We start from the raw sequence: 60,000 nt of genomic DNA, 5'->3' as shown, positions 1-60,000 counted from the left end.
AGAAGCTGCTCCACATGAGGAATCATCGCCCTTTTAGGAGAAGCCGGAGCCTTACCAAACGGGTATGGCTGTGTCAGGTAATCCGATTTAACTCCCTAAGTGGTTTTAACTTTTCAAAGTGGTTATGGCTGACGTGGCACTATGTCAGGTAATCAGACTTTCATAATAGTTTAGGGAGGTTAACTAGATTTTATAAAAAAAAAATTATAGAAATATTTTTCAGAAAATTATTCAAAAAATTTTCTAAAATAAATATGCATTTGAAAAATACTAAAATCAGATTTAATATTAGAAAAATTATAGAAAATTTGTTTTAACTTCGAAAAATATAAAATCCTACCAAATTTCTAATCTCTTGTCTTCGTTGCTTCAACATCGTGATCTATGATTTTCTAAGACATTATTCTACGTTGTTCTTGATACAGTGCAAATTTATATCATACTCGTAATATCCTTTCAAATATTTTTTAAGGAATACTCCTTTCAAAGATTCAAGAACTGTTGCGAATAATTTGGGATATCAGATTCCAACAATGCAAATGTGAGATTTTTGAACCAAGTTTTTATTAGAACCGAGTCAATTCTATTTTTCGGCCCCGTTCGCTCCGCTGAAAAAATAAGCCGAAACATTGTTCCGGCTGATTTGTTGTGAGAGAAAAACACTGTTCTGGCTGAAAAAACAAGCTAAAAAGTACGGATTACAAGATAAACGAACAGAGCCCTCGGAGTGAATAGAAGAAACTCTCTACCCTCTTGGAAGATGTTTCTTCCAGGGAAAAAATAGCAGCAGCTCCATATGACGACAGTGTACTGCAACCTTCCCTGTCTACTCGAGAGATTACAGATCCTATTTCAGTGGCATGGTATCTCCGGGTATACTTGTCCGGAGATGGACACTTGTGCGTTTCGGCAGCGGGCGAATGTTTGCTGGCCACCGGATCTCGTGATCATGACGGAGTTGACATGGATGTCTGTGCAGCTGCCGCCGCCGCTACAGTCAAACGCCACGGCGGTTGGTAGGCTTGACGTCCCCTTCAGGTTGGTGTACGTTACGTTGCTGATCGCCACGGCCAGCTGCAAACCCAGAGATACATAAGCGTTGGTTGCATTGCTCGCAGTGCTTCTCATATAAACTGCCTGTGAATTGTGATAGCTCTGAAGGGTGAGCAGTGTGTGCGACTTCAATGCACTACTTTGTCAGTAAATGGAATCCAGCTGATAACAAAGATGAAATACACGGTACGTACCTCGAGAGTGCGGTCTCGGTAGAATTGGTCGATGATTACGGGGTGGTCCACGTTGTCGAATTCTATGTCGGTGAATGAGATGGATCTTGCGTACCCTTGCGCACCCTATGGCAATTAGACAAGAAAAACACCAAATTAAACACAGCCTTGACATTTTACTCATAATAGTGGTAGGTTTTTTATCTGTCAATGTTCAGTAATCACAACTTTCACTTTACCTCCCACGTCTTGATCCTAGCTCCATTCGCTGTATTTGTAAAGTAAACGTTCTTCACGTCGATGTACTCCACGGCGGCGATTTCGCCATTCTTGGCGAGACTCCCAATGCTGGCCAACACGAAAACAATACATAGGTGCTGGGTTAGTACACATGCATCATCTTGTGCTAGACCGTCCACGCAGCACCGGAATGCCCTTTTCAGTCGCATCGATCGATGGGTTACCTTACTCCGTGGCCAGGCCCGCACTGGATGCCGTCGACGGTGACGAAGCGGCTGCCGGAGCTTATGGAGACGCAGTCGTCGCCCGTGCCGATGGTGGAATTGGTGATCCGCACGCCCTGGCTCCGCTCGACGTGGACGCCGTCCGTGTTGGGGCTGTTCCCCGGCGCGGCGACGTTGAGCCCCCACACGTTGACGCCGCTGCACTCGATGATGGCGATGTGCATCTGCGGGCTGTTGCGGCTGCTGAACTGGCTCAGCTCCAGGTTGTTACAGCTCACCAGCTTCAGCGCCTGCCACAGAGACGAACAGATCCTTGAATGCGAGCTTCATCGAGAGAGAAACGCATGAAAATAATCCGCGCGCACAATGTCGCGTACCGTCGGTGCAGATTCAACGCAAGCCTGCGGAAGTGACAAAAGATTAGGTGCTTGGAAACTGAAACAACATAGAAGAAGCATGTAACACGTAATGATACTCACGGCATGGGCATCGCTGTGGCATCTCCTGACCCACCAACTCTGACCACTGCCGTCGAGCACGCCGTTGCCGGTCACCCTCAGCCCGTCCACGCGATTGAACATCAGCCAGTAGAGGTTTGTCCCGCTGCTCCATGCGCTCGCTGCCGTCAGCGGCGCCATGATCGTGCCCTGGATCTGTGCAGGGTAAAACCGGCAAGTATTGGTGTTAGTCATAGTCATTACACGTGGTGACGGAGCTGGAAGATTTTGTTTTTATAGGAATCAAGGAGGGGCAAAGCGCTCTACATCTACTAGGTTTTCTCCTATGCCATTTTTTAAGTTTGACCATCCATATCTACAGTCTAGCTAGCAGTCCAACAGACGACGAAGAGCGTTTCGAAAACATTAAAAAAAAGAACAGAGAACACAATCTGTCTGTTTGTCACGGTGGAGCAGAAACGGACTGACAACTGACATGCACGACATGAGCACTGGACGGGCGCGTACCTGCACGGTGACTCTTCCGGAGGCGCAGGGGCCCTGGAAGCTGACGGGGCCGACGAGGAACGACCTCTGCGCCGGCACGACCATCACCACGGACGGCCCCCTGGCGCCGCACGCCGCGTCCCACGCCGCCTCGAACGCCTTGATCGAGAGAAACCCACGAAAAACGTACGTGAGCACGATCGTCCTCTGCCGGCGTGCGCCGCCGGCCGCCGGACGGACCAAGAAGATGAATCGCACGCGCACGTACCTTGGTGTCGTCCGTGCTGCCGTCGCCTCTCGCGCCATGGGACACAACGTCAAACATGAGCTCCCCGCCAGCGTCGCCGGCCGCGCAGCAGCACGCCAGGGCGAGGCCGGCGACGGCGAGCAGGATGCACGAGCAGACTATGCCGGCGGCGCGCTGCAAGATTCATCAGCGTCTCCCGCATGAGCATATACGATATGGCATCGATCGTGCTATCTAGTTTCGCAGGCCTTACCATCGTGTACGTCGGTGTAGACTTGTAGGTGGATCGCATATATTGCCAAGGGTTTAGGGGATGGAGTGGAGTATACAACTACTGAACTACTTCAGCTACGTTTAGGGGATTGCATAGAACGGGCCTTCAAGGAATGATATATAGACCCGTCCTCGTGACCATGTGGGGAGATGAGAGGAGAAATACGTTGACCTAATAGCTAATGTGCATTCATGTGGTAAATGTAGAGAGATCCTTAAAGTTAATAGATGCGTTTACTTACTGATAGAATGATGCGCTTACTGATATATTTAGGTGGGACTGGAGATTTGAATAAAGCCTGCTGCGTCACTCTTTAATTTCAGTAGCGCATCTCTCATTCTCTCCAGCTCGTGCAACAACTCCAGCGGTTACCACTCACTGACAAATATTTTCGTGGGTTGAAATGGGAAAAAAAGAAAAAAATATTTTTTGAAAATCCATAATTATATAAATCACTTTAGCTAAAATATAATAATAAATTATTAAATTGCTTTTTAATATAAAATGGGCTATAGTTCCTTATCAAGATTCATCGTGGATCCATCACAAAAAAGTTTTATAGGCTAGAATCAACTTAAATCGAAGCATTATCATAGTATCATTATTTTTCACGAACGTGCACTGTAGCATGTATTTCATTAAGAGGAAAAAGAGAACATCCAAACAAACAACCCAACATAAAATAGAGCAGCAAACGAAAAACCAGAGGAAGCCGACAGCGACCACACAAGAGACTAATTACATGAATAAAATGAGCGACGACAGGGTCGAATACCCGGCCCGCAACCACAAGGCGGCCTCCTGTAGGATCTCCAAACACAGCTCACGAGCGTCCTTGGCTTCATTCCTGAAAGTCCGTGCGTTACGTTCCTTCCAAAGCACCCAACAGATTAGCATGACGAGCGGATCAAAGCCCTTCCTACTGCCTCGAGGCACCCTACGCCTAGCCCAGGTCCACCAGAGGAAGGGGTCGACGTCACCGTGAACGACCACGGTTGTGAGCCCAAGCTTGGACAGGAGCATGTCCCAAACCTGACGGCTGAGGACACAACCCAGCAGGATATGATCCAGAGTCTCGGAGGCTTGAAGACACATGATGCAAGTGTCATTGTCCTGCAGCCCATGTCGCATCCGCCGATTCGCAGTCCAGCAACGACGATGTAGAGCCAACCAGAAGAAGAACCTAACCTTGGGCGGTGCGCGCGTCTCCCAAATCAACTTAGCACCGAGTGGCGAGGTCAATCCGATGAACATCGCACCATACACCGACGCCACAGAGTACTTGTGGTCAGCGGACCAATGCCAGATGACGGAGTCCGGAACCCCCGGCATGAGCTGGACACTGCGAACCCGCTCCCAGAGGTCCAGGTATTGGAGGAAGACATGAATAGTTTGTGCCCCAGTTATGTTGGACACCCAGGCGTGATCAGCCAGACCCAACGCCACAGACCGTATCCTCGCCTTTTCCTGGGGGACTGAGGCGAACACCGTAGGCGCAATTTGGTCAACACAGCACCCATGAATCCAGGAGTCTTGCCAGAACAGCGTTGAGCACCCATCTCCAACCACCGTCATGGTTGCTGCACGAAAGAGGGCACGCGTGGCCTTGTCTGACGACGACGGAAGGTCAATCCAAGTTCTGTTAGGGTCAACCTTCCGCACCCAATCCCAGGCTCCCAGCGTAGTCTGAGAGCTAGATCAAACCTTCGTAGGTTGATGATGCCGAGACCACCGAGCTCCTTGGGCCTACAAACCACCTCCCATGCCACGTGACACATGCCTGCGCTCACTGTGGCCGACCTAGTCCAGATGAACGATCGACGTAGCTTATCGATGCAGTCGACCGCCCATGGCGATAAGCACACGGCAATGGAGAGGTGCACCGAGATGGCCGAGAGCCTCACCTGTGTCAATGCCACCCTGCCCGCAGTGTTCATGAGATGACCTTTCCAGAGCAGAATACGCGCCATGATGACGTTAATGAGGAATTGCTCCTCGCTCCGGCGCAACTTGCGAGTAGAGAGAGGGATGCCCAAGTACTTGCACGGAAAGGCTCCGATTATGCAGGACAGCATGTTCTCAACTAGTTGAAGCTCCTCCTATGAACAGGCAATCGGGTTGGTGACACACTTGTCTAGGTTTGTGTACAAACCCGACGCATCACCGAAGATCTGCAGGATGGTTTTGATGGCGACGATGTCGTTCACCTCTGGCGTAATGAACATGATGACATCGTCCGCGTATAGCGATACCCATGAACGCACCACGGTGCACCGGAGAGGTGAGAAGATCGACTAGGACTCAGCCTACCAGATGAGTCCGCCAAGCACCTCCATAGCTAGGACGAACAACATCGGGGACAAGGGGTCACCTTGTTGCAAGCCTCTAGCATGGCAGATGCGGTTGCCCGGTCTGCCATTGAGGAGGACCTTGGTGCTTGCCGATCCAAGGAGGATAGACATCTAGTCCCTCCACCGCTGACTGAAGCCGAGCCATTGTAGGACCTCCAAAAGGGAAGGCCAACTGATAGAGTCGAAGGCTTTCATAATATCGATCTTGAGGAGGAGGCAACTACGCTTCTTCTGGTGCAAGGTCTTGCGGGTCAGGTGAACGGCATGTAAATTATCATGTATGGACCGTCCCTGGATGAACGCGCTCTAACAGGGATGCACCAAATCATTGAGCACCAGATCAAGCCGACGGGCAAGACATTTGGCAATAAGCTTTTCAAAGCTCTGCATTAGGCTGATCGGGCGGTAGTCTCTGATCTCCTAGGCTTCATTCTTCTTTTTGAGGAGAATCATGAAGGCATCATTGATTAAATTGAAGTTGCGCCCGTCCAGCAACTAGAACACATTGAAAGCGTTGACGACGTCTTGTTTGATGATCGGTTAGGCTATTTTGTAGAACAGCCCGGTGAAGCCATCTAGCCCCGGAGCTTTGTCCGATGGTAACTCCGAGATGGTCGCCCAGATCTCAAACTCGGAGAAGCAGACGCCCAGCATGGATAAATCGTGCTGGGAGAGACCCAGGTTGTTGAAATTCATAGTGGCTGCTCGATGGAACGGAGTGCCGAGCAGGCCGTTGTAGTGGTCATACACTACGTTCGCCATCTGCTCATTGAGGATAAGGTCATTCCCTTAGACCCTGAGGAAGGTGATGTGGTTCTTTCGACTGCGGTGGCAAGCCTGAAGATGGAAAAACTCATGTTGGCGCCCCTTCGGCTAGGAACATCAATCTAGAGCGTTGACTGGCGATTGTTCTTGTGAGGGACATGAGGCCAAGGCATTTGCATTTCATGTCCTTTCTCAGCACAATCTCCTGAGTCGACAGGGGTCATAGGTCTTGCACGTAGTCCAAAAGCAAGATGACCTCACGTGCAATGGCTAGCTGCAGTCGGATGCTCCCGATATTGCGCATACTCCAACTTTTCAATGCGCGTGTGATGTTCCTAAGTTTGTAGTCCATGATACGAAATGCGTCTGCATGAAGCAAGGTCAGTTCCCATGCTGAGGCGATGATGTTGAGGAACCCAGGCAGATTTGTCCAGAAGGACCCGAACCGAAAGCGCTTGCGCGCCCAGGAAATGACATCTGTGCGTAGGAGAAGGGTGCGTGATCTAAGCAGTCCAACGAGAGCGCTCACAGCTGGTGATTTAGGTACAGTTCCAACCAATCCACCGAAGCAAAAGCATGGTCAATGCGCTCGAGTGTTGGGTGCAGGCGCTCGTTAGTCCATGTGAATAGGCGACCATTGAGGTGTAACCCCTCAACCGCCACCGCTCCAAGAAAATGCCCAAAGTGGTGCATACACCAGCGATCAAGGCTATCGTTGTTCTTATCCGTAGCATGGTAGATCATGTTGAAGTCCCTGCAAAGGAGCCAGGGACCCAGCAGCGAGGAGCAGAGAGCCGTGAGCTTGTTAAGAAAAGCCTGCTGGGCATTAGCATACAACAGCCCGTAAACGACCATGATCCACCAGGTCAGCCTGGGATCAGAGCGACTGGCAATTTTGGTAGTTACCGAGTGTGACTGTAGAGACACATGCGATGCCGACCAGGCATTCGTCCTCCAGCTGAGGAGAAGTCCACCGGTGGTATCCACAGCAGCCAACAAGGCATACTCAAATGATGTTCCTAGGCATTCAGAAGCAAGTTGGTTGTAGACATTGGAGAGCTTAGTCTCCTACAACCAAACGAGTGACACCCTCTCCTAGCTGATCAAGTCCCTGATGATGTTGCACCGCGCGCGACCATTGAGGCCATGAACATTCTAGACGAAGATGTTTTCGTTCGACATGGACAACAATTGGCGACAAGGATGCAGAGGTTGCCTAGACCTCAAGCTGGATGTCATTGATCGCACAACCAGCCGGGAACAACATCCTGATCGCTTCTCGCTTGGACTCCAAGAGGGGCTCGCTGAACAAGGCCAAGTACTCATCAAACTCACCGTCCGCTCTAGTCTGTGTAGCCGGCTGCCACGGGTGTTCTCCCCACTTGGCCATCAACATGTTTTGTGCCTACACCATTGGGTTGGCTACCCTACATCTGCTCTTGGTTGTGAGCCTGCCACTCTGACACGGCAGTGAGAGCGCGTTCTCCACCACACGGCACCTCCTGGGGGCATGTAGCCATGGGGGCTCAACTAGAATAGGCTCTGTGATGATGGAGCATAGCTACAACTAGAGGCACCTTGAGATCTCCTATGGTGTTGCCGGAACCAGCACCGCCACAGCCGACACCGCCGTCGACGCCGCCATGTGTTGCCTAGGCTCGGGGGGAGAGGCCATAGGCGGTGCAGTAAGCCTGGGTGGCATCCTCGTGTGATCAAGCCTCGACATCGTTTAGGTTGGGCCTACAAACTCGGCCTTGATGCAATGAGCCCACCAGTCCTTAGGGGCCACTGGATAGGGGGACGCTTGGATGCCACGACCCCCATGGAGTAGCTGTGGGTCGGCTGTGAGTAAGCGGACCATAATGCCAGCCGAAGAGCCTTCAGGAGCACGCAGTAGCATAGGAGATGGGCTTGGCAGTACCAACAGCCGGCAGACGCCCTTGGCACCCGAGGCAGAAGTCAGCGCTACAGCGATCGGCATGGCCGGTGTGGAAGCCAGCTGAAAAGGAGATACGTCAGCATGGTGTGGAGTAGTGTCCGATGGTGATGGGGCCTCAGGCACGCGCTACCGAGGATGCGTAGGCTCACGCACACGAGGCCGTGGTGACACGACATTTGGAATCTTGCGCGGTCCACCAATTGCGACGCTCGCATGCATGAGCCCATGCCTGACTTCATCTCATGCCATTCCATTCTTGTTCTTATCCATAATATCCTTCTCATGCCCACGCCTAGCCCAAGTTGTCCCCTCCTCTTTGTGCTCACTCGCCTCCTCCTCTCCCTCTCCTTGAGAGTCTTTGCCTCTCTTCCCTGATCTCCTTTTTCTGATATCGCTCTACATGAGCTCTCTCTCTCTCTCTCATTCCTGCTTCTCCCTTTTGAGTCATCATCGTGACCGTGGGATGCCACAAGCAAATGGCCATCGCTATGGGGCACTTGTAGCAAGCGATGTGGTTGGGGCATGCGATTGTCGGTGTTAGGGCACATGTGTTAGGGCACATGGAGCGAGGCAAGGCTAGGCATGAAGGTGAAGTCACGGGGGCCAACAATGCACATGGAGGTTAGGGCACCGGCTAGAGCAAATCCATTATCCATTGAGGTGGAAATGACAAACTGTAGCACGACTACATCCTCTTCAACAAAGACGTCCATGTTGGCCGCAAATGGGAGCTCTAGCTCCAACACCAGCAATACACAAGGATTGTCCAATTGTTCTTGTTTTCTGGACAAGGTTCGATCTCATCCGGTTCAATTTAGGGTCATTGGTTTGGGATTTGATTGGTTTTCATTTGGTTCATTTGCTAAGTTCCTACTTTTGTTTATTGGTGGACAGGCTTTGATCTGATCCAAATCAATCTAGGATCATTGAATTTCATTTGATTTACTTCAAAAGCTTGGATCCCACATGATAGTACTATGGGAGAAGGCTCTAGGATCGGCGGTTAGGAGAACTCAGTGACAATTGGATCGTAGATCGGATTTTTAAAACCATATAATGGAAATTTAAGATCTTGATTGGAGTCCTTCGGTGAAGCTTTTCTATTTTATAAGCATATATGATGCCACATGATTTGGGGATAGGAGGAGAGGGCGCCAATGAAAACACATCACCGTATTTTGAGCAGACTCAGTCAAGACACATATCTGTAGGCCATAGAAGCCTGCCCAACTGATATGGGTGGTAGAACACAAAATATGGTGGAAGGAATTTGGATCTTTAATATTCGGTATAAATTATTTTTTTGACTCCACAAATCATTTTTTTGCTTCGTTGGATGGATGAGAGTGTGGATGGATGAGAGTGCATGAGATAAGAATAGTTGACTAATTTTATCTATTATTTAATATCATGATAGTCACTAACTAAACATAAAATATGTTAACTAGCACTACAACTATCCTAATTGGCACACAAAACATACACTAATCACACCTTAGCACTTATCAAAATTAATATTACCTAATGATTCTTAATTTACTTAATAATAACAAATACTAGAAAGCATGGATGAGCTCGCCTGGCAATTTTTAGTGGCAAGGATATCCAGTATCTAAGAGAATATTCTCCTATTAGGGATATTGTTGGTGTTTTGTCAACCAACTAGTGAATTTATACGTGTGTCGCGCTGCTCTAGGAAGACGATGGTAGCACTCTATCGGTGTTTCGAATAAACACCAATTAGTAAATTTACATTTGTTGCGTGTTGGGCCCGGATGGTGTGCTAAAAGACACAAGGTTTATATTGGTTTGGATAGAATATCCCTACATCCAGTTTACTGTGGCTGCTCGTGTTATTAGCACTGAAAGGTTCATAGTTGGGGGTACAAATGGTCGAGAGAGGGACGGGTCCCAAGTCTTTGATGGAAAGGTCGAACGGGTGCTGAGAGCTCGGTTGCTGCTCAGTTGTGTGTTATATGATGCGTGGTGTGTTGAATTGATTTGTCCCCTTAGTGGGGTGCCCTGCCCTCCCTTTTATAGATCAAGGGGGAGCAGAGATTATAGATGGGAGAAATAGGAAAAACCAGAGGCAGAGAGGGTCCTTCAGAGGTGCTGGGTCTTCATTTTCCTATGAGCCTGCCCTCCTGACATGGCAGACGGTGCCAGGGATAGCATGTTCGCTAATCCTGATAGGGTCGTGCTCTGGCTTTGTTTAGCAAGTGGTCACGTCTCATCCCACTCCGGCGGACGGCGTGACGCACCAGGGTACCGAGCCATGACCCTATAGGGAGCAGATGGCATAGAGGCCCCATGTTTGTTACTATAGATGACATGAGTTTCTTCTTGGACCGTAGCGGATGTCATATATTTTTGTTAGGATTCATGTCCGAGGGCAAATGCCAGCGCCCATAACACTGTAGGATAAATGTCGGCGCCCACAACACTATTTGGGCTCTACCATACCTGGAGGGGCTTAAAGCGCCCGTCTAGTCATATCCTAATGGTACTTTCCTATAGGCGTGTAGGGTATGGTCCTCGGTATTGCGGTTGACTTGAGTGCCCCATCTTACCTATGCACGTAGTCATGAAGGAGCAGCGCACAGACATCGGGTGAAGCGGAGCCTGTCCTCGGACGTTGGGCGAGGCGGAGCCCGCCTTTGGACGTTGGGTGAGGCAGAGCCCGCCCTAGGACATCAGGCGAGGTGGAGCCCGCCCCCGAATGTTGGGCGAGATAGAGTCTGCCCCTGGACATCGGGCGAGGCGGAGCCTATCCCCATACATCAGGCGAGGCGAAGCCCACCCTCGGACATCAGGTGAGGCGGAGTCTGCCCCTAGACATCAAGCGAGGTAGAGCCTACCCCTAGATGTTGGGCGAGGTAGAGCCTGCCCCCAGACGTATGGTGAGGTGGAGTCAAGCCCTTAGGGGTTGGGCGAGGCGGAGTCTAGCCCTCGGGGGTCGAGCGAGGCAGAGCCAGCCCTCAGGGGTCGGGCGAGGCGGAGCCAACCTTCAATCATTTGGTGCAAGAAGTGTAGTCGCATTCTTGTCTGTTCAAAAGCATCAACGTTTGATGGTTATTAGCTCCTCCTCTTTAGGTACCCCAGTATTCGATCCTCGATAGTAGCCCTGAGCCCCTAGGTGATTTGGATAGAATCGCCTAGAGGGTGATTTGACTTGCTAGAGGGTGCATGCGAGCGCACCCGATGGGTGTAGCCCCTGAGCCCCTAGGTGATTCGGATAGAATCACTCGAGGGTGATTCAATTCGCCAGAGGGTGCGCACGAGTGCACCCGTCGAGTGTAGCTCCCAAGCCCCCGGGTGATTCAGATAGAATTGCCTAGGGGTAATTCGGACCCTTTGCGGGTATGGCTATGAGATTTGGTGTTTTGATCACTGAATAGTTTGATTGGAGTCTTGATATCCCGTTCGCGGGGATCCAGTGAGAGTCAGCCTGGTTGAGACTCAATCGAGGGTCAAGATATTTGTGGCACTCATGTGCCTGGGTTTTGGTCGCTGGTGGGCCCATCCTTCGTCGTAAGGCTACCTTAGGATGGTTGTCAAAACCATTGATGGGCCAGCCCTCGAACTCCAAGACCCAAGCGGTCCAGAAGAACGCTTTTTTGACTTGTGTCCTTTCGCTGGTAAAGAGTCCTGGTCTGCCCGGGAAGGCAAAACATCCGCGTGTGACTTTGGTGGGAAAGGATAGGGATTGGGGGCACATATCCCGCGTGGTGACATGGTGGCAAATCATGGCAGGCATGGAGATACAGGCGGATGGTTGCCTTCCTCGCATCCGTCGCCCCTATAAAACCAAAGGGGTCGCCCCTAGGGTTTTGTACATTGCCTCTTTGCCTTTGCATCTACAACCTCCAACGCCAATCACCTAAGACTTCTGCATCTGTATCTCAGTTGCCATCAAGTTCGGATCCACCCTCCCCAATCGTTCAATGGAGTCATGGTGTAGATCCGATGTCACCCTCCAATGCTTGGAGGGCCTCGTATGCCGCGACCTTCTTTATGCGTGGACCACTGCTAAGGAGTGGCGGCTGCCCGACAATGAGGATGCGTCGTCACCGCCCGAAGGTTACATTATGTCCTTCGCTCACTTCCACGAGTGGGGATTCGCCACCCTCGCCCAAAAGTTCCTTCGGGGGTTGCTACATTACTACAATGTAGAACTAGGTGTATAAGAGGAAAACTTCGATTATGCTGGTGAGCAAAATTATTGTAGCCATCAGGGCATGGGTTTTTTTGTTGTTTGACCAGGCACGCTTGGTTATTTATTCCCATAAACCTTGCCACTAATTTTAACATGAGAAAGAGGTCCAACGCAATGACTATTTCAAAAAAGGAGGTATTTATACCATTATCAGCCCGCGAGTGAGATACGACCATTTGCGGTTGCTGGGGTCGAATGTCATTGAAGACCAAAGAGGGGATATCGAAACTACTTTCATACTCACATGTACCCCTTCCTTAGGATTTTAGCTATCATTCTATGACCGTGTGCTTGGTCTCTTTGTAAGTCCAACTTTCCCTGAGCCCCCGCATGTGGCGGGGATTCGGTCAAGGGTCGACTCATTTTTGTGACCATTGTCCTATCCGCGGTTTTCACAACCAAAGGGGTTGAGGCGACATCACTTGCCTTAGTGGCTTGAGTGACACGCTTGATGAGCTCGCTAACAGGGATGCTTGAACAGAATCCGATCCCATCGCTCATGATAGGGTCGGCAAAGCCCTCGGGTGGCATTCCGTTGCTCCTTAACCTACCTTCCAACAGATTCCCCCTCAATGGGGATTCTATGGACTCGGCTAGAGGCTGGATCGAACAAGAAGGTTAAGATGACCCTATCCTCCTCTATGTGGGTTGGGCGAAGGCCACTGAGGCTCATCTGCATTTTCTCCCCTAGCTCTTGTTCGATGTGAGGTGGCCTTGGGCCCTTCGCGGGCCAGCCTTTGAACCTTGGTCTCTCGATCTAGGATTAGGCGGCTCAAGCCCCTGAGCCCCTTGGGGCCTGATAAGGGTCTATCGTGTTTCACACGTCACCCCATCCTCAGTTTCTACAGCCAAAGGGGCTGAGCTAACGACACTTGCCTCGATGGCTCGAGTGTTGCGCACAATGAGCTCGCTAACGAGCATGTTCGAGTGAAATCCGGGTCTGTCATCCACTGATGGGGTCGATAGAGCCCTCATGTGGCATTCCACTACTTCTTAACTCGCCTCTCGGCAGATGATCGAGGTGTTCGATAGGCTCGGGTGGCCTATTGGCCTCTCCTCGATGGAGATTCTATGGGTTTGGCTCGAGGTTAGAATCGAACGAGAAAGGTCGAGATGTCCCTATCCGCTTCTAAGCGAGGTCAGGCAAGGCCACTAGGGCTCATCTTAGTTTTCCCCCCTGGCTCTGTTTGATGCGAGGCGGCCTCGAGCCCTTTGTGGCTGGCCTTTGAACCTTAGTCAGTTGTTGCGCATATCGAATGAGGCGACTACCGCTTTGTGATGCAACACGAAGCGTTGAGATGCAGCCATTGAATATGCAACTCTTGGATATATGGGATGAATGGTCAATATAATGGAAATGAAAGCGGGGGTCGGTGATGTTACCTTGGTGCTTACCAGACATGTCCATGCGGTGTTCGGGTCTGACGTTTGTGACGGGGTCGGTGTAACCTGCACGAGCATCGCAATTTTTTGTTTCTGTCTTTCAGCAGCGATCCGAGCCATTCGATCGACTTGGGCGACCCAACAGCTTCTCCTTGAAGGATATTCCACAGGAAGACCCCTCCAAACCCTTCTCAAGAAGGCGGATGCTAAAGCTCGGGGTGCAGGGACAAAGAATTCAATCACGCTGGTGAACAAAAAATGTTGTAGCCGCTAGGGCGTAGGGTCTAGCGGTTCGACCAGTTTTACTCAAAGTTTACACCTATGCACCGTGCCTTTAGTTTTTAAATGTAAGGAGGGGTCGGGCAAAGATAATGTCTAAACAAGTAAACACTCTCGATAGCCCCCGAGCGATGTCCGTGCCCTACCGTTGCTGGGGTCAGAGGCTCAGTAATGAAATTGTTATGTAAAGTAAGTAAGGGTGCTTATCTTTTGGCAACCATTTAGTTTCTCAACTCCACACCCATTGCTCAGCGTTCGCCTGGGCTGTCCGATTGACTTAGGAGGCCCGTTGGTCTCCCCTTGATGGATGTTCCGTCAGTGGGGCCTTCTAGATCCTACCTGGGAAGGCAGAGAGCCGCCTGCTTGCAGCTGTGCCTTGTTTCTCACGTCCGGTGTGTGGTAGTGGTGGGCCATGCCTAGGCCATGTCTCGTTTGACCAGGTGTCATCTCATCGAGCAAGGGGCGTCTCGTCGGTCAAGACGCATCCCCTCGAATTCCCATCCGCATTGAATAGGGGAAGGCAGAGGGTTTTTTGCCCCAACCCTTCGCCTTCCTCTAACTGCTATGTCTCCTTCTTAAATAGGGAAAGGGAGAGTGCTCTCGTCCCATTCTTCCACCTATTCTTGAGCTGCTGCCTCTCCTCCTTCTTCCTTTTCGCCGAGTGCGTTCATGCGTAACGACGGTTCCTAAGTGAGAGGGGGTAATGCGAGGGACAGGATGACTCATAGATCTATTCATGAAACTAGAGCGTGATGTTGAGCTGGAGGTCATCCAATGTAGATGAGATGGTGCTAGCTGCCTTTGCCAAGAAGGGGCTGCTTCCGCCAAAGGAGGAAGTGCACTGGAGGGCACTGCACATCGCTGGCTTTGTCACCATCTGCGAGGCCTTCATCGAGATGGAGCCATACGTAGGCTTCTTCTGACCAATCTTCTCCGGGCGAGCCTTGTTGGTGGGGAAGCCGCCTAGGACTACGCCGATGGAGGGTTTTGCCCTTGCAGCCATTCAGGTCAGCTAGTTCATGAAGTTTGATTAGATGTCAGAGACATCCACCAGCCATGGCGGCCATACTTTGGTGGGCAGCGTCCCTGTCTAGGAGGTGCCTAGTCTCAAGGTGCCATTGTCAGGGTTATGGCTGATCATGATGGCATAGTCCCTAGACGCCCTGGCACCCTTAGGGATCTCACGAAGCTGTAGGACATTGCCGATGGAGAGCATGGCGCGGCGTCCGTAGTAGTATTTAGAGTAGAAGTGGTAAGCAAATATAAGCATTTAAGTTGTGGGGGAGCCCCCATGTGAATAGTTTTTTTGTATTCATAAATACATCAGTCCCTTTTCATGATAAAATCACTTTGTAAGGGGAAGTTTGTCACATCCGTTTCCTGGCAATGGTCATGTTGTTCAGTCGATTCAGACTACCTGCTTGAAACAAGAATTACCTGTGGATATAAAGGATGCGGACATCCCGCACAAGAATTTAGTTAAGCAGGGAAGCCAGGTGGCAAAACTTGTAATAAATGGACAAGTTTTAAAATTTTGTTACAGCAACCAGCTTCTTATTTCTTCTCCCCTTTTTATGTAAGAAAGGCTTAGCGCATCCTGACCCTTTCCGTGGTTAAGGTCGAAAAAGCTCAGAGTGCGGGCGAGCCAATCCTCATCACGCTGGTGAGCCAAGAGACCGTAGCCATTGGGGCATGGGTTTCTTGCAGTCCTACCAGTTATACTCAGGAATTGTGCCTATAAATCAAGCTCCTAGGAATTAACGTAAAAAAGGAGGGTGTGCGTAGAGAATGTTCATAAGGTAAATGTACTCGTACTAGCCTCCAAGTGAGGCCCGACCCCTCACACTTGCAGGGGCCGGACATCACAAAAGATCAGGGATTTCAACGACAAAACTGATAAGAGAAAGTATACATTTATTTAGGGATAAAAACGACGTAGCTGCTCAATGTTCCAGGCGTTGGTGAAGACCTCGCCGTCAATGGTTTTTAGCTTATAGGCACCTAGCCAGAGTACTTCCACGATGATGTACGGCCCCTCTAGGGGTGGGGAGAGCTTATGGCGGTCCTTGTTGCTCTACACGAGGCAGAGAACTAGGTCCTCGACGTTGAAGGCTCGGTCCCACACCCATCGGCTGTGGTACCATCGCAACGCCTACTGGTACTTGGTCAAGTGGAGGAGGGCGACATCATGAGCTTTATCTAGTTGGTCCATGGTGTCTTCATGGGATGCCTCCGCTCCCTGTTCATTGTATGCCCTAATCCTTGGCACTCCATAGTCGAGGTCAGTTGGGAGGACGGCCTCAGAACCATAGACCATGAAGAAACGTGTGTAGCCAGTGGCTCAACCGGGGGTTGTCCTTAGGCTCTAGAGCACTGTGGGGAGCTCGGTGACCCACCGTGCGCCAAACTTGTTCAACCGGTTGAAGATCCTAGGCTTGAGGCCCTATAGGACCATGTCGTTCGCGTGCTCAACTTGCCCGTTCGTTCAGGGGTGCGTGATGGCGGCCCAATCGACCCGGATGTGGTATTCATCATAGAATAGAAGGAACTTTTTTCCGGTGAACTGCATACCATTGTCCATGATGATGGAGTTTGGGACTCCAAAGCAATGGACGATGTCAAGGAAGAACAGTATGGCTTGCTTGAACTTGATCGCGGAGATCGGCCGAGCTTCTATCCATTTTGTGGACTTGTCTACGGTGACAAGCAAGTGGGTGTAGCCTCCAAGCGCCTTCTTGAGAGGTCCAACCAGATCGAGCCCCTAGACAGTGAAGGGCCACGTGATGGGGATCATCTGGAGTGCCTAGGCTAGGGGGTGCGTTTGCCAAGCATAGTACTGACATCCTTCGTAGGTGCGTACGATCTGCTCAGTGTTGGCTACTGTAGTGGGCCAGTAGAAGTTCTATTGAAATGTGTTTCCATCGAAGGTTCTAGGCATGGCATAGTGACCACATGGCCCACTATGGATATCGCTCAGCAAGCGCTTCCCCTGATCAAGGGGATGCAGCACTACAGGATCCCGGTGTGGCTTTGTTTGTAGAGTTTGCCCTCCACAAGAACAAAAGACTTGGTATGACGTGCGAGCCATCAAGCTTCCGTTTTGTCCATCGGCAGCGTGTCATGAAGGAGATAGTCAAGGTAGAGTGTTTTCCAGTCGACCAAAGGGTCGGGCTCTATCGCTGGATCCTCTTTAAGCTCCATGACCTTAGGGCCGGATAGAGCCATCGGTTGGTTAGCCCCCGAGGCTAGATTAGGTGGACCATCGTTGGCCTGCTCTGACCCTTCATAGCGCACTGAGGGCTTGTGTTGGTCGCTGGCGAAAACACCTATTGGCACTGGCTCTTGGTCGGATGTCGCCTTTGCAAGCACGTCGACCGCCTTGTTGAGGCCCCTCGAGATGTGATTGAGCTCGAGGCCGTCGAATTTGTCATCCAATCGTTAGACTTCCTGGCAGTATGCAGCCATCTTGGAGTCATGATAGCTTGACTCCTTCAAGACTTGGTCGACGACTAGCTAGGAGTCACCCCGGATGTTGAGGCATCGGATGCCCAACTCGATGGCAATGTGTAGGCCATTGATGAGTGCTTCATATTCAGCCACATTATTGGATGAGGGGAAATGGAGATGAACCATGTACCTCCTATGTACCCCAAGGGGCAACATGAAGACTAGCCCTATACCGGCGCCCTTCTTCATCAGCAATCCATCGAAGTACATTGTCTAGTACTCTATATCGACGACCGCCGGTGGCATTTGGACCTTGGTCCATTCGGCGATGAAATTAGCTAACACCTAGGACTTGATGGTCATCCGAGGGGCATACAAAATGCCTTGATCCATTAGCCTAAGTGCCCATTTCACGGTTCTCCCCATGGCATCCTGGCTTTGCACGACCTCGCTGAGGGGGAAGGATGTCACAACCGTTATCGGGTGTGACTCGAAGTAGTGGCGTAGCTTCCTCTTCATGATGAGGATAGTGTACAGGAGCTTCTGGATCTAGGGGTAGCGGGTCTTTGAGTCAGATAGCACCTCACTGACAAAGTATACAGGGCGCTATACTTTGAAGGCGTGCCCCTCTTCTTCCCACTCCACTACTAGGGCGGCGCTGACCACTTGTGTGGTGGCCGCGATGTAGAGCAGAAGGTGTTCTCCCTCAGTGGGAGGAACTAGGATTGGACCTTTGTCAGGAGCTGCTTAACCATGTCAAGTGCTTCCTGGGCCTTGGACGTCCATTAGAAGTGATCGGCCTTCTTTAGAAGTCGATAAAGGGAAGGCCTCACTCGCCGAGGCGTGAGATAAAGCGGCTGAGTGTGGCGAGGCACCCTCTGACTCGTTGAACCCCCTTTATGTTCTGAATCAGACCCATCCTTGTGATGGCTGAGATTTTCTCTAGGTTGGCTTCAATGCCATGCTCGGAGACGATGAAGCCGAGCAGCATACCCCTTAGGACCTCGAAAACACACTTCTCGGGATTGAGTTTGATGTTGTTGGCTCAGAGTTTTGTAAAGGTCTTCTCAAGATCAGCAATGAGGTGGTCAGCCCATTTGGACTTGACCATAATGTCATCAACATAGGCCTCAACGGTTCGTCTGATGAGGCCTCCGAAACACTTGAGCATACAATGCTGGTATGTAGCCCCAGCGTTCTTTAGACTGAATGGCATTGAGACATAGCAGAATGATTCAAAGGGGGTGATGGAAGATGTCGCGAGCTGGTTAGACTCTTTCATCGCGATTTGATTGTACCTGGAGTATGCATCAAGGAAGAAGAGGGTTTCGCACCCCGAGGTAGAGTCGACTATTTGGTCTATGCACGGCAAAGAAAATAGATCCTTTGGGCACACCTTATTGAGACCCGTATAGTCAACACATATCCTCCATTTCCCACTCTTCTTTCATACAAGAACATGATTGGCTAACCACTATGGGTAGTATACTTCCTTGATGAACCTGGCTGCCAAAAGTTTTGCTATCTCTTCGTCGATGGCCCAGTGTTTCCCCTCGTCAAAGCGACGCAGGCATTGCTTCACCGGCTTGGAGCCTAGGCGCATCTTCAAGGTATGCTCAACGACTTCCCTCAGAATGTTTGGCATATCCGAGGGTTTTCACGCAAAGATGTCTTTGTTGCCGCGGAGGAAGTCGACGAGCGCGCTTTTCTATTAGGAGGAAAGTGTGGTACCAATGCGCGTAGTTTTAGCCTCGGAGCTATTGGGATCTATGATGACTTTCTTAGAGCTTTCTGCTGGCTTGAAGAACCTAGTCAACTTCTTGGTGTTGGGTGCTTCTTCGATGACCTCCCTCTTGATGGCGGTGAACTCTCTAGAGGCGACGATTGATGTGGCATGGCCACATCACTCAACCTCGCACTCATAGGCGCGCTAGAAGGAGGTGTCGACAGTGATGACCCCATCGGGGCCTGGTATTTTTAGCTTGAGATATGTATAGTTGGGGATGGCCATGAACTTCGCGTAACATGGACGTGCCAGGATGGCGTGGAAGGTTTTGGGGAACCCAACCACCTCAAAGGTGAGGGTTTCTGTCCTATAAGTGAATGGATCCCCAAAGGTAATGGGCAGATTGATCTGACCAAGTGGCATGGCCTACTTTCTGGGCATGATGCCATGGAAAGGTGCTCGGGTCGGGCGGAGGCATGTCCGGTCGATGCCCATTTCGTCGAGCGTCTTGGTGTACATGATGTTGAGGCCGCTGCCTCCATCCATTAGTACTTTGGTGAGCCGCTTTAGACCGATGATCGGGTCAACCACGAGCGGATATCTCCTTGGATGTGGGACGCTCTTCGGGTGGTCGGTCCGATCGAAGGTTATGGCGGACTCTAACCACCGGAGGAAGGCAGGCGTGGCCGATTCGGTCGTATAGACCTCACGACGTGCAACCTTCTGACGTTGTTTGGAGTCATAGGTCGCTCATCCTCCAAAGATCATAAGGCAGCCATCTGGCATCGGAAAGCCATCGTCCTTCTCCTTAGTGTCATCCATAGTGGGGGCAGGGTCCTTTCTGTGCTCCCCTTTATTCAAACCTTCGGACAAGAACCACCGCATGAGGTTGTAGTCCTTGTATAGATGCTTCACTGGGAAAGCATGGTTCGGGCATGGCCCCTCGAGTAGTTTTTCAAAGTGGTTCAGAGTGCCCTCTATGGGCTTCCAACCACCCTTCCGGTCAGCAATGGCCATGAGTGAGTCCTCACGCTGTTGCTTCTTGTTCTTTCTTTTGGTAGAATGATTGGAGCTGCCTTCACCTGCACCCTCATCCTGCCTTGTCTTGCCCTCGAGACGATCGAAGATTGCTTCGACCGCTTCTTCTCCTGAGGCGTGGCTGGTGGCGATGTCTAGGAGTTCCTTGGTGGTTCGTAGGCCCTTGTGTCCTAGTTTATGAACCAAAGACTCAAAGGTAGTCCTAGACAAGAAAGCTCCTATAACATCAGCATCGGCGATGTTAGGAAGCTCGTTGCATTATCAGGAGAAGTGCCGGATGTACCCACAGAGGGTCTCACCGATCTTCTATCGGTAGTTCTTGAGGTCCCAGGGGTTCCCAAGGCGCTTATATGTGCTCTGGAAGTTCCCCACAAAGATCTCCCTCAGATTTGCCCAACTCTAGATTACATTGGACTGCAGGTGTTCCAACCATGCTCGTGCCAAATCGACTAAGAATAGTGGAAGGTTGCAGATAATGAAGTCATCATTATCCGCACCATCGACTTGGCAGGCAAGCCAATAGTCTTTGAGCCATAGTCTAGGGTTTGTTTCTCTAGAGTACTTTGGGATATTGGTAGGTAATTAGTACCTTGGCGGGAAAGCAGCGTTGAGGATGTGATAGCCGAAGGCCTAAGGGCCTAGGAGGCTAGGGCTTGGGCTTCGGTCCTCACTGCTGTCGTAGCGTCCACCATGACAAGGATGACAGCCACGATGGGCTCCTTCTCTCGGGTCACCATAGGTACGTCTGTGGACATCGAGGGTGTTGCGTGCGTCGTGGATGTGGCTGAGAGCTAATGTATCAGGATCATGGCACGCTGCCTACTGCCCTATGGTGCCTGGTGGACTAATGCATCCCTGCCAGGCCACTCAGAAAGTGTGCATTGGCTGGCGTCGAGCTCTCATCGCTGAGACAACAAGCTCTCTGCCTGCTGCACCGCCGCACGCTCAAGCAGCGTGCGAATCTCATGGTGAGCCCGACGATCCTCAGGCATTGCAGCCTCTGGAAGGCCATGGAGCAAGGCCATCGCGGTGGCGATGTTCTAGCTTGCCTAGGTGAAGCGAGGGAGGGCTTCATCATCTGCAATGATCCTCTGATTCATGTCACGAGCCATAGGACGTGCGCGCCCATCGTCTCCACGGCGCTCGATCTCTCGATCAAGCTCCATGCATTCCTGCTTGAGCTAGAGTTGCGCATCCTTGATCTCCCATTGTTGGGCTTTCAGCTACTCCACCCTTATGCGAGGTGGGGCCACTATCTCCCCCTCGACCTCGTCGCCGAGGTTGTCCACTGGGGTAGCCTCCTCTTTGGGAATGCTTTTGACGTGTCCCTTAGGGGTATCTGCCATGAAGCATTCCCAGGAGGGGTGATGGCTTCCCCTGCTAGAGTTAGAGTCAGAGGGCGACTCCGGCTCCTCTACGAGGAGGCCATGGAGAGATTTTGTGACTTGTTCAATCACCCCCACAAACTCGTTGTTCATGGAGAATGGGATCATGTGTTGTGCCATAAAGTGGCTGGCGGTCGCCGCGGCGTTGCGGAGATCGAACGGAAGCACCATCAGGGCGCTCCATGCGAGGTGTTCTAGAGAGAGGGCAAGGCAGCGCGGGTCCTCTCTGGATGGCTGGGGTCCAAGGGAGACACCGAGCTGGCGCTTAAGCCTTCCGTAGTTGAGGCCGATGGAGGGGAGAGGTTGGATGGCGGTGTGAGCCAACGCTAACTCTCCTCCCACCATGACGATGAAGTCTAGGTCACCGAAACACACGTGTGCGCCCGAGACCCAGTTGATTCCATGGCTAGACATCCATGGTCTAATGTTTAACGTCAAAACATGCAAAGGTCCCCTACCTGGCACGCCAACTGTCGGTGTTTCGAATAAACACTAACTAGTAAATTTATATTTGTTGCGCGTTGGGCCCAGATGGTGTGCTAAAAGACACAAGGTTTAAACTAGTTCGGGCAGAATATCCCTACGTCTAGTTTACTGCTGCTGCTCATGTTATTAGTACTGAAAGGTTCGTAGTAGGGGGTACAAACGGTCGAGAGAGGGACGGGTCCTAAGTCTGATGAAAAGGTCGAACGGGTGATGAGAGCTCGGTTGCTGTTCAGCTGTGTGTTATGTGATGCGTGGTGTGTTGAATTGATTCATCCCCTTAGTGGGGTGCCCTACCCTCCCTTTTATAGATCAAGGGGGAGCAGGGATTATAGATGGGAGAAATAGGAAAAATCAGAGGCAAAGAGGGTCCTTCGGAGGTGTTGGGTCTTCCTTTTCCTTTGAGCCTGCCCTTCTAACGTGGCAGATGATGCCAGGGATAGCACGTTCGCTAATCCTGATAGGGTCGTGCTCTGGCTTCGTTCAGCAAGTGGTCACGTCCCATCCCACTCTGGTGGACGCCGCATCGCACCAGGGTACCTAGCCATGACCCTACAGGGAGCTAATGGTGTAGAGGCCCCATGTTTGTTACTTTAGATGACATGAGTTTCTTCTTGGACCATAGCGGTTGTCGTATGTTTTCGTCAGGATTCATGTTCGAGGGCAAATGCCGGCGCCCATAACACTATAGGACAAATGTCGGCGCCCACAATACTATTTGGGCTCTGACATGCCTAGAAGGGCTTAAAGCGCCCGGCTGGTCATATTCTGATGGTACTTTCCTACAGGCGTGTAGGGTATGGTCCTTGGTATTGCAGTTGACTTGAGTGCCCCATCTTATCTGCGTGCGTAGTCATGAAGGAGCAGTGCATAGACATTAGGCGAGGCGGAGTCTGCCCCCAGACATTGGGTGAGGCAGAGCCTGCCCTTGGACATCGAGCGAGGCAGAGCCAGCCCTCAGCCGTCGGGCGAGGCGGAGTATGCCCCTAGACATCGGGTGAGGTGGAGCCTGTCCCCAGACATCGGGCGAGCTAGAGTCTTCCCCCAGACGTCGGGCGAGGTGGAGCCTGCCCTTAGACATCGGGCGAGGTGGAGCCTACCCCCGGACATCGAGCGAGGCAGAGTCCAGCCCTTGGGGGTCGGGCGAGGCGGAGTCTAGCCCTCGGGGGTCGAGCAAGGCAGAGCCAACCTTCGATCGTTTGGTGCAAGAAGTGGTCGCATTCTTGTCTATTCGGAAGCATCAACGTTTGATGGTTATTAGCTCATCCTCTTTGGGTACCCCAGTATTCGGTCCTCGACAGTAGTCCCTGAGCCCCAGGGTGATTTAGATAGAATCGACCAGAGGGTGATTTGAATTTCCAGAGGGTGCTCGTGAGCGCACCCGACGGGTGTAGCCCCCGAGCCCCCGGGTGATTTGGATAGAATTGCTCGAGGAGTGATTCGATTCACCAGAGGGTGCACGTGAGCGTACCCATCGGGTGTAGCCCCTGAGCCCCTGGGTGATTCGGATAAAATTGCCTGGGGGGTAATTTAGACCCTAGGGGGTAATTCAGACCCTTCGCGGGTATGGCTGTGAGATTTGGTGTTTTGATCACTGAATAGTTTGATTGGAGTCCCAGTATCCCATTCACGGGGATCCGGTGAGAGTCAGCTTGGTTGAGACTCAATCGTGGGTTGAGATATTTGTGGCACTCGTGTGCCTGGGTTTTGTCCGCTCGCGGGCCCATCCTTCGTCGTAAGGCCGCCTTGGGACGGTTGTCAAAACCATTGATGGGCCAGCCCTCGAACTCCTGGGCCTAGGCGTTTTTGTCTGTTCGGAAGCATCAACGTTTGATGGTTATTAGCTCCTCCTCTTGGGATACCCTAGTATTCAGTCCCCGACACACTCGAAGACACAATGAATTATACTGGTTTAGGTCGGAGCCCTACGTCTAGTCTCAGAGATGGCTTGAGTTCGTGTTTCTTGGTTAAATGCTCTAAAGTTCCTACAATGGGGTGTGTAACCGAAGGGAAAGAGGTAGGAGGAGTGAGGTGAACGAATGCCCGAATGAAGTCTCGAGAGTTTGTCCCCTTGGAAGGGAGGCCTAACTACCCTTATATAGAGTTCGGGGGCCAGGTTATATATATAGAGAGGGGTTCTTCCGACCGAGTGGTCGTGAGCCTAAGGGAGGGAGAAGCAAGTAAACTTGGCTTGCAAGCAAGCCCGTCTTGTCCTGGCGTCATCGTACGTTTTGGTATGGTCATCGTCGTGGTCTTGCTCTCATATTGTGGTGTGGTGTGGCGTGATGCTACAGTGCAGGTCGTGATGGCACTGTTGGCACGGTGATGGTTCACCAACTGTCCTGCATGACGTGGTCTTGCCGTGGTCTTCGTCATCATCTCCTGCTCTCTTGGTGGCGTCATGGCAACAATGTGGGAGCAGGTAGCCGCTCCTGGGTCATCGGTTGCCTTTGTTGGTCGTGATGTCTATGGCATCGACCCTGGATTGCGAGGTTGAGGTCCCTGATGGCCTGGGCAGCCTTGAAAGTCAAAGCCGGGGTCGTGTGCCCCATCCCGTAGCGAGTGGGGTCGTACGCCCGTCTTGTCGTGCTGGATTTGGACGGTGCGGTGTCATATCGGTCGTCACTGCCTGGTGGTGTTGTCTTGTCTGTGCAGGGGTGCGCAAAGATGGCGTCTGCCCCCGAGATGGCTGTTCTTTCAATCCTGACGGAGTGAGTGGAGCGTGTCTGTCTCTGTCAAAGCAAGCGTACTCTGACCGCGTCCAACCTCTCCATGTCCCTCCCCGGGGGTCGAGACAAGGAAGAGGTCGAGGGCGGCTGTGTGTAGTGGAAGGAGAAGGGAGAGGTCGTGGTGGACCGTTTTGTCTTGGCGTTTGGCCCGAGGCCTTTGTGGCTTGGGTAGACCGCGGCTGCTGGACCTCAGCCCGTCGGGCCGCTCGAGAGGCTAACTAATCGGTGTCCATTTTCGAAGCCCGCCAGGGGAGATGGTGGAGGATGACTAAAGGCAAGATTGCCCGGAGTGGCAACCGGAGTACGGGTACGGGCCGGGTGGCCCAGGAGCGTTGAACAGAGGTGGACGATGAGGCAGCCTGCAGAGAGGGTGCCGTCAGCCCATCACGTCCTCGCGGTGTCGGACCTGCCGCAACCCTCCGCTCGTAGCAGTTTTGATCAAATCCGTTCAAAAAGGACACTAGTTTCATATCACAAAACAGATGAGGACACGGCGGATAGGATTCTATATACATGCTTCGCAGAAAACAGAAAAGAAAACAAATGACCACAGATACGGAGTATGGAGAGTATCAGTGTGTAAAGAACAGTCTGAAGGAATATTCAGCGCACTGAAATGTTGACAGATCAAGCAAATGGAACATGTCGATGAAACTAATATGGGGACAGGTGCAGTGTTTTTTTTTAAGGAGAAACTGCAAGACAATTCTATATTTGCGAAAGGGGAAATAAAATGATGTATGCTCGGACAAAATTTCCCTTTACATTCTCATGTTTCAGTTTATATATACAGATTTAAATGGAGGCCAGCAAAATTGGTAACGGACATTTATCAAAAAATAAAATCAAGAATGATGGTAGACCCATCAAAATCTCATTATAACACTACACAGTAAAACATAAGAGGGAATTCTTTTGTTTCTATCTACGGTACAAGCTATATGAAAGAGAAACCATGACTGTCAAAATGACTCCCATTTCTCCAGTCAGCACTGTTTGAGGACCGATCAAACACTGTACAGTTGCTACCTCATACTGAACTATAGGCTTCCTCCTGCATTCACAAGACAGAGAGTGTCAATACTGACGATTTAATGCCAGTTGGGTCGAAGGTATGATAAGACTGAAATTATGTGATGATCCAAATATATGGAGATTTTGATGAGGTAAACTTAAATTTTCAAAGAATCAAGTGCATTGAGACCAGAAATAACATTGGCTTACTTCAAGAATTTTGTATTTACCTGTCTTTTCTGAAGGAAGCTCTTCCAGGCCTTTCTTCTTTGTCGAGCTGGCAAAAACTTGTTTCTATGTGTCTCCAATCTCCAAGAATAAACAGGAGAAAGATAAATTATGTAGCAGCTTCTGTCCTCAAAATTATCACCAAGCCCATTTGTAAATAAAAACAAACCTATAATGAACTATCTATCTGTGTCTAGTCTGATATCATATCCTCCAGTTCAGGAATGTCTGATCCACCAACACGAATATCATCTGATTCGGTTTCATTAGATGAATCCCTGCCCAAGGGTGTATGCTCTCCGTAGTCCAAATCCTTCCAGTCAAGTTCCCCATCAATAGAATGATTCTCCACAGCTTCTCCAGCACCTTTAACTAGGTGAGGCCTGCTCTGTCCAGTTTTCCCCTTCGATCTTGCACAAATGCAATCTACAGGATGCTCATGGAATTCGCCTCTTCCTAGTTTAATCTCATTGGGCTCCCCCATGAATCCCTTTTGGAAGGTCTGAACTTTAGATGCAAATGTGTCCCAACTCATGCTGGTTCGATTCAGAAATAACGAGTAAAGTTTCTTAGTGTTGGGCCTTATGGTCCTCCTGTGCCCAAAATATCTCCTGAAAATCCACAATTTATCAGTCAATCACCATTGCCTTAGAGTGTAAGAAAGATAAAGCAAATTCACTTTGTTCAATCAATTGCCACTGAGTTTAGGTTAGCACTAAAGGAAAAACAGAAAGAAAAGAGTACCTTCGACCAGCTAGCATTCTGGCCATGTTGCCATTGTTGTTTGTCACAAAAACATCGCTCCTATCACATACAATAAAATCAAGAGCAGCCATGCGAGATGAATATGGTAAGAAAGGAGCTAACTCCTTGTTTGCTAGAGTTTCCTTTGAGTGAAAGTTTGGGAAGAGTGCTTTCAGAGGTGCCAGTGTCTCCTCGCCTCCATATACATCTCCTGATGCAACATAAATGTGCACGTCCTTCCCAAATCCCAATGCCCTGAGCATGAGCCCTACTTCCTCTGGTGTTAGAGGGCACTTTCCGTGCCGCCGTTCTCTGTCAGGGTTGCTTGCCTGTACAATATTTTCAGATGTGTCACATAAAAAAACTAAAATGATTTTACTTTCAGAAGCGCGGGCCTGTTCGGCTGGTATTAAAGCCGGCTGATAAGCTGGCTGAAGTTGTTTTGTTGTGAGAGAAAAATAATGTAGATTCTAGCTGATAAGTTCAAGCGAACAGGCCTTCCACCTCTTACGAATACAATACTACTCTCTTACATGCAGGGTCTTCCACCTCTTACGAATCTCACCAAGTTCTCTTCTCTCAATGTCTCCACCCCCATAGTAGCAACCAGAGAACGCAAGCATGTCAGGCTCAAATCTGTCAATAGATGGGTAATCAGAGTTAGTGTGTACTATATATGAAACAAGAAGTGTTGGACAAGAAAAAGAAAAGGTGATCGAATATCACCTTAGGTGAAGAGCAATGAAGCGCCCACTTTTTTCCCTCATTCTTTGGACAAGCATTTCACCCATTTTGAGGATTGGGTCTGTAAACCTTAGTGCATGATAATTGACTCTACACCTAAGCTTTTGAAGATTAGTCTCTAGCTTATTTGACAACCGGTAGTCAAATTTGGTTAACTGAACAACCTGTGGGTCAAAATTCAAGAATTGATGTCAGAATTGAGCATTTTTCACTGAAAAATGTCAAACATAAGGAAACATGTCAAATTCAAAAAACCTTAATGCTTACATGCTTCTTTAGAAGAGCAGGCAACACTCGGCTCTCATAGCATTTAGGAGTACACTTTCTAGGAATACGCATCTTATATGGCGAAAGTGGTTTCCCATTCCTGTCAGGTACTTGTCGTACGATCTTTACATCATTCAAGAGTGAGGATATGAATGAATCGACATCAAATATCTCTGCAAAGTCACTGCAATGCAGAACTAAAGATTGGGAGTAGGTTCTTTGTTACAACAAACAAGAGAGAGTAATGACTGTGAGGTCTGACCTCGCATCTTTCCAGAAGGATTCTTCATCCAGCTTTGGAATGACAAGTGTTGCATTCAGTATGCGGGCTGCAACAACAGCATCTATGATCTGGAAATCAGATAAGTAGCAGAACTTCCCGTTATCTATGGGAGAAAGATTCAGTCAAAAGATAAATCGACAAATCATCATTTCAAAACAAATGGTGTTGGAAGAGAAGTTTTTTTGTTATGTTTAATTTATTCTCCAATTATTGAAAAAAGAAGACATGAGATCTCACACACATTCACGAGCTTGAAAAATAGCCAACTTTTCAAAACATTGAAGTAAATCAACATAAACATACTATTTAGATTAGTTATCAAAACTACTTCAGTGTAATTATACTTTTGTATAAGTTATGCTACAGAATTGGAAACATGATAAGATTATTGACGACCCGAGTTGGCAAGCATTATTTACACATTTCTGACAGTAGTTGTACGCAAGTGCCAACTGGCAGGAAATGAAACACATGTACAGGCCGCTGAGGGTGCCAGAAAGTAGTTGGAGGATACCAACAAAAGACAGAAATGCACGGGCGCGGTGACGTACGAGGCCAACAAAACAAGTGGTTGGAGTATAGGAGTGACTAGCTGATTGCCGATCGCATCAAATAGTAGTTGGATTAAATGATTAACTTGTACACGCTGGACGAGTACAACTGAAGAAAAGCTACAATGGTAGCATGTAGATCAGTACATGCTCCTAATAACTCTCATAATTGTCAGACATAGGCACAGGCAATAAGATTTCAGATAAAAACTCCGTTTGTACTGGAACCACAGCATAACTTGCTTAAATTTAACCACAGCACAACCAGATAGCTTTTGATTTTTTTTTTAACTGAGATGAGATGCTCTGATGGTATACCAGCCAGCGCTGTTCGTTTGGCAGTTTGTATTGTTCTTACCCCTGTTCGCTGCTGATTCAGTCCGCCGCTCGTCGCGATCATCAAGTAACGGTCCGACTTGGTCACAGCCTCGGCATCTAGAGAGAGAAAAAAATGTAAGCTTTTATTGGCAGATTGGCACCCAACACACGCGCAGCATCAATCAACTCTTCCCCCAGCGCGGAACGTTAACGTAGATGAAAAGAAATCACCATATGTCGCGTGGAACGCGTACCGGCGAATTGCTTGGTGGCGTTGCTGCAGCCGAAGAAGTTGCCCGCCGCCTTGGACTGCCAGAGCTCCTCCCCAAGCTTGCTCCCACCACTCTGCAAACCATCACGAAATAAATTCGGCGAAATGACCGCTCAACTCCCCCGAGCGAGGAAAGAATAGAACGAACCGAACACGGAATTCTGCACTCACGGGGACAGCGAAATCCTCGGCGCCGATTACATTTCTGCGCACCTCCGCTGGCTTGTTCAACTGCTCGGAGAAACAAAAGGAGGGGAGAGAGAAGAACAGGAGCCGCGCGTTAAGCAAGGAGGATGACGAAATCGACGACGAGCCGGGTACCCGGGTTTGACCATTCATGAACCGAAGACCCCCGTCGTCCCCGGAATCGTAGGAAGCGAGCATACCAGGAACGGCGGGTTCGGGCGCCGGAAGACACGGGAGCCGCCGCCGTCGCTTAGCGGCGGCGACAGGAAGCAGTGGAACGCGACTACGAGGAGGAGCAACCCCGCCGCTGCGAACGCCGCCGCGGCCGGCGCCACGGCGGGCACCACCCACCGGCCGTGGTTGTGGTGCCGCCGCCGCCTCGACCCCATACGCACGTACGCGTACACGCACGCGAGCGCGCGCCGCGCACGTACGCGGCCGCCTCTGGTCCCCGCGCCGGGACTCGGGGCCTCCGCTTCTCGGCCGGCCTCCTCCGCGCCCCCCCTCTGATGACTCGAGCGTGCACCTGGCGCCCGCGGGAGAGACGCGAAGCGCTGGCGGTGGCGGTGGCGGAGGCGGAACCGGGTGGCGGGCGGCACTCGGAAATGGGAAGCAAGGCAAGTGAACGAGAAGAGCACGAGCCGGCGGGCGAGGCGGGGGCTGTAACTGAGAAAACGCCGGGGTTTCAGGGTGTGGAGTGCAACAAGAAATGGGTCGGCAACTAAAGAAAAAACCAGAGGAATCTTCGCATGCTAGCAACCGTTTTTCAATATTTAAATTTGCGGCGCCTGCTGGTTTTGGCTAGAAAGCGGGATTAACATGCAATTATTAACAATATCATATTGATTTCTTTTGTTTTTTTCCGTGCTGAGTCGATCGATCATCGATCTGGCTTGTTCTGTCGATGTCTCTTATGACTTTATGAGAGGGTGAGTTGGTGGCTAGTGATGAGTACCACGATGGGTGGTGTCCAGTAGTGGCTGGTTATTAGTCAGTCACACTGGGTAAAGTTTAGGGCGTTGGTGGGGTAACATACAATTACGCAGATTTTAACCGTTGCAAAATACTAGTAATCACTAGCCATAGATTTGACTACGAGCACATTTAATGTGCAGACCATTTTAGTGCTTAATTGCCTTCATTGTTTCAGATACTGCATGGCATTTTTTTTTTTTGTTCCTGTGATCTTTTTCAATATATTCTGTCACGCAAATGTCAAGAGGTGTTTGGGGTTAAGCTTGTGCGATCTACGGTCGAAACAGACATTACAAGTGGGTGTGGGTGACTGCTGCTGTAGGACGTGCTGGATGTCAATCATGTCGCGTCTCATCATCAAAAAGCAGGAGGCGAATGACACGGATTTTGGACATGTCATCGATCGGTGTCGTCGTGCCCGACTCGCCCGCCTTTCCGTGTGTCACACAAAAGGTGTGCTCAAAAGGACTCGGTGTTCCAGCCTAGTTTCATGTGAATGGATTCGTGGAACATGCACGATGAAATTTTCTACGGATGAACGCCATCATTGGCTACGAGAAGGTTGACAGTACTATTAGCCTACTAGTAGCAGAGTATCCCATTCTCGGGTAAAAAAAAAAAGGAAAAAGTTGTTTGGGATTCGCATGCAAGATCGCACACATGCATGCTTCAGTCCGTGCCAGCTTGCATTAGAGTAACAACCGCGATCCAGAGGGTCAGAAGTGCAGCCATAGCGTTTTACAAGATGGCTAGGTCCAAAGCTCTCTGTCCGATGCACCATTTCACTCGAATATGTTCGGACCAAACATTTCTAGTAGATCCTTTTGATAAAAAAAAAAATCTTAAGGGGCCGTTCGTTTCGCCGGGAATGATGGCATGAAAGGATTCCTGGCCGGAGCTGTTAGCTAATTTATATAAGCCTTAACTTTCTAGAAGGAATCCTAGCCTCATTTTGCTCTAACCGAACGAGGCCTAACTAGTACTTGCCCCTGTTAATTTCGAATCTAGACACATAAACCTTGAAGATATCCGAAGTTTGTGGTTTCTATAAGAAAAGGCATGAGATCACATATTACAGGCGATAAATTTTGAGTTATGTTCAGTGGCATAGCTCCAAAACAAACGACCTAATCGGCACCGGCAGAGGTTGGGCATGAAATAAGGAGGGGACAACGTGATATGAAATGTAATGAGAGGGGACATATTATTATTTTATTATGACTTAAAGTGGTGAAATTAAAACATTCATTACCAATTTCTCTAGCTTAGGGGGCCATGCATGGCCCACTATGACCTAACTAAGCTCCGTCGGTGCTAATCGGCACAATGTGCTCGCTCGGGCTAGCTACAATAATTAAGCGTTGGGTCCGTTATTGGTTATGTTTATGAGCATATATTATAGGCCGAATTATTTATTCAGTTGTTCTCTAAAAAAAATCATTTTTTCAGTTATGTAATTTGTTCAAGTGTATATATGCATGCTCCCATCACTGCTGAGAATAATAGCCTGGAGCGAACGTGACCAGTGAACTAGCTTAGAAGATGCGCACGTGACGGCCTGCCTGACGGGCATGGATGGATGCTGTGGTGGGTGCCGTACTACACATTTTATTTTACAAAAAAAAAGGGTCTGATGCGCACAAGTGGAGCTAAGAAGAAGCCAACGCTGCGGCGACGGAGACGTCTCTAACAAACTGTGCACGCAAAAAGGCCGCAAAATTATGTGCTGAGGGAGAGGGTGGATTAGAAGGCAAGTCACCATCAATCATCAACCTAAATTCAACCTGGTCCCGGCCCACCCATGACTATGGTCCTGTTCGGCTTACCCCATATTCGACTTGTTCGGCTTCTTTTTCAGTCGGAACAGTGTTTTTTCTCTCGCAACAATTCAACCGGAACAGTGTTTTCAGCCAGTTTTAACCAAGTTTTAGACCAGCGAACAAAACCTATATGAGCTCAATCGTGAGGGTTTCGTGATTTCGTCTTCATAATTGGCTTGCCGAAAAATCTGTTTGCTACTGTCGTGCCCACATTTTTAGCTTCATCCATTTGATATGTGCAATCAAATCTTAGCCGTGCATATTGTAAATAAAACATTAATCTGGTTGTTGAACTGTTTGTAACCAGTCCAATTTTCTCTTTGCTTATTAATACGATGATGCACGATTCTTCTAAGTATTGAAAAAAGGCCATGTTTTTTTGGGGTGACTCCACGTGCATATGACTTGGAAAATTATGTTGACATCGACCAAGCATTGAGCTTATTGGATAAAGCATACAATTAAACTGCACTATTTTGAGTGCCGATGTGAACCGGTGAATGGAGAACAGGTCTTGTCGATGACTTCAGACTTTGAAAGAGCCTTTTTCTAATTTGCCTTTTAATTCTTCTAGATTGATGCAGCAAGATATAAATACTTCTATGACTAATTGTAGCATAGTGCTGAGTCAAATTATCTTAATTTTGACCAAATTTATATAAAAATCAATATTTATCATACTAAACAAGTATCATTATATTTTTTATGGAATATGTTTTCATAATATATTTATTTAAAGCCATAAATATTGATATAGCTTTATTTAAACTTAGTTAAAGAAAGGATAGTTTGACTTAGACCAAACTTAGAATTGGATGGAGGTATTAGAAAATTTGAACAATAATTGTTGGTCACAAACACTGTTTCTTTTAGCAAATGGCGACCGAATATTCATACGGAGAAAAGACGATGTTCTATATAATACATAATGCTGTCCCCGTCCATGGTTTCCCCCCCCCCCCCCCCCCCAACATTTCACGGTCTTCATTAGATGCCTCTTAATCACTGTTAGTCACTAGTAATTACTAGATAAGAAAGGCCTTGCCAAAGCCCAATTAGAAGATAACTTGGCCCATGAAACCAAACGTCATACTCTAACTGTTCGCTTGAACTTATCAGCCGGCTTATCAGCTATAATCTACAGTATTTTTCTCTCACAACAAATCAGCTTCAGCCGGCTTATCAGCCGACTTTAATACTAGTCGAAGCCCATCCGTAAGGGTCATTGCTGTGAATGCAAATCGATCCTACTCAGATTCGTGGACTCGCCTTTCTTCCCTAGCTGCGCTGCATTCTTTGCGGCATTCATGCTGTACATTGCTGTCATCAACTCACCGTCGACGCCTCTCCAATCTCCATCTCCGTTAGTGTCGTTGCCCGCCGCGGCACCGCCCCACCCTGTATACAGCAACTCCAGCAGAGCTGCTGAGCGAGCACAGGAACAGGAAGTCAGGAAAGCTTGAACCAACTGGTATGATTGAATCATTATGACAATATATATTTATATATATAATTATATTTATATATATACTTCATTTTTTATGTTCCATAAATTTTGTCGAGGCTTGATGCCTTGACGGGTTGGCCCCCCCTATCTTTGGATCCTGGTTCCGACCCTGGGTGAAGATATATATCTTTTCCTTCTATTTTTTTCTTGTTCTTTTTCTTGTGAAGAGAAAGCAAGATACTACGAACTAAGATCATGTTTGAATCCATTAGCAGCTAATAGTTAGTTACGTAGCTAATAGCTCACCGCTAATATTAGTTGGCTAAGAGCATCTCCAAGAGTTTGCTATCTCAACTTGGCATCTATATAATTTTGGCAAAACAAGAAAAAATAGCCTCCAACAGTTTGGCAAAACAATTTGGCATCAATAGCAACTTGGCAAATCTTTCCTCCGTGCGCGCAAATATACGTGCGCGTATACGGCTTGGCATCCGGGGCTCTTCGTTTCTTCGCGGGGCTCTTCCAGCCCGTTCGTTTGGCTGTGGCTTGTCGTAAACGATCGTAAATTTTCAGCCAGAACAGTATTTTTCTCTCACACAAATCAGCCAGCAGTACTTCTTCACGAACCAGCAACGATACGAACCAGCCAACCGAACAGGCTTCGTTCGCTTAGCGGGGCTCTTCGTTCGCTTAGCGGGCCTCTTTGTTTTATTAACGGATTTTTTTATTTTACCAAGTCAAAAATGCCAAACTCTTGGAGATGGATTGTTTTTTTACTTGGCATATAATTTTGGGAGTTGGCAAATCACAAGATTTGCCAAGTAAAATTTGACAAACTCTTGGAGATGCTAACTATTACTCACTCCGTTCTCAGTGCCATATGAAGATTCAAACTTTAAAATTTGTGACCAATAAGTTGGCTAATAATTTTTAATTATTATAATACAAACTTGGTATAGTTAGATATGCAATTTAATGTATTACAATTATCATAGTTTATAAGTATAAACAATATAATTTAAATTTTTAAGTAAATAAATGGTTATAAGTGTAATTTGAAAAAACATGACATATTAAATTGTGTCTTATAAAAGAGAATGGATGGGGGTAGCTATGTAGTTTATTAGCTGAAACTTGCTTGGAACCATTAGCTAATACTCCTAAATGGCAAGATTGATTGACTACCTATATATAATGCCTCCCCTCTCTCTATTATTCCTCTTTTCTTTGGCACATTTCTGAGCAACCCCCCCCCCCCCCCCCTCTCTCTCTCTCTTCTTTCTCGCGTAGCCAAATCCACCTCTATCTCCCCTTCTCTATCTACACACAGATGATCCACCTCAAGCTCGGTACAAGCCCGATGAAGATCCACCATTGGCGCCCTTCCTCCTCTGCTGGCACATAGCAGCGAGCAAAAGAGATCCACCTTCATCTGCCCTCAACTACAACCATGCATCTAACCAATTTAATATATTCTTGAGGGTTTGTTCTAGCTAGATGGTTTTGAACTGTTGGATTATGAGCTGTACACAAATGGTTATTGTACGTACGTAATTTGTGAGTTTGCATAGTCGGCGAAGTGTAGTGCACTGTGCACGAGCTGGTGATCATTGAACCAAGCAACAGAACAGTGGGATATTTGGGTAGTATGTTGCTGGTTCTTTCTGAAATGCCCACCGGCTCCTCTCCGCTATTAGAAAATTAGCAATGTTTTCCCTTCCTCTATCTAGAAAAATAAACAAAACACATTATTATTTTTTTTTACTTTTGATATGAGTGGGAAACGCATCATTGTTTTGCCACTACTGCACCATAGCACACCTGGTTTCCCAATCCCAACAGAAAGAAATGGACGAAGAATCAATCTGCCTCCACCTGCGCACTGCGGGCAGAACACGGCAGCACAGCAGCAGAGCAGCCGAGATCGTATCTTTGCACAGCAGCCAAATCGGCCGACCACCAGGACCGTGTCAGTCAGGCATCCGGCGGTTACGTGCAACTGGGACAAAGTTGGCACGCAGACGCAGAGGCACTACTCACGCTGCCAGGCTGCAGCATTGCAGCACCGATGCACAAGCACTGAAGCTGCTCCCTGCTCCCATCCCCGCCATTTTTTAAAGACGCCCACGGCGATCCCTCGCAGGCCGCATCTGACTGACACCTTGGCCGGCTGCTTCCAGATAATCTTCGGCGATAACTGCCTCCTGCACATCTCTCCAGAAACGAACCCACGCATGGCAATTGGCACTTTGGCAGTGCACCAGTGAACTCCATGTCCTCGACCAATCTGCCAAGCTCCATCCCGCTGACACCTAGCAGCAGCAAGCATCGTCACCTGACCGATCCATCCAACCCTTCAACTTGAAGATAAACAGGGGGCCCAACACAGAGACACGCCATGCTACAAGTAGTAAACAAGGCGAGAAAAGGCAGCGTAACTAAACAAAGAGACGGGATCGCATGCTTTAGGCTAGCTAAACCAACCCTGCATCGATCTTTATTAGTAGAACGTGACAGCCTCCCACCCTTCGCATGCCTTTTTCCTTCAATCGTGCCCGGAGCTTTGTTCCTCCACCGGCGGTGTGGACCAAAGCTGCCTACCAATTCCATTTGTGCCCTTTCAAAAAAAAAAAAAAACAACTCCATTTGTGACTATCTATATACTAAATCCGTTCCAAATTACAAGACGTTTTGGCTTTTCTAGATACATTGCTTTTACTATGTATCTAGATATAGTGTACATCTATGTCCATAGCAAATGTAACGTATTTAGAAAAGCTAAAACGTCTTATAATTTGGAACGGAAGAAGTATATCTTTTTTTGGAAAAATAAAAATGACTATGTACCGGTCTATGTATTGGAGAGTAGTATTAGGAAAGCAACTAGGTGATCCAATCAAAGAGTCAGGTTCAGCCCCATAATCAGCCTGTTCGCTTGATGGTTTCAGCCAGGGCTTTATCAACCAGTCAACAATGTTTTCCTCTCACAACAAACTAACACCAGCCGAGCTTATCAGTCCAGAAACCAACCAGCGAACATGCCGAATAATTAAAGCGGCTCCGATCGACTGGAAGCAAACTAAGTACCAATTAGTACCACTTTAGTTGTTGGAACGGATAAGAAGGGTCGAGAGCGTCGGAATCAAGCACGTACTGATGGCATCCCTAAGCTGGATTTGCATTGCCGGCACCCCTATCAGTAACAGTAAAGCGCCGCGCCGGCTCCAATAATTCAGTACGGAGGGACGGGGACGGGAGGAGCAAGAGTAATTTCCTCAGCACTGACGTTTGCACCGGCAAGCGCGGCACAGGTGTCCGGCGTACTGTCTGTCTGTCTCGGCTGCTTAATTGCGAGCTCTGCTGCGTTCCTAAATCCTAATGGTAAATGCATGCCCCATTGGTCGCTTTGATAGTTTGACGAGGGGATCGAGGAACGGGTGACTTGGGAGCACATGCACATGGCACGACGAGATGGGGGAGGGGAGATGGGGATTCCAGACACGGGCCCCGTTTGCTTGTCTGGCTTATCAGTACGTAGTATAGTGTTTTTTTCTCACGACGAATTAGTGAATAGTACTTTTCAGTTTGATTTTTTAGCGAAACGAACCGACGACGGGTTAGTTTATGTCGGAGATTAGGAGCACATGGGGACGGGGAGACTGTACAGTGCAACGGCCTGCCAGTCACTTTGCTTGGGATGGCGCCGGGTGGCCTTTTATGATTGTGTTGGGGAGGATCGCGTCACGTACGTAGTCACGCACCATGCGTGGCGTGGAAAACAGATGGCATGTGCAGACGAAATCGGCTCTTGGTGGGTGGTGATGGCGGTACCTGGAGACTGGAGCCCCGGCCTGGTCCTGGACGATTATAGTCCAGGTCTCTACTGCCTTTTTTTGATTGATCAAACGAAAAGAAAACAAAAAGGTGGCGCCAAGAATTGAGTCTTCTCTACGTTTCAGGCCACATTCATTTTGTCTGGATCCGATGAGCATCGCGCCACCTGTTAGTTACTAGTGACAAAGTCACTGTAACTTCGTTCGTAGAGGAACCGATCTCGGCGCCAACTGCCCAACCAAGGGGCAAAGCATCTTACTTTTTATTTAGTTATTTATGTGTGTACATGCAAACCATAATTGTTTTTTGAAGGAACTGCAGTAGGCGATTGCCGATCTGATTTCTTATTGATATAAGTGTGGCAAACCACGGAATACACACCAGAAGGGTACAACGCACCTAGGCACGGTTACAGCTGACGCTGAGGCATGACCGAACACAAGTGAAAAAAACACGACCCACGAATGGCACACATGATTTCACACAAACAATGTCCAAAATAACAACATGCTATTGGGTAGTGTCTTTAACAAAGCCCTGTGAGGTCAAACCTCCCAGTCCCAGCACAAAAAAAAAAGGTTCATTGAGAACGAGCTCCGGCTCGGTTGGCACGCGGTGCAGGTGAGCATGCTGCCCACCAGCGTTGGAACCCCGTTTTTGGCACTGGTGTTCTCACCGGAATTTATTCCCATAATAATTTTTAGTGAAGCCTCTCAACGTGTGGTGCCACAGAGGGACTGCGACGTTTCCGTCACCTACAAACCCTGCTGGTTTCTGGTTATCTCTCTACGACGCGTCTTCATATCTGTGTATAGTTGTAGGTCTGCTCGTGTACTAGTGGTGTGAGTGTGGTGTGAGTGTGTGTGGTGTAGATGTGTGTCTGTATACGAATAGATACTACAGCTATATCCAGATAAGAGGTGACAAAAAAAAAAAAGGTTCGTTAATCAAGAGCTGTAAGTTGGCCTGCAAAACTGAATGCTTTGCTGTCCCTGTCCGATCCGAGTACTACAGGGATTAAACAACTTCAGATTCCCCGGAATGGAATCAGTAGTGGCTCGCTCGTTCGTCCCTACCTCGGTCAACGACAGGTTTAGCTGACCTCGAGACCGCGAGCCAGCAGCGCAGATCGCCAGATCGTGCGCCCATGGACAGGAGGGCCAGGGGCCGCACGCGCAGGAGGCATGGAGTGGTAGACCACGCCAGTGTGGGCCCGTATGCCAGGGAGAGAGAATGTGGCGAGCAGCCGATTGGAGCACGGACGGGGTCCCTCTCATCACGTCATCACCTTAGTTGGAGCAGGTCTCAGGTCTGTGCGGTGGCTTTGGATGGCTGGTCCATTTGAGGGTCTGTCGACCGTGCGATACGAGCTCTATCCACTGACTCACTGAGCGAGTGAGTGGTTTGAGATTGGTTGATGCAATAATTTCCTCTGCATGAGTTCAAATTCTAGCTGCAATTTTTCTTCAAAAAAAATCTAGCTGCATACAACACATTTTGGGGAAAAAAATCATCCGTCACACCCTACTTTGTGATACGCCTGCAACGACTAAAGACTACGAGATGAACTGAACTTGTGTGGAATTGTAACCCTCGCCCCTTTTATAACGTCAAAATAAAGGGTGTAATGTTCATTAGGCCTTATCGGCCCATGCGCAGCAGTCAGACAGGCCCATTATCGGCTAAAGTTTCATTTTTTTTTTTACAGAAATTCAATTCTACACATGGAGGATGCAATACAGATACTCCGTATTAACACTTTATTCCTCGAGGAGAAAGAAAAATATAATATCAGCGTCCTTCGCTACTGTTCTGGTACTCGAGAGTATACGATTCTGGCACTTCTCAGTTACGCAGTGTACTGTTGTTCAGATGAATAGTCCATGTAACTGTGTAACATTACACAAATATGTCCAAATGGACACAATTACGCAAGAACAAGCGTTTCCATTTCCAAAGAATGAAAAAAAAAACTACTGCACTTCTACATTTTTGCAACACCAAATATCAGTACGACTCAGACCAAGAAAAAGAAAAGCAAAATTAACAATCTATGCACAGAGGTTACCTATCATTATCAGCTACCTTTTTTATATATACCTATACAAAGACAGTCGGAACTTGCGAAGGCTCCAAAATGGCCAGTATTTACCAGCAAACGCAAACCTACCAGTCTTTTTTTTCCCACGTAAAATATGGTTTGAATTTACCTTCGCGCAAAGTAGAATCGTTAGCTTTTTACAGCCCAGCGGCGACCCCTGATCTCATATGCATCAGAAGCTTGATCACCACCTCCCCAGCTGTCCGCAGCAGCAGCTGAGCTCACAACTCTGCGATGCTTTTTGCCCTTTGTGACACCACTGTCACTTGTGCTTCCGCTTAATAATGGATCATCAATCCCACGAACAGGTCTCTCTGGTGTTGCTGCACTCACCCAGTTGTCATCCTGGCTTTTCTTGCGCTTATCATTCTTTTTCATCAATTTATCAATGCGCTTCTCCACTGGCCGCACTGCTTGGTTAACAGTGAACTTGAAATCCTTGATCACCTAAGTTAAAGGAGGGAAGAAAACAAGACAACGCATGGAAATTATGCTCACAAACATATTCTGCAAACCCACACAACCCATATAAAGTAATAATAGAAGAGACCATATTTGACTGTCAAGGTAAGATTTATTCTGCTGGTTCAGATAATTCAAAACCCAACCTATAATAACATATAAAGAGAGGAAATTTGTCGGTAATGCTCAGAAAGAAGATTTGGTCCCAGCACTCACATATTCTCCACTGCCAACAACAAAGTCCCGAACACTTTCTTTTATGTTTGTCACGCTTCTCTCATCTGGTTCGAACTGTGGAAGCTTCATTTTGGTAGGCCGGTTGCTTTCCTTAATTTCAAAAGGGTCCACAGGGTCAGAGGATACGTAGTCCCCAAGTACAGAATTGTTTCCAGGTGACTGATTAGTTAAGAGTGCATAGGGCTTGGCTGGGAACACATAGAGGTGAACAACTGAAGCAATGCCCATCTGTCCTGGAGGAAGACATGGTGCTATCAGATATCTACAAATAGCCACATAAACATGAAAGAAATGGATTCTTTTAAGCAATGGCGAAGATAGATAATAAAAAGTTAAAAACACCCTGGAAGGATGAATACCTCTATGCAAATAATGAAATCTTGAATGCTTGATTTTAACTCCAAGCTCTGGGCTAAAGGACTTCTAAGAAGGCCCAAAGCATACAATATTGCAATCACCACACCTTGCCACCAAGTCAAAAATACTATTGATTTGAAAGAAAGAAACTTAGCCAGAGGCTTTATAGGTGCCAATTCGTCCTTGGTAGCTGTATACCATGTTACTAGACAGTACAGGGCCCAATATTGACTAAAGTTGAGAACTGCAGCAAAGTAAGGGTACCTGCATCACAAATATATGCGTTGGGTTTTTAGAACAAAAAATGTAGAAGAGGAGATGAAATAACTGATTTAGCCATCTCAACATTGGTTCATTCATAATGGAAAACAAGCAAATAAGATGTGAATTTCTTTTTCCAATGAAAGCATGACATAGTACAGTGGAGAAACAACTTGCCCCCACATCGTCAGCATCGGGCAGCTCCCATATCCCCCAGCCAGCACCCCTCCATCAACCCTATCTCTGCCTCGGCCGCCGCCAGAGCTGCCTGCCGAAGGCCTGCCGAGCAGTGAGGAGGGCGGCAGCAACGCCCTCTCAGTCCTCCCCTGCGCCTTCTCCCCTCCATTCCCTTTCCTTCCTCCCCCCCTCCTCTCTTCTGCTCCTGTGGCATTTGGTGGTTTGGCATCTAGTGCTATGTCAGGGTCAGCCAGATCCACTTGGGGACGTCGATGGCCTGGAGGGCAGATCCAGTGTTCCCCGGCATCATTACCTTCTTGAAGGTTCCCTAGGCTATTCCAGCTCAGTGGCTTGGCGATTTCCATCTGTTTGATGCCACACTCTTTCCTTGTTAGCTTTTGGTTTTGTGCAGGCAGCTTTGGGTAGTTACCCTGACGTTTGGACCAGCATAGTTGTCCCGGCCGTGCTTGGCCGGTAAATCTGTGTAAAGATAGTTGTAAGTCATGCTCAGTGATGCTCTTCTAGGCGAGTTGTAGTACCAAGCGATTAGATTGTCGGCTTTTGGTCTTTGGACCGGAGGTGTCAGATGTGTACTCCTAGTTGTACAGTTGGAGGACCGAAGTTGTGTGGGGATGATTTGTGTACCCCTAGTTGTGTGGTCTATGAATCAAGTTGTTCGGGGTTTGTACCCCTAGTTGTACGGTTTTTGGGCCCAGTTTCCCTTATAAATTGGGCCAATTGTCTTCTAGTAATATTTGCAGCACAGCAAAAATCCTTCGCCGTCTTTTCGAAAGAAAAGAAGCAGGATGTGTATCATGAGGATGATTTGGCAATTGCATTCAACAAACATAGCTTGCGCATAAACAAAAACCAATGTAAGGAAGATGTGATCTTCAGATTTGAAGACAAAGAAACAGAAAGGAAATGATTGTCTTACCCACATCGTAAATTGAATTCTCCATCACAATAAGCACCAAAAGGTTCTAGAAGAAGAGATAAGGTAGCTGAGAGAGTCTTTATGATCACCTGCAGGTGCAAAAAGGACATAAACATAACTAAGTCTTATTTCTGACTTCTCAGATAAAAAAATTTGCAAGGGCTTGTGGAAATACATATTGGAAGATTCCAAATTTGATAATCAGGTAGAATCGCGTCCCCAATCTCCAGGGCTTCAATACAAAATTTACAGGAAAATGATGGTGTATGATTCCCTTCTCAGAAGCATGATGCAGTAGAGGCTGCCCAGAACCAGAGCCACCTTCCCTCTTTAAAAAAGCTATTGTTTTATCTTCCCCACCTACATTTGATCAGACATAATAAACACACACAAATGAAGAGAACAAAATATGAAAGCTGCAAGTGCACCAAACAATATATATATCATGAAGTGTACCAGAAAGACAAAATGTAAGGGTTTGATTGTTTTAGCTGCAGATTGTGAAAAGCACCTTGTAGATTGTAGATTTTAAATGCTGGTGGAAACTAGATTGTAGATTGCTGTAATCTGGTATTGAAATCTAGGGGTTTCTTTTAGCCTTGGATTGCACAAAGAGAAATGATACAAATAGCCTGCCTGCCACTGGACAATGTACAGTATCTCCCAAGCTGTCACAAATATTTTTTACTCGGAAACAGTGCCTCCATTTTGCCTAATGCTACATTATCCTTATGATGAACTACCTGATATTCTTACTGGTATAGTAGATATGATAATAAGATTGCATCCCCCCCTACCCCCAGAATTACAATAAGTAGAGAATGAGAACTTGAAAGATGTTAGAGGCATTCAATTTTCAAATGCCATGAAGAACATGTATATTGGTGAATTGAGGCCTAGGCAAGTGAATGATGATGAAGATGATCAAGTGCAAGTGCTCTCTAACTCAAATGTGCAAGATGATACACATCAAGTTAGTGTAAGTGGCTCTCATGACAATGAACAAGATCAAGTGGCTAGTACATCATCTCAACCCAATGATCAAGCAAGAGCAAGCAATCAAGTTCCAATCCTCCAACCAACCAATATTGCAAGGGATCATACATTGGACACTATAATTGGTGATATTTCTAGAGGTGTGCAAACTAGATCAAGATTGGCTTCATTTTGTGAGCACTTCTCATTTATGTCATCTATTGAACCAAAGAAGATAGATGAAGCATTGAAGGATGTTGATTGGGTGAATGGTATGTATGAAAGAATTGAATAACTTCACAAGAAATCAAGTATGAGAATTAGTAGAGAGACCAAAGGGACACAATGTGATTGGAACCAAATGGGTATTTAGAAACAAGCAAGATCAAGATGGGATAGTAGTAAGAAACAAAGCAAGATTGGTAGCACAAGGCTATACACAAGTTGAAGGTCTTGACTTTAGAGAAACATATGCCCCGGTTGCTAGATTAGAAGCAATTAGAATCTTACTAGCCTATGCTTGTGCCCACAACATCAAGCTCTATCAAATGGATATCAAGAGTGCATTTCTCAATGGTTACATCAATGAAGAAGTATATGTTGAGCAACCTCCCGGTTTTAAAGATGACAAGAAACCCAACCATGTGTACAAGTTGAAGAAGGCATTGTATAGCTTGAAGCAAGCACCTAGAGCATGGTATGAAAGATTGAGGGACTTTCTACTCTCTAAAGGGTTCATGATGGGCAAGGTTGACACCACTCTTTTCATCAAGAAGATTGAAAAAGTTTTATTTGTGTTGCAAATCTATGTTGATGACATCATATTTGGATCAACAAATCAAGACTTTTGTGATGAGTTTAGAAAGATGATGGCTAGTGAGTTTGAGATGTCCATGATTGGAGAGTTAAGTTACATCCTTGATCTTCAAATTAAGCAATTGAACAATGGTACATTTGTGAGTCAAGGCAAGTATATCAAGGACATGATCAAGAGGTTTAGCATGAATGATAGTAAAGCCATTAGCACACCAATGGGTACAAATGGCAACTTGGATAGTGATGCAAGTGGAAATATGGTGGATCAAAAATTGTATCGGTCTATGATTGGAAGCCTACTCTATGTGACCGCATCAAGGCCGGATGTCATGTTTTGTGTATGCATGTGTGCAAGATTTCAAGCCTCACCAAGAGAAAGTCATTTGAAGGCTACAAAGAGAATATTGAGGTACTTGAAGCATACACCAAATGTTGGTTTGTGGTATTCTAAAGGAGCAAAGTTTGAGCTAGTTGGTTACTCCGACTCGGATTATGCGGGATGTAAGGTTGAAAGGAAGAGCACCTCGGGCATATGTCAATTATTGGGAAGATCACTTATTTTATGGTCATCAAAGAAGCAAAATAGTGTTGCATTATCAACCGCCGAAGCCGAATACATATCCGCCGGTAGTTGTTGTGCACAAGTACTTTGGATGAAGGTCACTTTGAGTGATTTTGGAATCATGTTCAAGAAAGTGCCACTGCTATGTGACAATGAGAGTGCAATCAAGTTGACCAACAATCCAGTTTAACATACAAGAACAAACTACATTGATGTCCACCACCATTTCATAAGAGATCACCAACAAAAAGGGGACATTTGCATTGAGAGTGTAGGCACCGAAGATCAACTTGCCGATATATTCACCAAGCCATTGGATGAGAAAAGGTTTTGCAAGCTAAGGAATGAGTTGAACATATTGGATTTCTCAAATATGTGTTGATACACCCCCTCATATGACATGCCTCTCCTTCGAGCAATCCAAGGTAAAAGCTGATTGGCATGACATACATCCTTGCTAAGGACATGTTTAGTGCATCTAGTCATCTCTCTATTTTATTAGGCTCATTCATGAAAATCAAATGATTTTGATGTTTATATGGTATCACTATTGCTTTTATGCTTGACTTAATCTAGTGGTAGCATATGACATGTTTATGGGCTTGTAAACCTAGTGTTTGATCTAGAAAATGAGCTCTAAGTGTTTAACTCAATATAGTACAAGATAACCCTTATTTGGAGGTGTGAAGAAGCTTGTCCTTGGATCAAACCGAGTTAAATATCTTTGGCAAATGATCTAGATTGGACCAAATTTGGGAATATGATCCTCACCCCATTGATTAACATTGATAAATCTCAACCTATCTATAATTTAAGTCTTTGTGGTCATTGATGACAAAGGGGGAGAGAAACAAAGATATAAGTAATAGGGGGAGAGTTTGACATAGGGGGAGAGATATGACAAAGGAAAGGGATCAATTAAAATTTTGACCACACAAGTAGGGGGAGCAAGCTCATGAACTTGTATGGTGCATTTGAATGTGCATTTCATATGTTTGCTTGCATGGCATAAGTTCTAAATTTAAAATATCCATGCTTGTGTGATGTATGCTAGTTGTAAGATTGAATGATGAAATGAAATCACTAGATAACTTTCATTTCCAAGTGTTGTTTTCAAGTGGTATCAAGCTAACCATGGTGCTAAGGATGGTATAATAGTGCACTCCGATTGGTATCATGCTTCAAAGGTCCATCTTTTATACCTTAGCATCATTTGGTAGACATTGTCTCCTATATTTTCTATCTAAGCATATGTGCAAGCTATAATCCAAACTCTTAGCACATGTAGGGGGAGCAATTGCTACCATATGGAGTTCATGAAACTTGTCCATATCCTTTTACACATGGTAAATATGCTTGGGCAAGCAATATGGATTCAATTGAATTTCAATTTATATCTTTATGAAATGGTTGCCATCAATTACCAAAAAGGGGGAGATTGAAAGCTCTAGTTTGGTTTTGGTGAATTGATGAAACCCTAAGTGCTAACCTAGCTTATCAAGTGATCATAAGATAGGTAGCACACTCTAAGTGATGAAGCAAATGAAGATCATAGCATGATGATAATGATACCATGATGATGATCAAGTGCTTGGACTTGAAAAGAAGAAAGAGAAAAACAAAAAGCTCAAGGCAAAGGTATAAACTATAGGAGCTATTTCATTTTGGTGATCAAGACACTTAGAGACTGTGATCACATTTAGGATTAATAGCCGTACTATTAAGAGGGGTGAAACTCATATCGAAATGCGGTTATCAAAGTGCCACTAGATGCTCTAACTCATTGCATATGCATTTAGGATCTAGTGGAGTACTAACACCCTTGAAAATATTTGTGAAAATATGCTAACACATGTGCACAAGGTGATACACTTGTGGTTCGCACATTTGATCAAGGGTGGTGAAGTTTGGGAGCAAGGGTAAGAAACTCCACCGGCGCCCTAGATAGAAAAGACGGAGGTCACTGGGAGTGATCGGACGCTAGCCATGGTTGGATCGGCACGTCCGATCAGATGTATCAGCGAAGACGCTGGCGTCGGTCAAACGACCGGACGATGGGTCGCTATGTGATCGGATGTTGGCCAGGTGCGTCCGGTCAGTGCTGACGTACACTGATGTGAGGCGCACAGAGGAGACATTGAATGACCGGACACTGGGTGAGTCCGATCGGGCATGACTGGACGCGTCCGGTGAGCAAAATGCGTTTCTGGAACCTTACTAGAAATGACCGGACACTGGTGGCTTAGCATCCAGTCAGTTATAGTGCAACGTTCGGTCAACTCCAGTGACCGTTGAGATTGTGACACGTGGCTGTCGTCGGGCGACCGGATGCTGAGGTCCAGCGTCCGGTCAACTTGACTGGAGCATCCGGTCAGCCTGTGTTGTGCCCAGTGAAGGGGTACAATGGCTCTATTTCGTGGGGGCTTCTATTTAAGCCCCATAGCCAGCTCAAGCTCATTCTCTTGGCCATTTGCATTGACATAGCAACCTTGTGAGCTTAGCCAAAGCCCTCCCACTCATCTCCACCATTGATTCATCATCTTTGTGAGATTGGGAGAGAATCCAAGTGCATTGCTTGAGTGATTGCATCTAGAGGCACTTGGTGTTTGTGTTTCACTGCGGGATTCGCTTGTTACTCTTGGTGGTTGCCGCCACCAAGACGGCTTGGAGCAGCGAGGATCGTCGAGCGGAGGTTGGTGATTGTCTCTGGCTCCGATCGTGGTGATTGTGAGGGGTTCTTGACCTTTCCCCGGTGGAGAGCCAAAAGGTACTATAGTGGATTGCTCGTGGCTTGTGTGATCCTCATCTTGTGTTGGTTGTGCGGCACCCTATTGAGGATTTGGCGTGTGAAGCCAATTAGCGCGTGAACCTCCAAGTGAGTGAATCGCCACAACCAGGACTAGCTTACCGGCAAGCAAATGAACCTCGGTAAAAAATCATTGTGTTCATCATTGATTCTGAGGTGATTGGTCTTTATTGTTATTCATACTTGTGAATGATTGGTTCCTTCATCTACACGGTGGTATAACCTTCTTGATCACTCTCTTTACATTACCGCAAACTAGTTGTCAAGCTCTTTAGTGTAGCTAGTTGTGAGAGCTTGCTTGCTTGGTTGGTGTGGCTCTTTAGTTAGCCTTTTGAGAGCACACTAACATAGGGTAGTGTCATAGCAATTGTGTGAATAGATACTATCTAAACTAGAATTGTGGTAGGTGGCTTGCATTTTGACTAGGCTAGTGCAATACTTGCTTCGCCTCATAATTGTCTAACCATTTTGTTAAGTGTTGTTGTAGAAATTTTTATTAGGCCATTCACCCCCCTCTAGCCATTAGGACCTTTCAACCACCCCCACCGTAACGGGCTCGGGCGATACGATTCGCTTTGGCTCAATAGAGTTTCCCGCACTCTCACCCGCCAGGATGTGGGTTCCACCCATCTTCGAGCCATCCTAGGCCTTCCTCTTTGGAAGCTTGGACTTCGTCGCCGACTGACTCGGCGTACTCCACCTCCATGAGGAGACTCATGACCCGGCACCCATCAGAGGGACGTCCTCCATCGACTCTAGGACGCACGACCCCAACGGCGTGGCATCTACGCTTCATTCCGATAAACTCCCTGCTCAAACCCCACTATGAGTAATATACATTCCATTCTTTACTTACTACATTCTATCTTCCGCCAAATACCTAGAGGGCTACCGTTGTCGCCATCGCGGCTATCGTATGACCGATTCCCCTACGGCCTCATGTCTCCTATGGACGCGTATGCCCAGGGGCTCCGAAAGATTATGGCGCCGCCTCATCTCATGTCTGAGTTCGTGGGGATGGCGAGCTACGGTCCCACCTGTTTCCTCGACATCATGGACGATGACGTCGGGAGTGATGACTCCAGCATCGGTGACATGGCACCCAGCCACCGTCCGTCCTGGGAGTGCGCCATGACAAATGCTCCAGAATAGCCATCAGGGACAACGGAGTCCTCATGGACCCATGCCCCTCCGAGCCCTCATACGGAGGCCCCTGAGCTCACACGAGAGCATGGGGAGGATCTACGATGACAGTGACCGCATCAGCCACCGACTACGCCATCGCGCTCGATGCACCATACTGCGCCCCGTGCGCATAGACCAACGAATGGTGCTCGGGGTCACGTCCGTCAGCCCTAGCGCAATGTCCTAGTTTAGGGGACTAATCCCCACAGTTCGCTCGGGCCAGTCAAAATGTTGCCACCACGGCAATGCTCATGCATGACCTACCTGAGCCTAATGACCCTCGCGAACGGGCGATCCACCAAAACCTCCGGGCACTGCTGGAAACCGCCGCCGTTCAATAAGCGGAGTGCTCCGTATCACGACGCCGACTAGCGACCTCGCTCCCCGTCCGAGGAACAGGGACGTAGTAGATGGGGCACTACACCCTATCACCGCAACAGCCATAGAGTGCGGCATAGGAAACCGCAATGGCACCTCACCTCGACTTGACAACCACCCCGTGCCGACCGCCTATCTACGCGTCGACCGGAGTCCCAGCCCTGACCGCCTAGGACCACGGACCTTTGTCCAACCATGCTAGCAAGCATCGTTCCCACCATGCTTCAATAGAGGCCATGACAAAGGTAAGGCCAAGTGCCAGGATCAAGACGAGGGCCCCTCCACACAGAAGGGAAAAAAGAACAGAAAGGATCGCTGCCGACCGACTAACTTTGCATCAGTCACCACGACCGATCATGTGGGCACTCAGCCCCAGCAAGACCCTCTGGGCCACTTTCACAAGCTCATGGAGAGCCCGTGCACCAACCACAACTATCCCATCAATCATCTCTACAAGGACTGCCAGCTCCTCAAGCGCCTGCTGAGGTAAGCTGGCAAGCCAAAGGAAGAAAAAGGTGAGGAAGCAGCAACCGAAGAAGGGGGCACAGCGGGCAAGGATCCAGACGACTGAAGGATGAAGTGATCCGACCGGACACCTACCAACTGAAGGACAACAACAATGACGCTCTCTCCAAGCACCTTGGAACAGCTATGTCCTTTCTTCTTTTCCTAAGTTTCAGTCTTACCTTTACTTAGCGAACGCTCCTATAAAAACACCCCGACCCGAACACTTTTTGGCTCGAGGCGCTCGGAGGCTCCACTAGGGGGCTCTACTACCCCTCTATTTTTGTTTTTACCTTAAGTACTCTTTTACTTTCATATGGAGAAACTCCTTCCTACCTGAACAAAAGGGTAGTTCGTTCATTTGATTTACCTTACGTAGCTTTGCTTTAAAACATTCTGACTAATCGCACCCCGCCTTTTCCTATGTTTACGACCAGCCTAGCCTCGCAGGCCACGCCCTGGGCTCACAAGGTTGCAGCCTACGGGACAAACAGGTAGGTACAAGAAAGAAAGAAATAAAAAAACAAAATTATGCTAAGGGAAAACTAAGGAACGAAGGGGAACAAGCTTCCCCGAACAGAGCAACTCCATCACAAAAACAAAAATCGATTGCAGTCATTAAAACACACACGAACATTTTACACAGGGGCTCCCCACGAACTTAAACTTTTTACATTTACTAAACTACTTATATTCTGCAAGCTATTAAATCAACCTGGCGGCATCTGCTGGCGGCGCAACCGACGAAGGCGTAGGCTGCTCACTCCCCAGCGGCACGACGTTCGGCTCGGTCGAGGCCGAGGCGACATCCCCCCCCCAAACCAGGCTCCAAGCTATCCACAGGCTCGGAAGCATCCTCTCCACGCATGCTTCGGGCCATGTCTTGACAATAAACATCCATCACCCACTCGGCGGAGACTTGCTCTGACACTGACCGTGCGTGCGGCAGCAAGCTCTCCCCGATTGATTGGATATCCTCCATGCTTAGGCCTTCAGCATACCTACTGCAGATAGTAGCGAAGTCTAGATTTGGGTGGTACGTCACCACCGAGGTTAGCACCCCTAACGCTCCATAAAACGGCCCACTCCTGACAAGGTCCTTGACCGCGTCCGGGACCTCCGCCAGTTGAACCGTGGGTGTGCTGGTACTTGGCGTTGACCCGAAGACTTCCGAGACGACGAGCTGGGCAGCGTTGCCGATCTGGCCAACCTCCCCTTTGAGAGCACATCGCTCTTCATGGGACTTGGCCAGCTCCTCGGCATTCTAGCTGAAGTTCGCCTTGGTCATCTCCAGGTCTCGCTCCAGCGCCTTCACCTTTTCACCCAGCTCTGCGAGAAGGGTGACAAGCTCAAAAATAGGTTGAGGGAAAAATCAACACCACGAGAAAACAAAAAAGGTACACACCGACACGAGAGGCCTCAAGGGTGGAGAGATCCTCTGCCTACCAAGCCACATGCTCATGCAGCCGGGCACTCGCATCCTCCATCCCCATCACCTGGTCCCAGAGCGCGAGCACCTTCTAATCCGCTTTCGACCGGGCCCTCTGCTCCACCTCCAGGGCCTTCTGTGCCGACTCCAGGGTGGCCCGCTCTGGCTCAAGGGCTGCTAGGGCCTCTTCAAGCGTCGCCTCAGTGTTTGCCAAGGATGTCCATAGCCCCACCTCAGTCTCCTCCTGGCGGACCCTTGCCGCCTTGAGCCCTTGCTCAGCAACAGTCGCTCGCTCCGCCGCACGTTGCCCCTCTGCTCGCGTCGTGGTAGCCTCGGCCGCCCGGACCTAGGACTCGCGGCAAGCAGACTCCACCCGGCGCTCAAGCTCGGCCATCCGGGCGTGTTCTGCCCGGAGGAAGTAAGACTTGCAGGACGACACCTTCCTTATTTCCTATGAAAAACAGGCATGCTAAAAACAACCGACAAAAGATTCAAAGGGGAAGGATAAGTACTAGAAACTCACCTCCGCTGCGAGCTACAGGTCGACCTCAACCAGCTATCGGGCAAACTGAGCCTGCTTCCAGGCACTCTCAAGCTTCGCGGATAGCTTGGTGAGTTCAGACACTGTGGCATGCCCTTGCCCCCCGAAAATGTCCCAGAGCTAGCGCTCCTAGGAATCCTAGAGGATGAACCTCGCCTTCGACGGGTCCTTAGGGAAGGGCCACTCTAGGTCACCCTCTGATGAACCGCCGGAGGGCCCAGCCTCCGACCGGACCACCGCCAGCTCCCATGGCGACACCGGCGGTTCCACCACGATATCTGCCTCATCATTAGACGGGATCTCCACCACCTCGCTCATATGGGATGCCACCAAGCGTCCCAACTCTATCCTGGCCACGCTTCCCTCCGGCGCGTTTTGCTCCAACAGCAAGGATAGGTCGTGCAGCCCTCCACCCGGTAAGGTAGGGAGCTCGCCCCCCCTCGTCTCCTCCACCATGACCGGTGGAGGAGGGGCTGTGAGAGTTACCTCCGACGCAACCTCTACCATTGGCACCGGGATCGCCGCCAACAATGTCGCCACCGCTGTCACGTTATCAGCAGCCGCCCCGGGGGGCACCACCCCTGGGAGGGAAGGCTTCACCGTCGCCACCCTACTGCCCCCTTCGCTCGCTGCAACACGCTGCAGAGTGGGCCTCCAAGCCTCCCGCATGGGGGTCAGGGCGATGCTCAACCCCGGCATCCCCCGGCCGCTGACAAAAATCGCAGGTAAGCCACACCCCAAAAAGACTCAACCACCAAAAATCAAAGAAGCAACAAAAGGAAACATACCGGGTGGTGAGCGGCATGACTCTGAAGGCAGGCTCCGATGACGATAGGCCCATAGGACGAGGATTGCTCCTAGGCTACGACCCGTGCCCCCTCACTTCAGACGGGGTCAAAGTCGTCCCGACCGGACCCTGCCTGGCCTGCGGGTCGCTACGACCTCCGGCTCGGGGCTCCCCGATCAGAGTAGTGGGCAGGGTATCCCCCGACTGTGAGTCGCGTGTCGACCGAGCGCCAGTCTACCCCTCAGACTGCCTGGACTGTTCAACCGCACCCACGGCAGGCAGGGCCTCCTCCGGCTGCAAGTCCAGCATTGGCACTGGCCCCGTCGCTGCACAAGCACCGGTCCGCTCCTCAGACCACCCGGCTCCCCCAGCCGCGTCCACCACAGGCGACAATGGGACCGGCGACACCACTGAGAGGCGCGGTGACCGCGTCTGCTTCGCCGCTCACTCGCCAACATCGTCCACGCTCGCCGCACGCTTCCTCAACGCAGGAACCTCCGCACACCGCGTGGCCTCCTGCTCCTCACCAGCGGACGTCGCCACGGGGTCACGACGCACCGCCGAGGTCACAACGACCTCCCGACTCTCCTCCTCATTGGAGAAGAATATGTTGTCCAAATCCATAGGATCATCCAATGCGAGTTCTGACTTGATGTCGCTCCTACATTCCTCAGCCCTCATGCGCCGGGCGACCTCCTTCTTCTTCTCTTCTTTCTACTGAACCTCCTTGGTTTTCTTCTTCTTCTAAGCGTCTGCCACCTCCTTCTGGGTGGCCTGCCGGGCCCGGCCCACCGGGCCCTTGGGAAGGTGCGGCTAGGACTTGTACCTCCTAAGCCCCTACGGAACGAATGAACCAAAATCAAAAAAGAAAGGAGTCAGAGAAAAAGCATGAACAAAATAAGGGAGCATGCCAGCGTGGGCACGATCGAGGCATTGAATGGTATGGGTTTTCCCACCACCGTCTCTCTAGGCCTCAGCTGCACACTAGGTCGACGTGATTCTAGATCTCGTCGTCCGACAGCTCCTCCGGCGACGCACGGTCTAGGTCCGACCGACCGCCGTACATCCACATCGGGTGCGTCCTCTCTACCAACGATGTAACTTGGGCAGCGGTAAAGGGTGTGGAACACCCGCACCCCATCGAGGCTGGCCCTTACGAGCTTTCGAAGCTCCTCCTCGATGGCCTCCACCTTGTGCCTCTCCGTGTGGGCGCAGCCCCACGACCAACTCTTCTGCTTCATCGGCCTCCCGCCGGTAAACGCTGGAAACGCCCCCCCCACTGGATTCCTAATGTAGAACCACTCCCCATGCCATCCTCGGTTGGAGTCACATGAGGAGTACACAGGATATGACCCTCCCGCACGTGGCTTCCTCTGCAGGGCGAAGCCTCCGATTGGTGCGATCTCGACCGAACTCTAGTCCACCATAGCTCTCCCAGAGAAGAAAAGCCAGAAGAGATCCACGTGCGGCTCTATCCTGAGGAAAGCCTCGTAGACGGTGACAAAGCCAGCAATGTGCAGCACCCCCATCGGATTGAGATGCTGCAGCTTTAGACCCCACTCGTTGAGGAGCCCACGCAGGAACCAGTGCGTGGGGTATCCTAATCCGTGCTCATGGAAGGTAAGGAAAGAAACCACCTCATTGGGACGAGGTTGCGGGAACTCCTCCCCTCCAGGGACCCTCCAGTGCGCCACCTCCTACGGCGGCAGAAACCCCTTCGCGACAAAAGCCTCCAACACCAACTTCCTCATGTTGGACGTTTGCCAGTCTAACATTTCGCTCTGGATTGAAAAAAGGTCAGTGAGTTCCTCTCTTCTCCCTCGCTCTCTCCCCCTTCTTTCCTAGAAACCTCCGTGGCTCTCAGGAACGCTCAAGGCAAAAAAGGAAGAAAGAAGGCGGCGGCAAACAAAGAACAGGAAAAAGAACGAAACAAAAACCCTCCCCCTGCTCCTATTTAAAGGAAAGGGAACAGCGGTTAAGGAAGGACATGCCGATCGGGGAAGGCGGAACGGTGGAACAAAAATTTCTCTCTTCTCCATTTAATGCAGATAAGACGGACTCTAAGCCAATGAGACGTGCCCTGCTCGATGGAACAGCTCCTGATCAGATGGGACATGGCCTGGCCGTGGCCCACCACTACCACACGATCAACCACTACCACACGATAGGCACAGGAACCAAAGCACCACCGCATATGGGTGTAGGGACCAAAAACAAAATCTCCACCAGAAGAGACCACCGGACCTCCCTAAGTCGATCGAATCACCCAGGGGGGACACCAGGTAATAGGTAAGGAGCAAAGGGACACCTCATATAGGCAATGCCGACTCCTTCTCAAACGACGAGCACGGGTCCCGGTCGGACATCTCCGACTGAAGCTCTCCGAGCCCTGTCACTCCAGTCGTCAAGGTAAACATTACCAAAACCCCCTCTATTTCTTTACAAATCATCCATACATCCATACGCGCATTCATCTCATACGCCTAAACCCCCTAGACGATTAGGGCATGAACCGCCCGGGGGCTTGGGAACTAAGCATCGCACGTGCAGCAAAATGCACCACAATGCTCCGTGTTGCATCACGAAGCGACGGTTTGCCTCATTCGACATGAGCAACCAAATAGAGCCAGGGGAGAAAACCATAGATGAGCACCATGCGGCCCTAGCCTGGTCCGGTAGACCGGGTCATCTCAACCTTCTCGTTCGATCCTGAACCTCTTGTCAGGCCCATAGAATCTCCATCGAAGGGGATGCCGTTAGGACACCCGGGTCAGTCTCCAGAATGACTTAGGCATCTGTCGGGTTGCAGGCAAAGGAGTAGTGGAATGTCACAAGAGGGCTATGCTGACCCCATCACGAACAACGGACCCAGATTCCACTCGATCACACCCGTTAGCGAGCTCACCGAGCTAGTCTTCAAGCCCGAGCGATCGGGACAGGCGACGAAACTCAGCCCCTTCGGTTGTGAGGAACCAGATGGGGTAATGCACAATACTCACATCGACCCCCACGAAGGCCCGATAGGGCTCGGGGGCTCAAGAAAAACGCCAAGGACAGCGACCTCGAACTCGCTAGATCAACGACTACGACTCGCCCGGTCCCACGGCGCGCACCGACACCAGGATCCATGAGCATCACCTCATCCCATCTTTAACTTAACTAACAATGTCTTCGTAATGGCTTCACTTCCAACTGTGCTCCAAAGAAATCTTGGGACCGCGACCCTGAATTCGTGTCGACAGAATCGGTGACATCTGGCTACGGCTCTTGGGACCACGACCCCAAACTCGTGTCGACAGGATCGGCGACATCCGGCTACAGCTCTTGGGACCGCGACTCCAAACTCGCGTAATGGCTTCATTAACTGAAACTAACAAAAAAAACTAACTCTCTCGATCCACGGCGCGCACCGACGCCTGGGTCTACTCGTGACTCCACCTCGCCCGATCCCACGGCACGCACCGATGCCTGGGTCTACTCGCAACTCCTCCTCACCCGATCCCACGGCGCGCATCGACGCCAAAGATCAATGAGCTCTGCCGCATCCAAACTAAGTTGTCTCCATTCACGGCGCGCACCAACGCCAGGTTTTGTCTCAAACTAAACTTCCTCACCCGATCCCCGGCACGCACTGACGCCGCGATCATTAAGTTCTGTCTTGATCCAATCCCCGCGCCTAAAAATGCCTCGGCTGCACAACGACGCCGTGGTTAAATAAAAATCCGTCCCAGAATAAAAACACGCACACACGCTCCAAACACCCCCCAGACTGTTCTGCCCGAACCGCCCGGGGGCTCGGGGGCTACACCCACGGGTGCGCTCGCGCGCACCCGTTGAACAAAAACCTCCCCCATTGCCAACGCAGAAAAACCCCCCAGCCAGTTCTGCCCAAATCGCCTGGGGACTCTGGGGCTACACCCGTGGGTGCGCTCGCGCGCACCCGCCGGCAAGACAAAAAATCCCCCGAACGATTCTACCCAAATCGCCTAGGGGCTCGGGGGCTTCTGTCGGGTTCATAAACCCGGGGTCGCTCGGGGACCGGCTTCCACGCCAAGGCTCAACCCAAGAGTCTAAAAAACAACAGGGCAAAGGGACGGCCCAGCAACCGACCAGAAGGTCTGGCCCAAGAAGAGCGACACCCGCTCGTCAACTTCTTCGGCCCACCTATCCGACCAGAGCACTTGCTCTAGGCTCCAGCCGCCTCCAAACGGCCTCTCCGATCGGAAGGCCTGCCCCGAGCCCTGCTTCTAACTCCGACCCCGTGCCTCTCCGACCGGGGTACGTAAGAACACTGCTTCCTACTCCGACCCCGCGTCTCCGACCAGGGACCCCGTAGGAAGCCTGTTTACCGCTCTTCTCCGACTGGCGCGGCCAGGGCCGACTGAGGCCATCCGACCGGGGACGCCCGCTTAGAAGGAACCAGGAGCAAACAGAGAAAGCAGTACACAAAGTCAAACCACGATACCAAGACAATACCCTACACGCCTGCGGGAGCAGTGCTTCACAACCACCCTGACATAAACAGTATTATAGGCGCCGACATTTGTGTCTACAGTATTGTAGGCGCCATTGAGCTCCCATACGGCAAAAAGGCCCCCATGCCTCTAGGCATCAATAGTGGGCGCCAGGGCTCACCATACCTAGTACTCATGGTAAGGGCTCCTCACATAACAATAGTATTTTACAGGTACCGACATCCACCCTTCTTGAAGAAGCCAACGCAACCTCCCATGTGCACCTGACATTCTACAGCAACATCAACAGTTTTGTGGGCGCCTACCATCATCGCTACCCTCATCGGCGTGGGCAACAAGGCATAGAAACATCCGTACTCTCTCCCTCAGCTGTAAAGCCATCCCCTTTATCTATAAAGGCGGATGCGCTCCCTCCAACAAAGGAGGTCGACTTCTTCAAGTTCAGACTCACTAGATCGATAGCTCACAATCCCTCAAGCACATGCTTGGTCTTCTAGCTTATAGCGGAGTTCCGGTCGCCCTCGGCCCTTCCGGTCGGACCCGACCGGGCCTCTTGAACACACCTCCTTTCTCCTTCTTGTTTGTAACCCCACTACAGACTTCGAGCACCTGGACTCAGGAATAAAGTCACCGACCGATCCAAACTAGACGTAAGGCACGTTGCCTGAACCAGTATAAATCCTGTGTCATTGAGTGTTAGGCTACCTCCGATCACAACGTACAGCAAAACTACAAATATTTACTAGTCGCCTAGTCGGTCACTTTCTGTACCGACACTACTAGTACATTTCAATTGTTCTAGGATTTTCATTTTCCAATAATATACATTTTTAGCTATACTATTTTTTATTGTTCCAATAATATATTCCTGACCACAAATATAATTAGTTTTGTTTGAAATCAACTATTTTAGGTTTTATCATCACTAAATAATAAAGTATAATATAGATTGATAATATGGTGTTGATGTTGCTAGATTTGTCATAACGCATACTTCTTCATTCCACACATTTTGTCTATTTAAAATAATACATTCTTAAAGATATCCTGGTCAAAGACTCAAAGTGTAATATTGGAGACGGTGTTAGTGTCCTAAGGATTTATTTTCCAGACTAGAGATGGGGTTTTCATGTTATATTTAATTTATTTTGTTCATTAAAATTTATTGTTCTACCAGTACAAGTCAGGTGTTTCATGATTCTTGAAAATGCTTTATTCTTTTTATTCATATCGTATAACTTGAATTGTTGAATGCAATATTAGTTTAGCTTCTAGCCACTTACCAGATAAGCAAACAATGTGACACATGTAGTTCGAATAAAGACGTAAATAGTTAGAAATATAAATATAAAAAACCCCTCTCCAGCACTAGGCTCATGAAGCTCTGCTTGGTACCTCGTTTCAACAGTTTAAGATAGAAATTAAATTTAACAATTGTAACGTCCATACCGTTTTTTGAGCAAATTTGTGAAGATGCTGTGTATCTCATTATATTAGCAAAAAAATGTACTCCCACCTCCAAATTAGGTCTAGATAGTAGGCACATAGCAAATTATGTGTATCCAAAAAAAATTAAAACGACTCATAATTTAGAACGGAGAAAGAATTTACATGCACATGCATGTGAGGAAAAAGAAAGGAGAAAACGTATAAAAAAAGGATGTTCGATCAAAGTAGGCGCGATTCAAACTGAAACTATTTGTTCAAAAGGACAGCAAGAGATTTGTTGCAATTATATTAGAAGGTAGAATATAAGAAAAAAGACAAGCGACGTAGCGTCCTGCAGACCTCAGTCTATGAACAGATTAGCCATGTCCTCAAATTCACTAGGAGAAAACATAGTAGAAAAAACAACTAATATAAAACTAAAGGGGCCTGCGTGATCACCACAAGAAAACACAATAAACTGTTGTATTGTATTGTATTGCAGACACTTCCATAAGAACCTTCGTGCCTGTTTATATTTCTATTAGTCGGGCACATTTTGATAGAATTTTACTGGATATAAACAGAGTTTGTTTTTTTTTGTGAAAAACAATAGTTACTAGGTCAGTGCTTTGCACACTACTGTCTGCCCTATAGCCGACTGCCAAATAAGCAGTTTGGGATGTTCATAGCGCTGTGCTGCTGGCAACTATGGAAGCGCAGGAACGCTGTGGTCTTCAGGCGTCAAGAGCAAAACCTGCGACAGCTGCTTGCCTCCTTGCACACGAGATGCAGGCGTTTGTTGTTGCGCCTGCCTGTTTTGTGTTTTCCTTCCCTGAGCTCAAACCTTGTAATCCTTTAACAATTGCAGTGTATCTCATTTGAAGCGCCATAATACATAACCAGGTGGGGAGTAATCCCCTCGTTGACAGTAAAAAAAATGTTACTAGGTCATGTTGTAATTAGTATACAAATCATTGCTTGTGTTCCACTTTTATCTAACCATGTTCCCTTCTCACGAGGTACGAGCCATACAAAGAGCGGCTGATTTGGGGGTTCAGAGTGTGATCCTGGAAACGGATGCATCCATGGTGGCGCAAGCGGTGAAGTCTGTGGATTATGATCGCTGCTCTGCGGGTGGCCTGATTTGGGAGCTGAAAGATTTGCTAGCTAGTAATTTTGTTTCCTATGCTGTAAATCACATCCCTCGTTCTTGTAATGTGGTAGCTGATAGCCTCGCTGCCCTAGGGGCAAGTTTGAGTCTGGGTGCTGCTCCGGTCATGGACAGCATTTCAAATTGTATTCGTGTCCTGGTTGCCAACGATTTGGCGTCAGTTTATGAGTAATGGAGAGTCTTCCATGTTCAAAAAAAATGTATATATATAGCAAATAAATAAAGAGAAAATAATTGGTGCACAATGGGTCAATGTCACGAGGCACGACCACGAGTACCATTGTCAAGGTACAGAACATTAGTGCGTGTTTAGTTCGCGAATTTTGGGAATTTGGTTACTGTAGCAATTTCGTTTTTATTTGGTAATTAGTATTTAATCATAGACTAATTAGGCTCAAAACGTTCGTCTCGTAATTTTCAACCAAACTGTGCAATTAGTTTTTTTCATCTACATTTAATGCTCCATGCACGTATTGCAAGATTCGATGTGATGACTGATGACTACTGTAGCACTTTTTGGAAAAATTTTTGGAAACTAAACAAGGGCTTACTGACGAAGAAATCAACATATATTAAATTAAAAGCATCGCATTACGAGTCCAACTGATTGACGTACAAATGTGCATCTTTTTCACTGCATATTGTCGGGCTTGAAGAAGTTCAACCGCAAGCCTGTCTCCACGAGACCCCAGAGGTTTCCGACTATGAGGACAACGCTTATGCCCATGCCGAGGATTCCCAGCGCCCAGTTGACGTTCCACGTCGCGGTGCCCTTCCGGGGCTTCTTGATCGCCACCCACATGAAGCACGGGTACGCCAGGGTGACCGGCAGC

General features: G+C 48.7%; 3 protein-coding genes across 6 annotated transcripts; all 3 read right to left on the bottom strand.

Annotated features, from left to right (window-relative positions):
* Positions 1–852: 852 nt before the first annotated feature.
* On the bottom strand, positions 853–4,730 carry LOC136535390 (polygalacturonase-like). Its single transcript, XM_066527667.1, has 9 exons — positions 4,344–4,730; positions 2,903–3,055; positions 2,656–2,793; positions 2,170–2,343; positions 2,068–2,091; positions 1,691–1,980; positions 1,466–1,574; positions 1,239–1,352; positions 853–1,074 (listed from the first exon to the last, which is right to left on the bottom strand). Exons 1-9 carry the CDS (start codon positions 4,728–4,730, stop codon positions 853–855), a joined length of 1,611 nt encoding a protein of 536 aa, XP_066383764.1.
* A 20,981-nt stretch (positions 4,731–25,711) lies between these two features.
* Positions 25,712–30,229, bottom strand: LOC136535389 (O-fucosyltransferase 6-like). Its single transcript, XM_066527666.1, has 11 exons — positions 29,703–30,229; positions 29,488–29,547; positions 29,300–29,390; positions 29,086–29,162; positions 28,156–28,244; positions 27,894–28,077; positions 27,609–27,790; positions 27,416–27,518; positions 26,883–27,211; positions 26,141–26,749; positions 25,712–25,950 (listed from the first exon to the last, which is right to left on the bottom strand). Exons 1-10 carry the CDS (start codon positions 29,889–29,891, stop codon positions 26,332–26,334), a joined length of 1,722 nt encoding a protein of 573 aa, XP_066383763.1. The 5' UTR covers positions 29,892–30,229; the 3' UTR covers positions 25,712–25,950; positions 26,141–26,331.
* A 9,145-nt stretch (positions 30,230–39,374) lies between these two features.
* On the bottom strand, positions 39,375–42,498 carry LOC136535391 (protein LAZ1-like). 4 transcript variants are annotated; one of them, XM_066527672.1, is made up of 5 exons: positions 42,286–42,498; positions 42,111–42,199; positions 40,738–40,999; positions 40,358–40,640; positions 39,375–40,126 (listed from the first exon to the last, which is right to left on the bottom strand). In XM_066527672.1, the coding sequence occupies exons 4-5, from the start codon at positions 40,604–40,606 to the stop codon at positions 39,809–39,811; spliced, it is 567 nt and encodes a 188-aa protein (XP_066383769.1). In that variant the 5' UTR covers positions 40,607–40,640; positions 40,738–40,999; positions 42,111–42,199; positions 42,286–42,498; the 3' UTR covers positions 39,375–39,808. The 4 variants fall into 4 exon arrangements, with proteins under 4 accessions (XP_066383769.1, XP_066383768.1, XP_066383766.1 ...); XM_066527671.1 differs by having other exon boundaries at positions 39,377–40,126; positions 40,358–40,611; positions 42,286–42,497; XM_066527669.1 differs by having other exon boundaries at positions 39,378–40,126; positions 40,358–40,606; positions 42,115–42,199.
* Between the last annotated feature and the right edge of the window lie 17,502 nt (positions 42,499–60,000).

This window comes from Miscanthus floridulus, unplaced genomic scaffold (genome assembly GCF_019320115.1).
Source record: "Miscanthus floridulus cultivar M001 unplaced genomic scaffold, ASM1932011v1 os_2743_2_3, whole genome shotgun sequence".
NCBI classification, from domain to species: domain Eukaryota; kingdom Viridiplantae; phylum Streptophyta; class Magnoliopsida; order Poales; family Poaceae; genus Miscanthus; species Miscanthus floridulus.
This window is presented reverse-complemented; position numbering and strand designations above follow the sequence as displayed.

What these genes read in the sequence shown, in the direction of transcription:
- LOC136535390 (XM_066527667.1), bottom strand. Translation starts at nt 4,730, where the DNA reads ATGACGGTGGTTGGAGATGGGTGCTCAACGCTGTTCTGGCAAGACTCC. An exon ending in GCAGCACGGACGACACCAAG is followed by an intron (nt 2,794 to 2,902) that starts GTACGTGCGCGT and finishes CTCTCGATCAAG; the next exon opens with GCGTTCGAGGCGGCGTGGGA. An exon ending in CCGGAAGAGTCACCGTGCAG is followed by an intron (nt 2,344 to 2,655) that starts GTACGCGCCCGT and finishes TACCCTGCACAG; the next exon opens with ATCCAGGGCACGATCATGGC.
- LOC136535389 (XM_066527666.1), bottom strand. Translation starts at nt 29,891, where the DNA reads ATGGGGTCGAGGCGGCGGCGGCACCACAACCACGGCCGGTGGGTGGTG. An exon ending in GCCCGAACCCGCCGTTCCTG is followed by an intron (nt 29,548 to 29,702) that starts GTATGCTCGCTT and finishes TTCTCCGAGCAG; the next exon opens with TTGAACAAGCCAGCGGAGGT. An exon ending in AGAATGCTAGCTGGTCGAAG is followed by an intron (nt 26,750 to 26,882) that starts GTACTCTTTTCT and finishes GTGGATTTTCAG; the next exon opens with GAGATATTTTGGGCACAGGA.
- LOC136535391 (XM_066527669.1), bottom strand. An exon ending in ATTTCATTATTTGCATAGAG is followed by an intron (nt 40,607 to 40,737) that starts GTATTCATCCTT and finishes CCTCCAGGACAG; the next exon opens with ATGGGCATTGCTTCAGTTGT. An exon ending in TTGTTGGCAGTGGAGAATAT is followed by an intron (nt 40,127 to 40,357) that starts GTGAGTGCTGGG and finishes CCTTTAACTTAG; the next exon opens with GTGATCAAGGATTTCAAGTT.